General features: G+C 51.7%; 1 protein-coding gene across 3 annotated transcripts; it reads left to right on the top strand.

Annotated features, from left to right (window-relative positions):
• Positions 1-34,470: 34,470 nt before the first annotated feature.
• Positions 34,471-66,519, top strand: CDRT4 (CMT1A duplicated region transcript 4). Of its 3 annotated transcripts, XM_023243993.2 has the most exons (5): positions 34,888-35,054; positions 50,739-50,820; positions 62,889-62,966; positions 64,457-65,594; positions 66,238-66,519. In XM_023243993.2, the coding sequence occupies exons 3-4, from the start codon at positions 62,924-62,926 to the stop codon at positions 64,912-64,914; spliced, it is 501 nt and encodes a 166-aa protein (XP_023099761.2). In that variant the 5' UTR covers positions 34,888-35,054; positions 50,739-50,820; positions 62,889-62,923; the 3' UTR covers positions 64,915-65,594; positions 66,238-66,519. The 3 variants fall into 3 exon arrangements, with proteins under 3 accessions (XP_023099760.2, XP_019672756.3, XP_023099761.2); XM_023243992.2 differs by lacking the exon at positions 50,739-50,820 and having other exon boundaries at positions 34,471-35,054; positions 66,283-66,519; XM_019817197.3 differs by lacking the exon at positions 50,739-50,820 and having other exon boundaries at positions 34,471-35,054.
• The last annotated feature ends 3,625 nt before the right edge of the window (positions 66,520-70,144 follow it).

Here is a 70,144-nt window from a genome sequence, read left to right as displayed (position 1 = left end):
AGAGATGCCTCCATGGCTAAGGCGGAGAGGGGCCCGCCGGCCGGACAGGTACAGCCCTGCCCCGTGAGGGTTTACACCTGTTCTCGGGTGTTCTCTGATCATTGTACGCGCCCTTCGTGTGGCGGGAGAAAGGCCGAGCCCCCGGGCCAGGCTAAGCTCACTTTTTGTCAGGCCCTGGTTTCTGCCCTACGTTCCCCGGGGGACTCCCTGAGCAGGGGTTATTGGTAGCCGGTCATGAGGCTTCCAGCTGGAGGCTGCAGCCTTGCAACAGGCCTACGACCTTCCCGAACTCTCCGCTGTGACACACTGGATGAAATAGAGACAATTGTCAGTAGGTCTCCAAGTCAGCTCAAGACTGGGGGAGTGGGCATTGTGGGTATAGCCTTACATAATCTCCAAGTGGGGGGCTCCTGGGTGGCTCAGTCAGTTGAGCATCCAACGCGTGGTTTCGGCTCAGGTCATGATCTCACGGTTCCTGATCTCACGGTTCGTGAGTTTGAGCCCCGTTATCAGGCTCTGGGCTGACAGTGCGGAGGCTGCTTGGGATTCTCTCTCTCTCTCTCTCTCTCTCTCTCTCTGCCCACCCTCCCAAAATAAACAGATAAAGTTAAAAAAAATAAAATCTCCAAGTGGTCAGAATGAACTCCAAGAGGACCAGATTTCAGAAGAAAAGGATCCAGTGATCCAAGTGAATCCCAAGTTGAAATGGGTCAATGGGATGATGGGGCAGTGACAAGTAGGGACAGACGCCGGGAAAACACTGAGAGAAAGTCATTAGCTACAGCCCGCACCTTCCCACTGTCCTTAGAGGAAGCTTAAGCCTTAGTCTAGGATATTCAGAGGAAGTACGTATTTAAATTTTTTTTTTAACGTTTATTTATTTTTGAGACAGAGAGAGACAGAGCATGAACGGGGGAGGGTCAGAGAGAGGGAGACACGGAATCCGAAACAGGCTCCAGGCTCTGAGCGGTCAGCACAGAGCCCGACGCGGGGCTCGAACTCACGGACTGCGAGATCGTGACCTGAGCCAAAGTCGGCCGCCCAACCGACTGAGCCACCCAGGCGCCCCAGGAAGTACGTATTTTAGGCGAAACAGGTTATAAGCTCTAAAAGGGCAGAAATTGTGTCTTCTGCGTCGTTCACATCTCCCACGAGCCTTAACAATGAATAATTGCACTTATCCTTTTTACAAGATATTTTCAGGGGCGCCTGGGTGGCCCGGTCGGTAAAGCGTCTGACTCTTGATTTTGGCTCAGGTCATGATCTTATGGTTCGTGGGTTTGAGCCCTGCGTCGGACTCCATGCTGCTGTGGATCCTGCTTGAGATTCTTTCTCTCCCTCTCTTCGTCCCTCCCCTGCTTGTGCTCCCTCTCTCTTTCTCTCTCTCTCTCTCTCTCAAAATAAATAAATAAGCATTAAAATTTTTTTTAAAAAGAGTCTACAAGATAGTTCCACACATAGTAATTTTCCACAAATTCTCATTGGCACAATGAATGAAATATAGAACGAAGAACAACTTTGCAAATTCAAAGAGGTCAAATAATTAAGAGTCTGTCGTGGCTCTGTGATCTTGGCCAAGTCACTTAGTTCTTTGTGCTGTGGTTCTGTTATCCGTGCAGTGGGGGGTGGGGAGAGGGCTCCCTCAGGACGGCTAGAGGGTCAAAAGGGATTCTGTGCCTGAGAGAGCCTTTCAAAGTGCCATAGGGTGGGCCGATGTAGGACTTAACACTTTGTACCCATTCAGATCGTGCCCGATACCAATTGGCCACAACGGATGGTAACCTGCTGGGTTGATACGTGGGACGATTACAAAAAATCAAAACAGAGGCCCACACGTCTCCTTTCCTGAAGCTGGCGCCATGGTCCAGGTCGGAGCCCTGAACGAGACGACAGCCTCAACCAGCAGAGGTTTTCCTCAGGAGGAGAGTTACCGGCATGAGAGCAACGATCCTCTGTGACGTTCTCAGGCCCCGCGGCCATCGGTAGAGATCGGCCTCCCCTCTGTGGAGGCAGACCCTGGGCGTGCCTGTCTCTCAGTGTACATCATGAGCCGACGTACCGTCCGCGGAACGTCCGTCTGTCTGTCCGCTTCGAAAGGACTCACCGGTCTCGAGGTGAAGATACCCACACAGAGCAACTCAGGAATCTTCTCGGGGGTTTGAAACGGCACGTTTCCCGGCTCATCTGACCACCGGGAAACGGAGGCACAGAGCCTCAAAGTGATTTGTCAGAAATCGGACAGCCAGTTATGGCCGAAGCAACGTTCAAAGGCTCCCTGGCTTGGGCTCCCAAGCAAGGACGGCGGTGACAAGGCCCTGGGGCCACCAACCCAGGGCTTCCCTACCTGGGAAATGCAGGTCCCTTCCAGGCGGCAGCCAGGGCAGGGTGGAGTCTTTAGAAGGCAGCTGAAGGGCCAGACCATTGGAGGAGCCAGAGGTCCCCTCCTGTTGGTTGAGTGTGAAGGATCCTACCCACACGGCAGGAACTACCACCCCACACCCCACACCCCGGGGGACAAGACGGAGGAAAGCCTAGTTTGCCCTGGGGAGGCAGTGAGCGTGAACTCTGGGAGCAGCTGGGGTTTGGGCAGCCCGTGACCCTCCCTGTGGGGCCATCTTCTTCCCAGTGGTCCTCCCAAGCTTCATCAGGAGAGGTGCTAGAATGAAAGGGGCTCCGGCAGGTAATGGACAGTACCTGCCTGGGCGCTCTGAAGCCTCGACTCAGTGCTGGCTTCCTCAGTGAGCCCCAACAGCCCGACTTTGCAGGCCCGCGCCCCCACGTTCTTCATTCTCTATCCCCCTGGTGCCCACCCTCTGGCCGCGGTCCCGCCCCGGGCTGCCTCCTCTCACTGCACCGCCCGCCCCGTGCCAACCCCAGCCTGCCCTCCCCTGCCCTCCCCTGCCCGCTCTTCACCTGCGGGGCTCGCAGAGAGCTGGGACTTAATCTCCCGTTCTCCCCCCACTGGCCGACGGCACGGGCTCTGGAGCCAGCGTCGGAGGTCAAGTCCCAGCCCTGCCGCTGCGTGATCTGGGGCAGGCTGCGGGACCTCTCTGAGCCGTGGTTTTCTCCTCGGAAAAAACGGAGACAGTCATAGCATCGAGCTCTCTGAGCTGTGGGTTGGATTCAATGAGCTAATACGTGCAGGTCGCTCGGTGAGTGCTGGGCACAGGGTTCAGCGGTCAGTCTGTTAGCTATACCCCCATCTGGCTCTCCCCACAGGGTCCATCTTCACCTAGACCTCTAGACCAACGGCTTCCAAAGTGGGGAAGCATGGACCCCCCCCCAGTCACTCCTTGGGGACAAGGAGGGAGTGGGGAGACTTGAGCTTCTGTTGTCAGACTTTGCTGTGTGTTCCCCCACCCCCACTGCCTCTTCCTCCCGGGCACGAGCTAGACTACATTTCCCAGCTCCCCTTGCAGTTAGCGGGGACCACGTGACTGCTTCAGGCGCCCCGGAATCAGGACAGCCCTGCCGCCATGATGCTGCCCCTCCCAGGTTCTTACCCCCAGCCTCCACCCCGCTGTGCCATCTACAAGGCTCCTCCTCTCTCCCCATCTGCTGGCGGAGTCAAGAGGACCCCAAGGCCCCCCCCCCCCCCAGGAGGGAATGTCACAGCACTCCAGGCTCAGCCTGCTTCAAGTTAACACATTCCTCGCTTGCTGACTTAAGGCCCTTGATCTGTAACAGAGCTAATTTATTTTCCTTGAGGTTTGCAGACCACCGGCCTTGGGGAATAAAGGACCAGGACGTTCCCAGGCCTCAGAGGCCAGCAAATCTGTTTGAAGCCCCTCCCTTAGCTTTCGGATGAACCCCGCAATCTTCTGGCAAGATATTTTTTTCTTTTTTAAGGTCACACAAGGGACTACTGACGTCCCTTTGCGTATCTATAGACCTTGCCCTCCTGTGCAGAAAGAACAGGGTGTTCCCGCACAACGCCCGGGTACCACGGAACTAGAGACCTTCTTGCACAACCTATGGTCACCCTGTAGCTGGCATCATCGAGCCTGCACGTAATCAAGAAATGTCACGCTGCACCCCCTTAGCTGAATAAACCCCTTAAAAAAAAAAAAATCTCGGGTCCAGGCAGACCCGGCCTTTGGACAAGGGTCCACCTTTGCCCCGGGCGGCCAGCCTCGTGAATAAAGCTCCTACTGCTTTCCGGTCAAAACTCGGCTCTCGAGTATTGGCCCCTTGAACCACGGCAACCGAACTTGGGTTTCGGTGACAGGAAGAGCCACGCGATGGAAGGATCCTGAATCCTCGAATGAATGCCAGGAGTAGAGAGCCCCCTTGGCCAACCAACACTGGACTCTGACCTGAGCATGAAGTAGACTTACTGTGCCAAGCTGGTGAAATTTGGGGGGATATTGGTTACACAGTTATACTAAGCCAACTTCTGTTAAAATTTATTGTTTAAAATTATCAACTTAATGGGGCGCCTGGGTGGCTCAGTCGGTTGGGCGTCCGACTTCGGCTCAGGTCACGATCTCATGGTCCGTGAGTTCGAGCCCCGCGTCGGGCTCTGGGCTGATGGCTCAGAGCCTGGAGCCTGCTTTGGATTCTGTGTCTCCCTCTCTCTCTGCCCCTCCCCCGTTCATGCTCTGTCTCTCTCTGTCTCAAAAATAAATAAAGGTTAAAAAAAAATAAATAAAATTATCAACTTAAAACAATCTCTTTGTAAAAAAATTTTTTTTTAATTTTTTTTTCTTTTTTTTTTCTTCTTCTTTTTCTTTTTTTCTCTTTTTTTTCAATGTTTTTATTTATTTTTGGGACAGAGAGAGACAGAGCATGAACGGGGGAGGGGCAGAGAGAGAGAGAGACACAGAATCGGAAACAGGCTCCAGGCTCCGAGCCATCAGCCCAGAGCCTGATGCGAGGCTCGAACTCGTGGACCGCGAGATCGTGACCTGGCTGAAGTTGGACGCTTAACCGACTGCGCCACCCAGGTGCCCCTAAAAAAATTTTTTAAATGTGTATTTATTTTTGAGAGAGAGAGAGAGAGAGACAGAGTGTGAGCGGGGAGGGGGCAGAGAGAGAGAGAGAGAGAGAGAGAGAGAGGGAGACACAGAATCCGAAGCAGGCTCCAGGCTCCGAGCCGTCAGCACAGAGCCCGACGCGGGGCTTGAACTCACAAACTGTGAGATCATGACCTGAGCCGAAGTCAGACGTGTAACCGACTGGAGCTACCCAGGCACCCAACTAAAAAAAAAAATTAAAAAAAACTAAAAAAAAAAAAAAAAAAAAAAAAAAGCAACCAAACTCAACAATTGTTCTGTTTTTAAAAAGTGTCAGCCAAGAATGAAAGCTGCCTGCGCTGGGAATCACAAGGGCAGTTTTATTCCCAGTATCATTCCCAGTACCTAACGTGGTAACAGAGATTAGGGCATGTCGTCTCTGGGTCTCTGAGCTCTTATTTGCAGAATGAGGTCGCCAGACTGGATAATTTTGGAAGCACTTCTCAGCTCTCAGATTCGATGAGCACTGTGGTCGGCTGTTGTCTGTGGGTGTGTGCTTAACTTTGGAGGAAGCTTTGGAGGATGGCTTTGCAAATACCGTGATCTCGTCCTTTCGCCCCTTCCCCCTCGCCAAGAGAGAAGGAATTATGTCGGTGGCGGCCCGTGGGGGCCCTGCGAACCGGCTGCTTCCTGGGGATTCGCGTACGGACGCCGTTTCCAGGATCAGACTTTGCAACTTCCGGTTTCTTTCTACCTTGGAACGACGACTCTTTCCCCGTTCCCGGATTCTGGAAAGGAAGTCCCGGCGTTTCTGAAGGCCCCGACGCCCCAAGAATTCGTTCCAAGAGAATGTTCTGAATTACAGATGTTTTTGCTCAGTGCTTTCCAGTCGTCTCTGGGGCCAGAGTTTCCCTAGCACAGGCGGGGAGCATGTGATTGTGGTCCTTGAGAGGAGAGCCAAGGCGGGAACAGCTGTCCCCAGGTTTCAGTGGTTAATGGTCCCGCCTCAGTGCCTCAAGGGCAACTATTCCCTCTCTTGAACCTTGCCCGCCCCCCTCCCCCCAGCTATAGGAGAGAAAGCCACGCCTTGCTTTAAGTCTCTACATTTCCACCGAGCTCGGGAGCTCAGGGCAACGGACATTTTCAATCTTTGCACTTGGCTTTGCAAGGAAAGGAGCTCTGTTTATCATAATCATTATATTAGTATTATTAGCGTCATTAGATTCTGGAATCCGAGGTTCAATTCCACCTGAGAGTAGAAAACACAACCTTGCTGGTTCAGAGTATACTCAGTCCCATCAGGAATTTTCTGGTTGTTGGGTTTTTTATTTTTGTTTTTTATTTTCTTTGCTTAAATCCAAATCTAAGGTGTTCCCCCTTCCTTGGTCTTTCCAGAAGGGTATGTGAGTTCAGTCACCCAGTCTCTACCATGGGAAGGGGGGCGGCGGGGGGAGAGGCATCGGTCCTGGGGATGTCGCAATTTGCACCTGTACCCACTGATGTACCTTCGTTCCCCCTATCTGGTTCCAAATCACACAGTCCCTTGACTTGTGCCCTGGTGTCCCGGCCCTGGGACCTCAGGTCTGCTGGTCCTCAGTCCCCTGCCTGTTTCTTTGGAGACAGGTGGCTGCTTGCCTGACCCCAGGGCGGGGGGGGGGGGGGGGGGGGGGGGGATGTGCAGGACTCGATGAGGAGCTCAGCTGCCACACCCCCCTCCCTCCAGTGCAGGAGTGACTGACTACTCTCTCCTGATGACCACCTCCCTGCCAGAATGGATACACTCTCACTGAAGGGGAGACTAGAAACTCTCTTTGGTAGGGAGGAGAGAGATGAGGGAGAAGGGAAGGGTTAGGTTTCTTTAGAAGGCAGCTCTCTGCCTTCTTCCACAAGGTTGACAAAGCAGGTGGCGGGGGGGGGGGGGGTGGGGTGGGGGGGGTAAGAGAGCCCCAGAGGGGTTTGGAAATCCAGCAGGAGAGAGAATGCCCTGTGCTCATCACCTGGGATCCTGGCAGGTAGCAGATCCCCTCTGAACCGAGTTTGCTCCGAGTGGGGATTTGCTTCCGCTTGGAAAATTCATTCTCAGCCAATCAGTGAGCTGACCACCCTCGTGAGCTCTTTGACATCCCGACAATGGCCTTTCCCAACATGATTTTCATCAAGACGACAGGTTTGTTTTTTTTTTTTTTTAATTTTTTTTTTTCAACGTTTATTTATTTTTGGGACAGAAAGAGACAGAGCATGAACGGGGGAGGGGCAGAGAGAGAGGGAGACACAGAAGCGGAAACAGGCTCCAGGCTCTGAGCCATCAGCCCAGAGCCTGACGCGGGGCTCGAACTCGCGGACCGCGAGATCGTGACCTGGCTGAAGTCGGACGCTTAACCGACTGCGCCACCCAGGCGCCCCCAAGACGACAGGTTTTGAGCTCAAGCACGCCTTTCAAAAACCTCAAGAGACAACTTGCCTCACGGAGTCCCTGCCACGTGCAGGGTGGCAAAGGAGAATCTCGACCTTGGGCTCATTGCGTCAGGAGACAGGCTTAAAAGATGAACTTTCAGGGGCCACAAGTTGACCATATTCACGGTTTTCGTGATTTATTTCAACACTGAGTCACTCCGGGAGGAGATCTGTTGGCCAAGCCTGCGCTCATCAAGCAGGGTGTAGGAAGGACGGCTGCACAAATATCTGATTCTCCATCAGACGGGCGCCAAGGTGCTTTGTGAACACGATGAATCAGAAAATTATCGTTCGCAACAGATCTCCTTCCAAATCGCGCATTTTCAAGAGAAGACAGAGCAAAAAAGTCTTTAAGCTCTTTATTTTCCTCCTTTTCCTTCCCCTCCCGTCTCCATCCCTTCTCCCCACCCCTCCCCTCCCTTCCCTTTCCATCCTCTCCCTTCTCCTCCCTCCCCTCCCTTTCCTTCACCTCCCCTCCTCTCTCCTCGCCTCACCTCGCCTCTCCTCTCTTTCTCTCTTCCTACCCGTATAGCTCATTCATATTCTGCACCTTAGTGGTTTAGAGCAGAGCTTCTCAACTTCAGCCCTACTGACATTCCGGGCCAGATAATTCCTTGCTGTGGGGGACAGTCTTTGCTCTGTAAGGTCCCAATGGCATCCCTGCTATTCTAGACACGGTTGCCAGTCACACTCCCGCTCCTGCTCTCTTTCCAGCTGTAACAACCCAAAATGCTCACAGATCTTCCCAAGTGTCCCCTTTCAGGGGGGAGGGGGGCTGGGGGAGGGAACAAAATTGACCTCAGTTGAGAACCACTGTAGCAGTTGCTCCTATGCATGGATATTATGGTGTCCATAATAATTAAAATAAAAGCACGCAATTTTATGCTAAGCCCAACGTTGGTCATTGTCTATAAAGTGTTTTATTTTCTCTTCCCACCCCCCCCCCCCCCCCCCCCCCCAGAATCTTAGAAATAGTGTGAAATGTTTTTGCTGCTCAGGTATCACTTAGAATGATGCCTGTATGTCCTGGCTTCTTCTTCACCTTTAGGGACAAAATCGTTTTTTGTTTTTTTTTTTTCCCCTCGGAAAACACGATTCTGCACTCGCCCTCCAAATTCGATTGATTTATCTGCGAGTGAGGTAATAGCTTCTTAACTGACAATCCACTAGAGACTGGGGTGGATCATTCATTGTTCCAGTGAAATTCAGTCTTAAGACACGAAGTGCCATAATTTCCGTTCATGTGTTTTCTATTTTCTGGCATTGTGTAGAAGATTAGTGAGTTTGCAGATTTCCTAGTCACAGTGCTCGTAAATTCTCGGTCCGTATTCCCGCGGAGGCCATGCTTATGGGTAGTGATTATTATGTCATTCTACAAGGTGGTCTGTGTTTCTATCATGTTATACTAAGTATACTCTATGTCACTGCTAACATCACTACCTGTTTTTGAATGTTTTATTTATGTTTGAGAGAGAGACAGAGTGTGAATGGGGGAGGGGCAGAGAGAGAGGGGACACAGAATCCGAAGCAGGCTCCAGGCTCCGAGCTGTGAGCACAGAGGAGCCTGACGCGGGGCTCGAACTCACGAACCGCCACATCACGACCCGAGCCGAAGTCGGACGCTTAACCGACGGAGCCACCCAGGCGCCCCCAGGGGCTGGTCTTCTGATTCCTATGGATCTCTCCACTGCCCAGCCCCCCCCCCCCCCCCCCCAACACAGGGCTCTGGTCTGAGCCGCACAAAGCTCTCGGCATAAAAGGGTGAGGTTGCACCTTGCTGCTGCTTCCGCTCTGGACGCCCGTGTGACCGGAGAATCACTTTCAGCAGAGGGTGAAGCCCGGAGTCGAAATGCAGACAGACAGGTCCACAATGCCCAAGCCCGGTGGGGTCTGAGCTGCACAAATCCTTCTTTTGACAAAGGCTAGTGCTCTCGGGGACAGGACAGCTCAGCAGTGGAAGCTGGCCCCCAGCATTGTCTCTGGCAGCCACCCAGGGGCGGGCTCTGGGCCCCGTGTCCTGCTCTCCGGTGCCTGGGAGGACTCGGGCTGTTCGCCCCAGTCAGCTGCTGTCTCTCTTCCAGCTGATTAACTTCTAAGCCAGGACCGGACTTGGCTTGGGTGGCGGGCGGGGGGGTAGGGGGTGGTCTGCTCCCTTCTGGAAAGGTCTCCAAGAACGTTGGTCTCCACTCCCCTCTGCTGTCTGAACACACTTCCATGCCCAATTCTCTTGGGGGGGGGGATATTTAGGGGTCCATTTGTGGGGTGTTCCGACATTGCTGTTCCTTGGAATGATCCCCCACGGGTGACGTGACCCCCACAGAGGGGACAGGGTCGCGACTGATGGTTTTCTGTCTTTACCACAGGTGGGTCTGAGGAACGGGCCTGTGAAAAATCGAGGTTAGGTTCATTCAAGAATGATTTTATGGGGCACCTGGATGGCTCGGTTGGTTAGGTGTCTGACCGGCTCAGGTCACGACCTCACGGTTTGTGGGTTCGAGCCCCGTGTCGGGCTCCATGCTGCCAGCTCAGAGCCCGGAGCCTGCTTCGGATTCTGTGTCTCCCCTCTCTCTTTCTGCCCCTCCCCTGCTTATGCTCTGTCTCTCTCTGTCTCTCAGTAATAAATAAACGTAAATAAATAAATAAATTGCTTAAAAAAAAAAAAAGAATGATTTTACACTGGGGCGCCTGGGTGGCTCAGTCGGCTAATCATCTGACTTCGGCTCGGGTCACGATCTCGTGGTTCTTGAGTTCAAGACCTGCGTCGGGCTCGCTGCGGTCAGCGCAGAGCCCGCTTTGGATCCGCCTTTCCCCTCCCTCTGTCCCTCCCCACTGGTTCTCTCAAAAAAAAAAAAAGATTTTATTTAAAAAAAAAATTTTTTTTTTTAACATTTATTTATTTTTGAGACAGAGAGAGACAGAGCATGAATGGGGGAGGGGCAGAGAGAGAGAGGGAGACACAGAATCGGAAGCAGGCTCCAGGCTCTGAGTCATCAGCCCAGAGCCCGAAGCGGGGCTCGAACTCACGGACCGCGAGATCGCGACCTGAGCTGAAGTCGGACGCTCAACCGACGGAGCCACCCAGGCGCCCCAAAAAAGATTTTATATTGCCTCCAGTTTTGAAACATCTCACAGAAGGGTATAGAGTGTCGGTTAGGAGGATGGCTCAACTGTGGTTCCGGGAGAAGACGTCACTGGGACGTCTGGGTGGCCTTATTATGACTATTACTGTTTTGCACGCTTACGTGGCCAGGCGCTGTATATATAGTCTCCTTTGTTCCTCATTGTCCTTTTCTCATTCCCATTTGACAGCCGAGGAGACTGAGACCCGAGGGGTTGAGTGGCTCGCCCATCAACGTGAGCTATCGGGTTAAGATACCAGGCACAACTCCTGGCTTTAGAAACTTGGGTTGAGACCCTGAAATCATGGTGTTGCACGATCAAGGGTGGAAGGTCAAGGGTGGGATTGGTTGACTTCCGATGACTGAGTTCCTCGAACACATATTCCTTTGGGCCACAATCTCTGCCATGGGGGCCACGTCCTAAGAAATGTGTGGAACGGAATCTTCTTCCCCAGGCTCGCTCCGTCCCCCAGAAGGAACCAGCGGCTAACCCTAACCCTAACCCTAACCGTTGGGTGTGTTTCCCTCAGAAATCTGCTTGGATCCTTCACTTACACGAAGGAATACCTGAACGATAACAGCTTAAACTTCTTCCAGCTAATGATGGAATGGCAGAGATCAGCCAGAAATCCTTTGCAGGAAGCATGAAGGTCCTCACGTGATTCCGGTTCCAGAAAGCCTGCTTTCCCCCAATCGTTCCGACGAAGTCCTCGCTTCCCATTAGGTATATGAGGACACTGAGGTTTCGGGAGAGGCCTTGACCGTGACTGTTAGTAGTTCGTGGGCCCGGGCCAGAATTCAGGTCTCTGGATCCTCCGTTGGGAAATCACATGAAGGAGTGAGTAACTTGAAGCCTCTCCCACCCTGGAATGTTCAGATTCCTGGCACAGGGCGATACTAGGGGCTTGGAACATTCCAGAGGAAACAAACGCAAGATGAGCAGAGGGACAAGGACCCGTTCACGGTAGGCTCACAGTGCACGGGAGAGGGTGGCCGGAAAATTCCCAGGGGTGGTGGCCGCCCAGGTCAAAGGACGCCAACAGGAAATGCTGACTCCCAGGGCCCCCAGGCTGGGAGGAGGCCTTGGCCTTGTCTCCAGGCTGAGCTGCTGGGAGGTCTTCAAGCTTTGAGAGTCAGCCCAAGGTGACTCAGACTTCCTGAGAAGCCTCTTATCTCAGCCAGCACAGACCTCTGTGCCTTCCCTTGCTGGAGATGTCACCCATTCGGGGCCATTCCCTCCCCCAGCCAGATCAATGGCCCTTCACCACTCTAGGGAGGGTCCCGCGAATGGCCCCATGACAAACGCTCGGGGGTTGTCTCTCTAGGATTTCTGTTTGTTTCCACTTCCCTGTCCTCCTCCCTCTGCTCAGAGGCTCCCGAAAGGCCCGGAGGAATTGACTCATTCTCCCCATGAACGTTTCGCCTGCAGGAGAAACACAGCCATCGTTCTGGTGACCATTTTTTCCAAACTAAATCAGGACAAGATGCCGGGATGGAGAGAGGGTCCTGGTGGGACGTGAGGGCCCCGTGTTTTTAAGTTGGCCTTATGAACGGGTTCTCTGGGTAGGGTCTAATCACAGGGAGGCTATGTTGGGGGGGGGTGGCGTGCGTGAGGCACCCTCAAGCTCTCTCCAACCTGATCGCCAATGTCCTGCCCAGCTAGATTACTGCACGTGTCCTCAAAGACCATCGAGGAAGGGCCACGGTTGAAAATCCTGTCTGCCTTTTCTTGTTGATGGCGGTGGAGACCATGGGGCTTTACCACACGAGACACCGCTATATGGTCACTAGACTGTTTCAAAAGAAAGTTCTCGGGGCGCCTGGGTGGCTCCGTCGGTTAAGCGCCCGACCTCGGCTCAGGTCAGGATCTCGCGGTTCGTGAGTTCGAGCCCCGCGTCGGGCTCTGGGCTGACAACTCAGAGCCTGGAGCCTGCTTGGGATTCTGTGTCTCCTTCTCTCTCCACCCCTCCCCCACTTGTGCTCTCTCTCTCTCTCTCTCTCTCAAAAATAAATAAATGTGAAAAAAAAAAGAAAGTTCTCAACAAATTTATACCCCGAGGGCTATTCCTTTTAAGTTGATCTTTAGTTTTAGAGCTGTTAAGGATCTCCGAGACCCTTCCATTTTGGTGTTGAGGAGATAGAGTCTCAGAAGAGTTAAGTGATTGACCCAAACCCTTACAATATTAGAGACGTTCAGACACAAATGGAAGATTCCTGGCTCCCGGCCCAGCGTTCTCCCCGGCAGATCAATCCTCCCCCGGCCAAGCAGGTAGTGTTTAATGTTCTAAGCAGCTCCTTTGCTCGCTAATACTTTGGTAGAAGATGTCAAGGCTCAGTAGGACACCATTCTAGCCCGACCAGGTTGATTCCAGAAGCCAGATCCTCCGACTGAAAAACAGCCCTTTTATTTATTATTATTTTTTAAACTTTTTAACGTTTATTCAATTTTGAGGAAGAGAGACAGAGCATGAGTAGGGGAGGGACAGAGAGAGAGGGAGACACAGAATCCAAAAGCAAGCTCCAGGCTCCGAGCTGTCAGCGCAGAGCCCGATGTGGGGCTCGAACTCATGAACCGTGAGATCATGACCTGACCTGAAGTCAGCCGCTTAACCAACTGAGCCACCCAGGTGCCCCCAAAACAGCCCTTTTAATATGAATGGACAAAAGGTACACGAAAAAGTGCATCACTTGTCCTCAGGGAGATGCGAAGCAAAACCACAACGAGAGATCTCGCCCCCCACGGGTAAGAATGGCCAATATCAGGAAGAACAAAAGGCAAGTGTTGGCCAGGGTGTGGAGAAAGGGGAACCCTTGTGCACCATACGTGGAAATGTAAACTGGTGCAGCCACTACAGGAAAGAGTGTGGAGAGGGTCCTCAAAAAGTTAAAAATGGAACCCCCGGGGGCACCTGGGTGGCTCAGTCGGTCAAGCACCCGACTCTCGGTTTTGGTTCAACTCACGATCTCACCGGCGAGTTCGAGCCCCGCCTCAGGCTCCGAGGTTAACAGCGTGGAACCTGCTTGGGATGCTTTCTCTCTCCCTCCCTCTCTCTCAGCCCCTCTCCCGCTCATGCTCTCTCTCTCTCTCTCAAAATAAATAAACTTAAAAAAAAAATGGAACTACCGCACGATGCAGCAATTCCACTGCTGGGCATTTATCCGAAGGAAATGAAAACACTGACTCGAAAAGATTTCTGCACGTCTGAGTTCACTGAAGCATTATTACAATGGCCAAGATATGGAAACAACTTAAGTGTCCATCGGTGGATGAATGGATAAAGTTGTGGAGTATTATTCAGTCAGAAAAAAGGTAATCCTGCCATCTGGGACAGATGAATGGACCTTGAGGGCATTATGCTAAATGAAATAAGTCAGAGAAAGGCAAAAACTGCATGATTTCACATGTGGAATCTAAGAAAAATGAACTCAGTGGGGACCTGGGTGGCTTAGTCGGTTAAGTGTCTGACTTTGGCTCAGGTCATGATCTCGAGGTCCGTGAGTTCGAGCCCCGCGTCGGGCTCTGTGCTGACAGCTCGGAGCCTGGAGCCTGTTTCAGATTCTGTGTCTCCCTCTCTCTGACCCTCCTCCCCTCAAGTTTTGTCTCCTCCCCCTCCCTCTCTCCTTCCCTCCCTCCCTCCCCCCCACCCCTCAAAAATAAATAAACATTATGGGGCACTTGGGTGGCTCAGTCGGTTAAGCATCAGACTTCGGCTCAGGTCATGATCTCCTGGTCCATGAGTTTGAGCCCTGTGTCGGGCTCTGTGCCGACAACTCAGAGCCTGGAGCCTGCTTTGGATTCCGTGTCTCCCTCTCTCTCTGCCCCTCCCCCACTCACGCTCTGTCTCTGTCTCCCAAAAACTGAATAAATGTTAAAAAAAATGAATTCATAAATACAGAGAACAGATTGGCGGTTATCAGAGGTTGGGGGTAGGGATTGGGAGAAACGGATGAAGGGGATTAAGAAGTACAAAGTTCCAGTTACAAGATAATAAGTCCCGGGATGTCACCTACTGCATGGTGACCATAACGAACCATAGCGTCATGTACGTTTGCAAGTTGCCAAGGGAGTAGATCTTAAAAATTCTCAGCAGAAGAAAAAAAAAAACATTGTGACGTTACCTGGGCTTATTGTGACCATTTCACAACACATGCAAATATCGAATCGTTGTGTCTTACACCTGAAACGAATACAACATTATACGTCAATTGTGTCTCGGTAAAACTGGGCTGACTCCCCTCCCCCGGCCTTTTAAAGCAATTCCAAAGACGAGGAAAGAGAGATGAGCTAAGAAAACCATTTCTGGGACACTCACCCCTGGGGTGCTGGAGGCACCCAGAAGGGAGGGTGGAGAAGACCGACATGCGGTGGTCCCCTCCAACCTGCTTCCCACTGATCCACCGGCCATCTGGGAGGCCCAGCTGCCTCCAGAGACTCAGTTCCCGGAGCACAAACACTCCCAGAGCCTGGAGCCGTGCTGGGCCCTTGGAAAATCCAGGTGGGGGGCGGGGTGGGGGCGTGGGCATCGCCGCTGCCTTTCCAGGGGCTCACGGTCTGGTGCTGGAGACAGACGCTGAGACAGTTGCTTAGAGCTCAAGCGATGACTATAACACGAGTTTTCATCATGTAAATAAAGGTCTGTAGAAACACAGGGGCGTGAGATGTTAATCCAGAGCAGGCGATGGGGGAAAACTTGATAGGTAGCTACGTTGTTGGACTGGGTTCTGAAGCAACAGTGGGGTCTCGGCAGCCAGGGAAGGGTTGAGGATTCTGTCAGCGTCATCCGGGGAGAGCATGAGATGCTTCTGGATCGCCACGAGTCCTGTTTGACTAGGGTGGTGCTCCTTAGACTCGTTCCAGGGAACTCTAATCCTTCCAGACGAGCCACCAGAAAAGGGCTCGTAGCTCATGTGCATCAGGGAACGTTGCTGGCTCTATGGGCTTGTTAGATTTCCTCCAGGTCAGAAGGATATTGAAGGCTCTTAGCAAAACAAACAAGACACAACCTGTATAACCATTTGCCTCTCCCCGCCGCCCCCTCCCGAAAACATTTACTTTCATCAGGGGGTTCCAGAGCCACACAGGACTCATTCTGGCTCACAGGACGCAAGGAAGGGTGGGGAGTTTGGCTTTTAGAAAAGCCAGGATCTGCTAAGGACTTGAGGATTTCATCCCCGGGGCAGTGAGAGCAGTGGCAAGATTTTTTTTGTTTTCCTTATTAACTTTCTTTTATTCCTTTGTAAGTAATGCTTATCCATCGTAGAAAGCTTGCAGGGGGGAACACACCCCAGGAAAGAAATCTGAAGGCACACATAAGGCGACACACGGAGACAATCATTTCTTGACTGCAGATAGATATGTTTATTGACTACCTTCAGGGGGCCAAGCTGCGTGCTAAGTCCCGTGCGTTCAGCAGTGAAGAAAACCAACGCTAATCCCCACCGTCCGTGGGAGCTCCCCTTCCAGCTGGGACACAATGGGGGTAAGGATGTAGCGGGCTAGGTGGTGAGAAGGAAAACGAGGAACAAGGAAGCAAGACCATCGGTAAAGGGAGTGGAGAGTCCTGCCACCATAGGCAGGTGCGGGGTCCAAGGAGAGCCTCGCTGGCAAGCTGACGAGGTGACGTCTGATGAGGACCTGCGTGGGGTGAGGGGGTGAAGGAATGACGGCTACAAAGAGCTGGGGTTACGTATATGAGGAACAGCAAGACGGCTGGGGCCAGAGGGTCAGGGGAGGAGGGTAAGAGGTGAAGAGACCAGAAAGGAGATTGTGCAAGCTGGGATCGGGGACCTTGAACGACGTGGCATCTGTATGAGGCAGGGTTTGTAAATAGCCATGTGGAACTGTAATTGACGTGCCATACAATTCACTCACTTAAATGTTACCATTCGATGGTGTTCGGCGGATTCAGGGTTATGGAACCATCGCCCCATGTAATTTCGGAACCCCCTTCTCTGCTGGCAATCACCCCCCATTCCTCCCTCTCTCCCTCCCTCCAACCCCTCGCAGCCATCCGTCCACGGAGATTTGTCTGTCCCTATGGATTTGTCTGTCCTGGCCATGTTATATACATGCAACACATAACCTGGGATCTTTTCTGAAGGGCTTTCTTTCACTTAGCACAATGTTTTCAGGGTTCGATCCATGTTGTAAGACGTACCCACGCTTCGGTCTTTTTTATTTCTGGGAAATATGCCGTCGTATGGGGATACACCGTATTTTGTTTACCCATTTGCCCATTGATGGTTATTTTGGTTGTTCTCCATGGCAGCGTTTTTGAGCGGAGGAGTGGCAGGACCTGGCTTCAACGGGACCCCCACCCTCGCGACTGTGTGGAGGGTCGGCGGAAGGTGGGCAAGCGCGGAGGAGCCTGGGGGGCTGGTTGGGGGCTGTCGAGATGCAGATGATAATGGGTTTGGGCACAGGGTGTAGCAGTGGAGGTATAAGGGGTAATGGTCGGAGGATCTCACGGCTGCGTCTGGGTTCTCTTTTCCGTCTACACTCGCTTGGTGATCTCACTCATTGTCACAGCTTTGAGTATCTTCTATCTACTAAGACTCCCAACTGAATCTCCTGCCCAGACCCCTCCATTTGCCTACCTGACATCTCTATTCATTAGCTCCCTAGGGGCATCTCCAACGCGACACCTCCCACACCGAACTGTGGGCCCTCCCCACCCCCACCCCGGACCTCATCTCTTACTGTTTTCTCCCTCACTTTCTCTGCTCCAGCTGTCTGGTCTCTGGGCTGTTTTTTGATTTTTTTTTTTAATTTTTAAATATTTATTTTTATTTTGGGGAAGGAGGGGCAGAGAGAGAGAGAGACAGGGAGACACAGAATCCGAAGCAGGCGCCAGGCTCTGTGCTGACAGCGGGGCTTGAACCCACGAACCGTGAGATCATGACCTGAGCCGAAGTGGGGCGCTTAACCAACTAAGCCACCCAGGCGCCCCCTCCTGGCTGTTTTTTGAACTTTCCAAGAACTTCCCTACCTCAGGACCTTTGCACTGGCTGTTCTTTCTTCCTGGAATGCTCTTCCCCGATAGCCACAAGGCTATTCCTTCCGGTCCTTCAATCTTTGTTTAAATGTCACTGACCAAAGCATGCCATGGCCTTCCATTTAACCATGAACTGGACACTTCACTCACCTTGCTTTACGTTTTCTTTGCTCCTAGGCCTTGAGAATCCTTTTAGCATCCTATATAATTTATGTGTTATGTTTGGCTTTTATTCATTATTTCTTCCTCCTAAGATACAAGGTCCAGGAGGATCTTAGTCTGTTTTGTTCACAGCACCAAGAATAGTGCCTAACACATTACAGCCAATCATGAAATTCAAAATGTATTGAATTGTGTTGATTCAAAATGAATCAGTCAGTGAACTTATCATGTGGCTATTTACATAAATGCCACCACACAACACATTAGACATTTAATTCACCTAGTCAACGAATCCTGATGAAACACATGCTTAACCCCAGGAAGTATGGGGATTAAACCCTGAGATGTGACTCGCTCCAGAGAATGGAATATTATTCAGCGATAAGAAGAAATGAGCTATCAAGCTACGAAAAGACACGGAGGAAACTGACATGCACCTTACTAAGTGAACGAAGCTGGTCAGAAAAGGCTACACGAAGTATGACTCCAACGATCTGATATTCTAGAAAAAGACAACACTGGAGGCAACAAAGAGGTCAGTGGTTGGCAGGAGTTTGAGGAACGAGAAGGAGGGTGAATAGTTGAAACACAGGGTACCTTTAGGGCAGCAAAACTCTTCTGCAGCATTGCAATGGTGGATACGTGACATTACACGTTTGTCAAAACCTCTCGAAATCGACAACCCAAAGAGTGAGCCGTATGGCCAACTATGGACCTTAGTTAATAATACTGTTCCCGTATTGATTCATCAGTTGTAACAAATGTAGCACACTAGTGCCGACTGGGAGAAGGAAAGTACTGGAGCTCATCGTACTTTCTTCTCCGCTCTTCTGTAAAACTAACACCACTGTCAAAAAAAAATTAAATAAAGTCTAAGGATTAAAACACCAGCACCAACGCTCACCAGCTAACTTCTCCCTAAAACCCAGGAATCCGGGAGTTGACTTGATCCCTTCCCACACTCAATTCTGCGTGTCATTCATCAGCAAGATGTGCGGCCTTGACCTCCTGAACGGTTCTGAATTCACTCTTTTCGTCTCCACCACCCTTCCTGTTCGTCACCATCACAAGGACCACTACGGCAGCCTCCTCGCGGTCTACCTGCCTCTGTCTTGACGTTTCCATTCTCTTCTGCGTGGCGTCTATCGTGACTTCAAAACACAAACCTGTGGGGCGCCTAGTGGCTCAGTCGGTTGAGCATCCGGCTTCGGCTCAGGTCATGATCTCGCGGTCCGTGAGTTCGAGCCCCGCGTCGGGCTCTGTGCTGACGGCTCGGAGCCTGGAGCCTGTTTCCGATTCTGTGTCTCCCTCTCTCTCTGCCCCTCTCCCATTCATGCTCTGTCTCTCTTCCTCTCTCAAAAATAAACATTAAAAAAAAACCCTCCACAAATCTGAGAGTATCAGTTCCTGCTTAAAACCTTATGCCTTCCTATTCTTTTTAGGATGAAGACAAACCTTTTTTTTTTTTTTTCTTTCCATATGGCTTCTCTTCAATATCTGTCCCTGCCAACTCTTCCGGCCCATTTCCCGCTGCACCCCCTTGTGTATTTGAGGCATGTCCAGGGTCACTCTTTTTCACGACTAACCTTTGCACATTCTGTCCCTTCCCCTGGAATGATTCTTTCTCCGTTCTCTTCACCGGGTGGCTTCTACTCAATCCCGTAACCTTCAGTTGAATTACTACGTCTTTAGAGAAGCCTTCTCTAACCCTGGATCACCTCTCCGCGTTTATGCTTCAAGCACCTTGCACTTGGATGTTAATTTGTGATTGGGGCCAGTCTGCGGGCTGTACAAACCGCAAACCAGGAGAGGCCCCACGCTCCCCGAACGTAGAACGGGGCCCGCTTTTGCTGATTCTTGTTTCTCGTCCTTGACCACAGCGCTCAAAAAAATATCTGTCGATGGGTGGACAAATCAGCAAATAAAGCGTCACTGATGATTTTGAGGTGGTGGATATCCACTCAAGCTCTCACGTGTGGCCATCACCTTTGCCTCTGGTTTAAAGCCAACAAAGGGACTGTGTCCTTTGTGTCTGCATCCAGGCAGCAGACCTCTTCGAATGATTCAGAATTTCAGAGGGAGCTGCAGGTGTTGAATCTGTTATTTAAAACAAATTTTTTTTTTAAATTTTTGTTTTTTCAACGTTTATTTATTTTTGGGACAGAGAGAGACAGAGCATGAACGGGGGAGGGGCAGAGAGAGAGGGAGACACAGAATCGGAACCAGGCTCCAGGCTCTGAGCCATCAGCCCAGAGCCCGACGCGGGGCTCGAACTCACGGACCGCGAGATCATGACCTGGCTGAAGTCGGACGCTTAACCGACTGCGCCACCCAGGCGCCCCTAAAACAAATTTTTAAGGTTTATTTATTTTTGAGAGAGAGAGAGAGAGAGAGAGAGAGAGACAGAGCACAAGTCGGAGAGGGGCAGAGAGAGAGAGGGAGACCCAGAATCCAAAGCAGGTTCCGGGCTCCGAGCCATCAGCACAGAGCCCGACGCGGGGCTCGAACTCACGGACCGCGAGATCGTGATCTGAGCCGAAGTCGGACGCTCAACCGACCGAGCCACCCAGGCGCCCCTCGAATCTGTCATTTTAGAATGCTGCTTTTTCCGAAAGCTCACCGACTCCGCTGTAAGTATTCACTCCGTCCGTGATCTCATTCAGGGAGGGAGCCTTTTGGATTTAAGCACATTTGGCTGTTGAAGAATCCCGATTTCAAAATAGGGTGACTTCATGCCCATTACAGCCCCCTTTAGAAAAAGCACAGTTCTCTTTGCACTGGGCCAGCCTGGTGAGAAGTTCCCTGAAGGAACAGAAAAACATCTTTAAGAGACATCTAGTGCTAGCTTCATAAAAGGACCATTGTAGTGGGTTTTGTTTTTTGTTTTTTTTTTTACATGTCCATTTGTAATGAAATTTCCATGTGTCTGTTACAGAAGGTCACAGCATCAGGCATTAGGTTTTCCAGTTTGGATGAAATTATTTATTACCCCCTTCCTGGGGTTCAGAGACCCACCCACCTCTGCAGATACCTTCCCATGCTTGGCATTTTGTACCCATGTCTCCTTTTTTGTGGGAGGGGTGGTGGGGAGCGGGGAGATTAGAACTCTGGTTTTCCCTGGGGGGGAAAAAATCCTCATCGTACTTTCAGACCCTGGGGTAGTGGGTGGAGGCCAGCCCTACGCCCAAGATTTAAGTCACTGACACTGGCTTCTAGGTCTTTTGTTAGAATTCCTTAGAAAAGAAGCTCTCCTCCCAGAGGGCTTGACCCAGGAGAGTTGTAGGTCTGTCGTGTCTGAGAGTTACCATGTAGCGACAGCTTGCCTGGGAGTGGAGCCCAGACTGAGGAGAGCTCAGCTTAGAGAAATCGAGAAAAAATCGAGTTCTGATGACCCGGCGTTTTCTGCTTTAGCTGGTGTCTGTCCGCGTTAGTTTCCCGGACCTGTTGCAACAAAGTATCGCAAACCGGGTGGCTTAAAAGTCGGGTCATTTGGGATTCAGGCCCACCCCGATGACCTCATTTTAACTTGATTACCTCTGTAAAAGACTCTGTTTGCAAACAAGGGTCACCCACGCAGGTGCTGGGGGTTAGGGCTTCCAACATTTTGTCTTTATTTGGGACGCAGTTCAGCCCAGAACACATCTCATGCGGTCTGAGATCTGTCCGTGCGTCATGTTTCAGTTCCGCGGAGCAAAGCCTGTATTTTGCGGGCGGCCATCCAAATAAAGGACAGGGATTTCCATTTCTTTGCATACAAGTTTTCTGTGTCATCGGGAGGAAGGAGGCCAGAAACAAGACAACAGAACAGCAAACTGGATTTGAGGGAGAGAAGGCAGCATTGTATGTATCTTTTTGTTTGTTTTAATTTTATTTTATGTTTATGTTTGAGACAGGGAGTGACAGAGTGCCAGCAGGGGAGGGGCAGAGGGAGAGGGAGACACAGAGTCCGAAGCAGGCTCCGGGCTCCGAGCTGTCAGCACAGAGCCCGACAAGGGGCTGAAACTCACGAACTGTGAGATCAAGACCTGAGCCAAAGTCGGATGCTTAACCGACTGAGCCACCCAGGGGCCCCTGTATGTATCTTGATGAACATAAATATCCATATACACACATGTAAACACACATATATGTGTGCTTATATGAATCCTATATAATTCTATCTTATCTATCTATCTATCTATCTATCATCGATCATCGATCAATCAATCAATCATCCATCCGTCTTCTCTATGCTTATGGTACAGAATGTTTCAGGGTGCAAATGCTTTCTTTCTCATGTGTTAATCCCAGGATAAAAACAACATCTAACCTGACTACTATTCGTCCCCTCAAAAAGGGGATTCTTCTTATTTCCCTGAATGCCTTTTGGGGGGACCAATAGCAGTCTCCCCCTGAGAAAGTCTCCCCCTGAGGCCACAGGTCACCCCGCCCAGCAGCCGGAGGTCTGGCAGAAAGGCGCAGAAGCTGGAGTTGGGGGCTACCCCAGCCCGGGGCGGCTGATGTCGCAGATCGGGTCTCCTCTGCGGCAGGTGCACCAGGGGCTGACCCGACGCCCGATGTCGACATTTCTCTCTCGGGCTGGTTTCTTAGCAAGTCCACGACACCATCGCGAGAAGCTCTTTCGTGTCAGGAGCTCTTCTAGGTGCTGAGGACCCGGAAGTAAACAAGAGAAACAGAGACTTGGATGTTACGGAGCTTACGTTCCGGTGGGGTTAGTGGAGTCTTTGTGTCATTCTAGGGAAGCGGGTCCAACACCATGAGCCCCCGGCCCCGTCTTAGGGAGAATGCAACATAGACAAAGGTCTTCCTCCTTCTTTTCTATTCCTTCTTTCTTTCCCTTTCTTTCTTTCTTTCTTTCTTTCTTTCTTTCTTTCTTTCTCTTTCTTTCTTTCTTTCTTTCTTTCTTTCTCTTCCTTTTTTCTTTCTTTCTTTCTTTTTCTTTCTTTTCCTTCCTTCCTTCCTTCCTTCCTTCCTTCCTTCCTTTTTTATTTCTTTCTCTTCCTTCCTTCTTTCTTTCTCTTCTCTTCTTTCTTTCTTTTTTCTTTCTTTCTTTCTTTCTTTCTTTCTTTCTTTTTCTTTCTTTCTTTTTTTCTCTTCTCTATGTTTACTTATTTTTGAGAGAGAGAGAGAGAGAGAGAGAGAGAGAGAACGAGCAGGGGAGGGGCAGAGAGAGAAGGAGACACAGAATCTAAAGCAGGCTCCAGGCTCTGAGCCGCCAGCACAGAGCCCAATACATGTCTTGAACCCACAAGCCATGAGATCATGACCTGAGCCGAAGTGGGATGCTTACCCAACTGAGCCACCCAGGCGCCCTGAACAAAGGTCTTGTTTTCATGTTACCCGTGGGGACTGTGCCCATGTGCCTAGCATCTCTCACCAGGCTTCCTTGGGATATATGTCACCTAGACCCTCTTCCAAAGGGACACAAGGTCCAGTCACGAGTCTGATTTTTAGTTGTCATTTTTGGCTGCTGCGGTTCCCATACTGTCGATGGTTTAACACGTCTCCAGTCCTTTGGCAATCTCGAACCAGCAAATACCATGAGAGTCTCTATCCTTTTATGTACGGTAGCTTTTAGCTACCACTGTGAACAAAATTTTTTTACTCATTAAATGCACCACATCAGATGCATCAAACACAGGGTGTTTCGAAATTTTTTTTCTTTTTTGTTGAAAAGTCCTTCAAGCTTTCGGGAAAGTGGAAGTGATCTCTGCTCTGTCCCAGGAAATGAGAGTTTAGAGTGGCTTCTCACCGAGGGTTGAACAAATCTATGGACGGCCAGGGAAACTTGACCGCTGTCTCTGGGATGGGGGAGCCACGTAAGGCGGGGAAAGACTGTGGCCCCACGGGACACCTTGCTTTGAGTCTCAGTCTGACTGCTTCACAGCTGTGAACAATTTGGGGTCAGGTCCACTGGACTCAGCTTCCTCATCTAAGGACTTTGAAAAAAATATCCATTTCGTGGGCTTGTTTAGAAGTCCCTCAGGAGGACGCTGGGGTCTCGAGTGGGTACCAGCGGCGGGGGGGGGGGCGTCTGAGAACCATTGTCGGGCGAAAACCCAACTGAAATTGATTCACATGATCAGCGCTATGTTGGGGAGTTGGTTAAACCAATCAGAATTTAGGGACTCAAAGTCTGGCTCTGCCCCTCTCCAGCTGTGTGTCTGAGCGAATTGCTCACCCTCTCTGTTGAGTTCGCGTCGGTAAAATGTTTAGATCAGGGCCTGGCGCGTAATACACTTTCAGTACATGTTAGCTAGTATTATTATTATTTTTTTTAAATTTTTTTTCAACGTTTTTTATTTATTTTTGGGACAGAGAGAGACAGAGCATGAACGGGGGAGGGGCAGAGAGAGAGGGAGACACAGAATCGGAAACAGGCTCCAGGCTCCGAGCCATCAGCCCAGAGCCTGACGCGGGGCTCGAACTCCCGGACCGCGAGATCGTGACCTGGCTGAAGTCGGACGCTTAACCGACTGCGCCACCCAGGCGCCCCTTATTATTATTTTTTAAGTTTTATTTTTATTTGTTGTGAGAGAGAGAGATAGAGAGCCAGTGGGGGAGGGGCAGAGAGAGAGGGAGAGAGAATCCCAAGCAGGCTCTACAAAGCAGCTCTACGAAGCTCTTGCTTCGTATGGTGGTGAATCTATTCTGTGTCAAATGTTTTATTCTGCACGTAGATGGAACTATTCTCCGTGCCAAGCCTGGCTAATCCACTTATAAAGAAGAAGCTGATAGCAAAACTCGTACGTTGGCATGGTCTTTGGACAGTTTATGAACATTTCCAAATCTATTCTTGAATTTAATGCTCCAAGTATCCTTGCAAAGTGAAGAGAACACGTGCTATTATGGTCTCTGTTTTATTTTATTTTTTAATTTTTTTTTATTTAACATTTATTCATTTTTGAAAGGCAGAGAGAGACAGGGCACGATGGGGGAGGGGCAGAGAGAGAGGGAGACACAGAATCCGAAGCCGGCTCCAGGCTCCGAGCCGTCAGCCCAGAGCCCGACGCGGGGCTCAAACCCACGGACCGCGAGATCGTGACCGGAGCCGAAGTCGGCAACTCCGCCGACTGAGCCACCCAGGCGCCCCACGATCTCTGTTTTATCATGAAGAAATTGTGCCCTTGGAGAAGGGAAGGGTCTTTCCTAAGGCTCCTAGGTTAGCAAAAAAAGCAGAACGCAATCCCTTCCCCACTGTGCCACAAGGTGCCCGGAACAGGAATACTTTCCGCCTGGGGTTTATAGGTGATCAGTGGCCACGAGAGCAATATGCTGGGAAGAGACCACGGCTATGTGGAGTCAGTAGGCAGAGACATGACTTATGGGATTATTACAGGCACACGGCATCCTGTCATCTAGGGCTGGAAAGGAAGTGGAAATGGTATCACCTTTGTCTCCTAGAAAAAACCACCAACTCCTGGCACCGGTCCCTCTTAAAGGAATTTGGCAACAAAGTAGCAAGTTATCAGCGGTTATTTCCTGAATACTCTCTATGTGGGACTTGGATGTGCGCGCAGGGTCTGTTGTAGGTCAAGAGGGCCACAGGCCGCTTGAGGATTCCTAGTTTTGTCAAATGCAGAAATGACAAGTTTCCGGGGCGCCTGGGTGGCGCAGTCGGTTAAGCGTCCGACTTCAGCCAGGTCACGATCTCGCGGTCCGGGAGTTCGAGCCCCGCGTCAGGCTCTGGGCTGATGGCTCGGAGCCTGGAGCCTGTTTCCGATTCTGTGTCTCCCTCTCTCTCTGCCCCTCCCCCGTTCATGCTCTGTCTCTCTCTGTCCCAAAAATAAATAAACGTTGAAAAAAAATTAAAAAAAAAAAAAAAAAGAAATGACAAGTTTCCAAACGTGCTGTGATATACACTCTTAGTATATGAACCAGAAATTCGTTCCTGGGTATTTATCCAAGTGAACGCGCGCCTCCGTCCGTACAAAAAGCTGCACACACACGTTTATAGCGGCTTTATTTATAATCGCCAATACTTGGAAGCAGCCAGTGTTGTTCTTTAGTAGATGAAGAGTTAAAGAAACTGCGGTACCTCCAGACAACGGAATGTTATTAGCATTCAACAGAAATGAGCTATAGGAGCACCCCGGTGGCTCAGTGGGTTGAACGTCCTGCCTGACGCTTGATTTTTGACTCAGGTCGTGATCCCAGGATGGTGGGATTGAGCCCCAGTCAGGCTCCACGCTGAGCGTGAAGCCTGCTTAAGACTCTCTCTCTCTCTCTCTCTCTCTCTCTCTCTCTCCCTCTGTCCCTCTCCCCTGCTCGTGCTCTCTCTTTCTAAAATAAAAATAAATAGGGGCGCCTGGGTGGCTCAGTTGGTTGGGCGTCTGACTTCGGCTCAGGTCACAATCTCGCTGTCTGTGAGTTCGAGCCCCACGTCGGGCTCTGGGCTCATGGCTCGGCGGAGCCCAGAGCCTGCTTCCGAGTCTGTGTCTCCCTCTCTCTCTGCCCCTCCCCCGTTCATGCTCTGTCTCTCTCTGTCTCAAAAATAAATAAATGTTAAAAAAAAATAAATAAAATAAAAATAAATAAATTAAAAAAAAAAAAGAGAGAGAGAGAGATGAGCTATCAAGCCATGAAAAGCCATGGAGGGACCATAAATGCGTATCAGTTACGAGTGACAGCATCTGGAAATGCTGCCTACGCTGTGATTCCAACTATGTGATATGGAAAAAGCGAAACTATGGAGACAATTAAAAAAAAAAATCCATGGTTGACAGGGGATGGGGGAAGGCAGATAAAGATGTGGAGCCCATGGGGCGCCTGGGTGGCGCAGTCGGTTAAGCGTCCGACTTCAGCCAGGTCACGATCTCGCGGTCCGGGAGTTCGAGCCCCGCGTCGGGCTCTGGGCTGATGGCTCAGAGCCTGGAGCCTGTTTCTGATTCTGTGTCTCCCTCTCTCTCTCTGCCCCTCCCCCGTTCATGCTCTGTCTCTCTCTGTCCTATAAATAAATAAACGTTGAAAAAAAACAATTTAAAAGAAAAAAAAAAAAGATGTGGAGCCCAGTGTGTTTTTAAGGCGGTGAAAATATTCTGTGTAATATCACAATGACGGACGTATGTCACGCATCTGTCCAAACCCAGAAAACACGCACCACCAGGAGCGAACCCTAAGATAAGCTCCGGGCTCCGGGTGATTCTGAGGTGCCCGTGTAGGTCCGCCAAGCGTTAACAGGTTGTACCAGCCTGCTGGGGGATGTTGATCACGGAGGAGGTGATGCATCTGTAGGGGCAGGCGGTACATGGGACATCTCGGGGCCACCCTCTCAATTTTGCTTAGACTAGACATCACGGCAAGAAAAAGTCTTTGAAAATCAGTAATGCTCTTCAGTATACTAAGAGGGCCGTGCAATATACTTGCGCCTTTGCATTCGTTCTGGGATTTCTAAAAAGTAGTCATTCAATCGTGCACAGCGGGAGGTGTGGCCGGCCCTGTGCCAGCCCTTCCTGCCTTGGATACAGTGGTAACTAAAACACAGCCGCTACCCTCTGGAAGCCGCTGACCCACTGGAGTAAACGAATGAGAAGGGCCGCCAATATCCCAGTGGGGTAGGTATGAACGGCCTGCTAGGGGAGGTCCGAAAGGAGTGGGGAGCTTTGCCTGGGGGGATCAGAGGAAGCCTCCCAGAGGTGAAGCTGGCACTGAAGGATGGGCAGAGCTTTGCAAAGTAGAGGCGAGAACATTCCGGATGCGGGCAGCAGCGTGAATGTTCCTGATGTAGCCAAGAACGGTGAGCGCCCTGGAGCGTCCCCCTGACGCTCAGAGGGAAATCCTATGATATGTATCCATTTTATCCAACGTGTTTTTATTTTTTATTTATTTATTTTTTTATTTTTGGGACAGAGAGAGACAGAGCATGAACGGGGGAGGGGCAGAGAGAGAGGGAGACACAGAATCGGAAACAGGCTCCAGGCTCTGAGCCGTCAGCCCAGAGCCCGACGCGGGGCTTGAACTCCCGGACCGCGAGATCGTGACCTGGCTGAAGTCGGACGCTTAACCGACTGCGCCACCCAGGCGCCCAATATGTATCCATTTTAAATGGTTTTAGTTTCCGTGGGGCACGATTTTGCCTACGTGCCTCCGACTCCTTACGAGACAGTTGAGTCCTTCCTTTTGCTTGGTTCTGGGGACTGATGAACAGTAGATGGCCCCAGTTGATGGGTCGGTGAGGGTCCCCAGCGGACGCCAGCTGGACACAGGGTCCCTTCCTCTCGGTGCTTCAGGGCTCTTGGTTCAGAGAATCTCTATTTTCTCCTGTCTCGCTTCCTGTTCCCTCTGCTAGCACCCTGGGTAGCCAGGGTCCCAGACTTTCTTCCGGGACCGAGAACTTGTGTGAAGAGTTGCCAATGAAAAATGGAATTAGGCGAGTGGGTCTCTTGCAAAATAGATTACGCAAAGTGTTCCAAAGATAAAAGAAATTCCTATGGGTTGGCTATTCTGGATAACTGTATTACAACATTGCTTCTTCACTTCCAAGCTGAACGGTGGCCGGGTGAGATGTGCCTGATGCTCCAGCTGGATGACGCGATCCAAAGGGGGGAGGTTTGAGGTACATCTTAAGAGAAGTAACAGGCACCCCGAATGATTGGGGGCACCGGAACGGGTGAGAAAGTGCCAGGGGAGCTGGCGGAGGAAGAACTGTGTCTAGATCACTTGGTGTTTACCATTACGTCTTTGCTGTTTGACATTTTCTTATTTTATTTTATTTTATTTTATTTTATTTATTTGATTTTTGAGAGAGAGAGAGAGATGGCGCATGAGCGGGGGAGGGGCAGAGAGACAGGGAGACACAGAATCCCAAGCGGGCTCCAGGCTCCGAGCCGTCAGCACAGAGCCCGACGCGGGGCTCGAACCCACGAACCGTGAGATCATGACCTGAGCGGAAGTCGGACGCCCAAGCAACTGAGCCACCCAGGGGCCCCAGAAGAGCATGTGATTCTTTTTTTTTTTTTTTTAATTTTTTTTTAACGTTTATTTATTTTTGGGACAGAGAGAGACAGAGCATGAACGGGGGAGGGGCAGAGAGAGAGGGAGACACAGAATCGGAAACGGGCTCCAGGCTCCGAGCCATCAGCCCAGAGCCCGACGCGGGGCTCGAACTCACGGACCGCGAGATCGTGACCTGGCTGAAGTCGGACGCTTAACCGACTGCGCCACCCAGGCGCCCCAGCATGTGATTCTTGATCTTGGGGTCATGATTCAAGCCCCACGTGGCATGTAGAGATGACTTAAAGAAAACGGTTTTATTGAGATATAACTCACATTCCGTATAAGTCACCAACTTAAATCGTACCATTCGGTGGTTTTTCATATATTAATAGAATTGTGAAAACGTCCCCACAGTCAACTTTTAGGGCACTGTCATCATCCCAGTGAGAAACCCCATAGACTTTGGCTGCTCCTTTCCAGATTGTTCCATCCCTCACTCCCCCCCCCCCCCCATCATCCTTGGAAACTACTACTCTGCTTTCTGTCTCTGGGGATTTGCCTATTCTGACATTTCATTTCAGATAAATAGGATCGTACAATATGGTGTCTTTCATGACTGTTTCCGCTTAGCCTAATGCTTTCGAGCTTTAACCAGATAGTAAGTGTTTTTCTTTTAAAAAATTTTTTTTAAATGTTTATTTATTTATTAAAAAATTTTTTTTAATGTTTATTTTTGGGAGACAGAGACAGAGCATGAGCAAGGGAGGGGCGAGAGAGAGGGAGACACAGAATCCGAAGCAGGCTCCAGGCTCCGAGCTGTCAGCACAGAGCCCGATGTGGGGCTCGAACGCACAGACTGTGGGATCATGACCTGAGCCGGTCGACCCTTCACCGACGGAGCCACCCAGGCGCCCCCAAATTCAATACTTGCGAGCAGGCAGTCACCCTCCTTCGTGAATTAGGCTCATTTGTTTGGGACATTTATGTTCCCAGCCTGCTCCTTGTGGCCCTTGAGTTCTGTGCCCCGCTGTGCAAGATGGCCTTTGACCTGGAACTTGAAGTCTGGATCTGAATTAGCCAGACAGGAGGCAAAGGGGGGCAGGATGAGGGGGTGAGGATTTCTTATTTACTTACTCCCCGACAGTCCCACAACATGGATTAGTGTCACATACTTCCTTTTAAGAGTTAGTTTTTTGGGGCGCCTGGGTGTCTCAGTCGGTTAAGCGTCCGACTTCGGCTCGGGTCACGATCTCACGGTCCTTGAGTTCGAGCCCCGCGTCGGGCTCTTTGCTGACGGCTCGGAGCCTGGAGCCCGCTTCCGATTCTGTGTCTCCCTCTCTCTCTGCCCCTCTCCCCCTCTCAAAAATAAATAAACCTTAAAAAAATTTTTTTTTCAATTAAAAAAAAAGAATTCATTTTCCCACAACACAGAAGTCATGCAGGCACGTGGTAAAGCGATTCTGCAGAACCCAAAGCAAGGCTCCCATCTTGGTCTGGGGTCTTCCTCTCTCTCCTTGGCTGCCGTTGGAATTTTGGAATTCCGCAGCCCTCCAGAAGCCGATCAGCCGTGCGGATTCAAACATTTACACGCGCGTGGGTCCCCTCCTCCTTTCAGCTTTTCTTTGAAAAGGGGCCACGCTTTGAAAACACTTTTTTTAAAAAAAAATTTTTTTTTCAACGTTTATTTATTTTTGGGACAGAGAGAGACAGAGCATGAACGGGGGAGGGGCAGAGAGAGAGGGAGACACAGAATCGGAAGCAGGCTCCAGGCTCCGAGCCATCAGCCCAGAGCCTGACGCGGGGCTCGAACTCACGGACCGCGAGATCGTGACCTGGCTGAAGTCGGACGCTTAACCGACTGCGCCACCCAGGCGCCCCTGAAAACACTTTTAAAATAAAAAGTGAGGGAAAACCCACAAAAAATGAAAACACAGCCCAGAGCCCTGTGGTTTTGTTTTGGTTTTCACTTTTATTACAGAAGTTTTTGCAGAGTACAAATGAACAGAGACACAAGCACAGTGAACCCTCGCATACCTCCCGTCTGCGCCTACAGTGACCTCCCTTTTGCCCATTTTTTTTTTTTTCATTCATAACCTGTTTTCTTTGATTTTGCTCCTTTTCCCTTGGGGTTGGGGTATGTTAAAGATCTTGCCGTTTTTGCGTAAATATGTGTTGTGATCGTTGTGTATAGAGGTTTGCCTCGTTCGTGTAAACAGAGATGTAGAATGTCCATTACGTGGATATTCTATATATTAAAAAAAATTTTTTTTAGGTTATTTACTTATTTTGAGAGAGAGGGCGAATTTGAGCAGGGAGGGGGAGAGGGAGGCAGAGAGAGAGCATCCTTAGTAGGCTGCACATTGTCAGCGTGGAGCCTGATGTGGGGCTCGAACTCACTAACCGTGAGGTCGTGACCTGGGCTGAAATCAAGCGTCTGACGCTTAACGGACTGAGCCACCCAGGCGCCCCTGCGTATCCCGTATTTTAATCCACCCCCCTTCCTCCTCTTATATCGGCATTGAGTTCGTTTCCATACTCTTGACATTATAAACAATGTCACCAGATGCATTCAGTTTCGGGCCATGATGTCATCATTTGACCTTACCCATTCTCCTGCCTGGGAAGTAGCATTGAGTGGCAGAGTTAATATTCCCCACCGCTAGCTGGAGGGTCCGTACATGGTTCAGTGGAGAAGACATGTGAGTTACATTTTGCCTCCCCACTCCCTGGGTAGGAGTTTTATCAGTTAGGATTAGGTTCAACTGTGAGTGGCAGAAGATCGCAAGCAGTAGCTGAAGCCAGATAGAGGTTCACTATAGAAGTTCGTTGCTGTCTCACGTGAAAACCTTTACGTACTGGCTCCAGGGTAGGAGTGATCCTCCACGGTGTCAAGAACTCCAGCTCTTTTTACCTTGTTCTGCCGTGAGTGGTTTCCATTCCCAAAGTCATCGTATGGTACAAAGTGGCTGCCCTAGCTCCAGCTATCGTACCTGTATTCCAGGCAGCGAGAAAGAGGAAAGAAAAGGAAAAAGCACCCTTCTCCTTTAGGCGCCTTTCCTGAAAGTCGCACATATCACTTCCACTTACGTTTCACGGGCCAGAACTTAGTCGCCACGGCCATCTGGTTGCAAGGGTGGTGAGAAAGGCAACCTTTATTTGGGGTGAATGTGACCTCGGCTACAAATCAGATGTAGGCATTGCACTGCTAGTGTGTGAACAAGGTGTGGTGGGGGCTGCCAACGACGCCTGAAGGGAGATCAGGAAAGGCTTCCTAGAGGAGGTGATACAGGAATTTGCCTAAGACAGGTGAGGTTTGCTTTTTATGAGATGAAACAGAATAAGCTGGGCATTAACGGGAAATTCGATTTAAAAACTTGAAGTTGTTCCCAAACCTTTCTCATTTTCTAAGAAATTCTGTATTGAGTCCATGGCAAGAGTTAACTACCCCAACTGAGGAATTATTTGTTGAGTGGATGAGTGAATGAGTGAGGAGAGAGGATTGTGAATGACTCCCAGCGCTCTGACCCTGGGGGGTTCCTGGGGCAGACCTTCTTTTCTGAAGGTAGCCACGATCATCCCTCTCACCTCACGGGCCCTTCCGCAATTTGTCCTTGTCGCTCCTCCGGAAGGTGGGATCTATCGCACGACCCCTGGGAATCTGGGCAAACGCTGTGGCTCCTTTGGCCCACGGAGCCGGGCACACGTGAAGCTTCGTTAATTCTAGAAGAAGCCCTTAACTGGCCTTGTGGTTTCCACCTCCTGCTTCTTGTGACGACCCGGCTGGTGAGGAGCCCGAGTCACATGGAGAGGCCTGGAGGAGGAGACCCCACGGAGAGAGAGACAGAGAGACAGAGAGAAAGAGAGAGAGGAAGGGAGAGACTAGGGCGGGTCAAGATGCCAGGCAAGTAATAAAGAAGTTAGTTATCTTGGAAATGGACCTTCCAGTCCCGCTGCCCTGGCTGATGCCACGTGGGTTGGAGAACCGTCCCGCTGAGTCCTCCTTGGATTCCAGACCCACAAGTGCTCACGTGAAATAAATGTGATTTGCAGCAGAGCAACGGGTCTCTGGAAACCTGCCTTGAGAGGCTAGGCTATGGAGCATGCTGGGCTGTCCCTGGCAGAGCCCCACACGGAGGGCCAGTGGAGGACATCTGGGGTGCGCTGACGGGGTGACCAAAGCCAGCCGTGGGCGTAAGTCTCGTGTGGCCTCCGTCAGCCATCAACCATTCTGCACGGAGAGAGAGAGGACTCCTTAGAGGCACTATCTCACGTTTTTAGATGCACCCAGAACTAGCCTGTCAGGTAAACAGCAAGGGAGCTCTCGAACACATCTAGGCTCCTATCTAAAGGACTCAGGAACCAGCTTTAAAAGGTCCAGACTGGCCAGAGACAATGTGAGCCTTCGTAAGGACAAGAGCCGGGATGGGCCTCGCCCCTCCTGGGAACTCCTCTCCCCGCCATGACACGGGCCTGCCTTGACTGCCCATGAGCCGAAGCCCCGCTCGGACCCTTCCTTTGTCTCTGTCGCTCTCCAAAAGGCTTGCTCTGTCTTCTCGATCCTCCCTTCTCTCCAGACACCAGATCTGCACGTCTTTCCCACCCCGAGACTCCCACAGCAGTGGGGCCATGGCCCCAGCCTCTCCTCGGGCATCACGGAGGCCACTCCAAGCAAGGATGGAGTGCGTTGGGCCTGGCAGTTCGGAGGGGCCGTAGGGCATGCGTGAGCAAGGAAGGAAATGAGGTCTAGGCCCGTTCCGTCCCGTCTCTTGGTGAGTCTGGGGAAGACGGCGGGCGTCTTTGCGTGCAAAGGCCAGGAGCAGGGATGGGTTTGGAGTGCGGAGGATGGCCGGTTGACCTACCCCACGGTCTCGCAAGAACCTCCAAAGGAGAAGCTTTGACAGCTTTTGGCAGCTTGAAGGGGTTGCGTTGCTGGTAGGCCCAGTGCCGCAGGTGACCTGGACCGGAGCCCGGGTGGGAGCCAGATCTATTTTCCTCCCACAGGACCTGCCTGGCCTTTGTCGGCTCTAGGGAGGTGCATTTCCCCCTCCCCTGTGGGCAGCAAATTCCCCACGAGTCAGCAGGAAGTGCCTCTGGGCTCACCCACCGGCGTCTATTGGCTTGTGAGATGGACGAGCCCGGTGAGTGTACAAGGCCTCCGTGCCTCCCTGGGGCCCACCAGCCTGGAGACGCCCGCGGGTGTCCCTCAGTGTACCTCACCAGCCCGGTCACTGGCCCTCCTTGTCACCTCCCGACATCCAGGTGCTGAGCATGGGCTCCTTCCCTTCATTCAGTGGAGAATAAATTAAGGCACCAGGGGTCGAGGCTTAAGGCTCTCGGTCCCCTGTGCCCGTACCCCGTGCCGGGCACCGTCCTCAAGTTTTCACGTGCTAACCGGCCCAACGTCCGAACTCTGTTGCACGGACCCAACAGGTACGTTCTACTATTTTACTCCCCGCTTCACAAATGCAGAAACCGGGGCGCAGAGAATTCAAGCGAGCGACCCAAGGACGCACGGTTCCTCGGTAAGATAGCCAAGCCCCGCCTGGCTCCCAGAAGCTGTCCCAGGTTGACACCCACAATGACCGTGCCTTGTGTCCCAGCCGGCTCTGAATCTCCCCATCCTCTTGGGACCTCGGAGGATCTTTCAGATTTGGGGTCACGGGTGAGGCTAGAAGGTGCGCACCCAGCCCGCTGCAAACGTGGTCGGGTCGCCGGAGTGGGGGAAGAGGGGCCGATTCCAAACGGCTTCTTGGTGACAACAGTTCTCTCCTCCTGTTCATCCAGAGAGCATTTCGTTTCACAACAATGCTGTAAGGGGCTGGCCGGAGAGGGCTCTGCGCCCGCGTCAGGTACTGATCGGAAACTCCGGGCTGGGACCAACAATGCGCTGTGTCTTCATAAGCTCTAGATGATTGTTGGCAGTAAGGAAGCTGACCGTTGGTCTCATCCGTCCCTGCACCTGGCCAGGTGTGGCACAGAGTAAGTGCGCGTTACAATGAGTGAGATCAATAGCTCGTCTGCTGCTCTGCCATCAGAGGCCTCAAATGAGATCGTGGACATAGAGTGCCTGATTGAAGGCTCAGCACACAGTAGGCCTTCACTAAGGGGGGCAGGAAGGATTGTCCCGGCACCAAGGTTGGAGGGCTGCGCGCTGGGAGCCGGTGGGCCTCGCCGAGGAGGGAGAGAACCGGGACGGAAGATTCAAGGTTGTGGGGCATGGCAACTGCTGATGTCACAATGCCCCCATTTGCCTGGATGCGTCGGGCTCCTGGACCCCTCCGAGGCTGGCAGAGGGCATGGCCGGCAGCAGCGAGAAGATCACCGGGGAAGTGGAATCCAGGACCAGGGGGACATTTGCGGACCAGAAATAAGCACGGGGCAGAAGGACCACCAAGATACTGGCGGAGGCATGGGGCATCACCGAGACCTGTCAGGTACTGGTCTGGGTGGACCGGCAGGTGTCCCTGATGGGGAGAGTCCAGGGTCCCAGTGAAAGTGCACACACCCAGCTACCAGGAGGGCACGTCCTTCACAGGAGCCCCCCCCCCCCCCCCGTTGTTTGAGGGTTCCCGGGGCATCAGGCGGTCGTTTCCTGGAGTGGCCTCAATTCTGGTCCCACGGCCTCCCGGGGACTCTGTCCAACGTACTGATGTCCCAGCCCCACCGCTCAGACCCTGATTCACTTTGCAACACACACACACACACCCCTACACGATCCAGCTATGTCTTCTAAAGAGCAGCGGGGGTCGCGTGTCGTGTCCCCCCAGAGATGCTCAGACTCTGGACAGAGCTCAGCTCCAAGAGAAAGTTAAGCTAGGACTGGTAAAGTCATGAAATTCACTATCAGGAATCTATAGGAACCGGGGCGCCTCCGGGGTGGCTCAGCCGGTTGAGCGTCCGACTTCGGCTCAGGTCACGATCGCGTGGTTCACGAGTTTGTCCCGCGTCGGGCTCTGTGCTGACGGCTCGGAGCCTGGAACCTGCCTTTGGATTCTGTGTCTCCCTCGCTCTCTGCCCCTCCCCTGCTCACGCTCTGTCTCTCTGTCTCTCACAAGTAACTGTTAAAAAAAAATTAAAAAAATAAAAATAAAAGCAACACTCAGTAAACCTTATGATCGGTGAAGGCAGCGTGGTGTAGACGGGGTAGTGAGGAGAAAAGGCACCTTCTGCTGGGCCCAGCACCCAGGCAACCACCCCATCGTGGTGTTTCTGGAGGCCACAGCCCCAGAGGCCCCTCCGTGCCGGCCCCTCTGGTTCTACGCTTGATCCGGCTACACTGCGTCCGACTGAGAAAAGCCGAAAGGCAAGAATATGAGAAGCCAGAGTCCTTGGGTTCAAATTCAGACCCTGCCGCTTGTCTGGGGTAGAGCCGCTGACTGTGTTCAGACAGCTGGTCCCTGCATGCTTGGGTCCCGGGGTCACAGCCTCCAGACCCCCTGGCGGGCACTTTTCTCCCTCCGTTTTAGCGGACGTTGCTGCAGGGATGCCTCCCCCGTGCTTGACGCCTGGACTTGTGCAGGGCACAACGGTGGCTTCCTCCCCAGCTGAGCAATGTTCAGGCCCCGCAAAGCCCGGGTCTGCTCTGGGTGTAACAATTGTAGAAGGCTTGCTTTGGCCTTTTGTTGCTGCCACCACTGGGGGTCTGGAGTCCCCAGGCTGAGCAGTGGACGGCCCTGGGCTTCCCTCCTCGCTCCCTCTGGTCAAAGCGAGAGCCCCTTGGTGCCATATTGGAATCGGTCAGTGCGTGTCTGTGTCTCCGTGTACGTGTGTCTGGGTGTCTGCGTGTCTGAATGTTTATGTGTGCGCACATGCCTGTCTCTGTGCGCGTGGCCTGCCCACCCACGCCTCCCGGAGTCCCCGATCGCTGTGCCTTCTGTTTATGTGTCACCCCACGGGCTCCTTCCTGCCCAGAGGTGGTCATGGAGCTGTGAGGACGGACGCCAGGCTGCAGAAACTTGGGGGGGTGGTGAGGAAGAGGGCAACAGTTAGTACAGGCCACTCCCTGGGGAACTGTGGCCGAGAAAAGTAGCAAAACAGAAGTCAGGGAAGCTCGGGGTCAAGGGAAGAATTTGTTAGAGACTAGAGACGGGGAGATGCGGGTTGTTTGGACACAGAAGGGGAGGAGCAGAGGAGAGGGGCAGTTGGGAAATGCTGGCGGGGAGGCAGGCAGTGGGGCTGGATCGGAGAGGCTGAGGAGGGTGGGGCCGGTCCCAGGACTTGTTTCCCAGCCCCGAGGCCATGCGTACCCCCAGCCTCTAGTGCTGTCACCGCCCCCGGAAGGAGCGCTCACCTGCAAAGGGGCGGACGGAGGCCAGCTTTGCCAAGGCAGCAAGCGCTCAGTGGGGTGGCGGTAGTGCTTGTGACCTCCCGCGGGTCCATACCCTCAGTTCAGCCCTGCCAAGTTCACGCCAAGTCCAGCCAAGTTCACGCCTGGGCTGGGAGCCCGTCTCAGTCTTTGACGGGCTCAGGATCCTCGAGGACACAGATGTGTCAGGCCTCTCACACCTGAAGGCTTGCCTGGCTCCTGGGTCGGAACCTCTGCCTAGGCCCAGCCCCAGCTCCGTAGCCGTCCAATCTCCCTCTCTGTGCCCATCCCCCTCCTTCACCGGCCCCATGCTCACCTCCGTGCTCATCCCCAGGCTCATCCCCAATCTTGTCCCCAGGCTCATCCCCAGGCTCATCCCCAGGCTCATCCCCAGGCTTGTCCCCAGGCTCATCCCCAGGCTCATCCCCAGGCTCATCCCCAATCTTGTCCCCAGGCTCATCCCCAGGCTCATCCCCAATCTTGTCCCCGGGCTCGTCCCCAGGCTCATCCCCAGGCTCATCCCCAATCTTGTCCCCAGGCTCGTCCCCAGGCTCATCCCCAGGCTCGTCCCCAATCTTGTCCCCAGGCTCATCCCCAATCTTGTCCCCAGGCTCGTCCCCAGGCTCATCCCCAGGCTCGTCCCCAGGCTCGTCCCCAGGCTCATCCCCAATCTTGTCCCCAGGCTTGTCCCCATGCTCATCCCCAGGCTCATCCCCAATCTTGTCCCCAGGCTTGTCCCCATGCTCGTCCCCAGGCTCATCCCCAATCTTGTCCCCAGGCTCGTCCCCAGGCTCATCCCCAGGCTCATCCCCATGCTTGTCCCCAGGCTCGTCCCCAGGCTCATCCCCAGGCTCGTCCCCAGGCTCATCCCCAGGCTCGTCCCCAGGCTCACCTCTGTGCTCATCCCCATGCTTGTCCCCATGCTCGTCCCCAGGCTCATCCCCAGGCTCATCCTCAGGCTCGTCCCCAGGCTCGTCCCCAGGCTCATCCCCAATCTTGTCCCCAGGCTCATCCCCAGGCTCATCCCCAATCTTGTCCCCAGGCTCGTCCCCAGGCTCATCCCCAGGCTCATCCCCAGGCTCGTCCCCAGGCTCGTCCCCAGGCTCATCCCCAGGCTCATCCCCAATCTTGTCCCCAGGCTCATCCCCAGGCTCATCCCCAGGCTCATCCCCATGCTTGTCCCCAGGCTCATCCCCAGGCTCATCCCCAGGCTCATCCCCAATCTTGTCCCCAGGCTCATCCCCAGGCTCATCCCCAATCTTGTCCCCAGGATCGTCCCCATGCTTGTCCCCAGGCTCATCCCCAGGCTCATCCCCAGGCTCGTCCCCATGCTTGTCCCCAGGCTCATCCCCAGGCTCGTCCCCAGGCTCATCCCCAGGCTCGTCCCCAGGCTCACCTCTGTGCTCATCCCCATGCTTGTCCCCAGGATCATCCCCAGGCTCATCCCCAGGCTCGTCCCCAGGCTCATCCCCACCTCCGTCTCCAACTCTGTGCCCATCCGCATTCGTAACCCCAACCCCACGCTCATTCTCAACATCTTCCTGTCTATACAATTCCCACTTTGCCAGAGGACAAAAGAGGTCAGTAACAAGCCCAAAGTTGTACCGCTGGCTAGCCAGATCCAGCACTCAAACCTGACACCATTGGACACCAATGGTCAGGCTCTGAACTCCCACGCCACACTCCGGCATGGCACCGGTCCCCGGGTCCCCGGCCTCTGGCCCTTGTATGACCTCTGACCAGATTGCCCGCTTGACCTCCTGACATCACTTTGCCGGCTCCTGACTTGGTCCCCATCGGTTCAAACTTCAGCCAGCCTGTGCGTCTCAGCTCAGTTGTACCAGCTACTGGCCCCTGGCCGGACCCTTAGCCCTGTTGCCTCCCCAGGATTTCATGGGGCTTCCCCACTCCCAGGTTTCCCCAGGCCACCACAACTCTGATGACAGGACGGACAGGCAGGTCGGAAGACAGGCTCAGAGCAGGGTGTCACGGAGGAGGTATTTTGGGTTGGAACGGGTCCGTTCACGTCCACAGCCTCCAGTAAATGGCATGGTGGGTTCTCCACTGCGGAGAGAGAAGACGGGGAGGAGAACCCACGGCTCCACAGAGGGTGGGGCTTGTGGAACGTGCCGGGGCGTCAGCGAGGAAAGGATGATTTTGTTCCGGTTTCAGATGCTTGCTTTTGGCCAATTTGCTAATTATAGCCTGAAAGTCACTGGCTGATGGCCACATCTCTTTTGATAGGTGCGGCCACCGGCACTCTGTTCTTCTGCTAATTTCACTGCTATTTCACTCACCTTCCCAAAGACCCAACCCTCCACCACCCATGGCCTCTGGTTTTTCCAATACACTTGGTCGTCTGTATCTTCTTCTGCCTCACCCCTCCGTCTGAGTCTCCTCACCGAGGCTAAAGAGAATCTTTCACGCAGGCGCACACCCCCCACCCCCTCACGTCCACCCCACCCCTCCTTTCTGCAGCTTTTGTTCCATTTCTGCCCGCCCCACCCCCACTCCCTTCCCCCCCCATCCTTAGATCTTAATTTTATTTCCTTATCCTTTATTATTATTATTTTTGAGAGACAGAAAGTGCAAGTCGGGGAAGGGCAGGGAGAATGTCAAGCAGGCTCCACACTGTCAGTGCGAGTCTGACGCGGGGCCCGAACCCACAAACCGTGAGATCATGACCCGAGTCAAAGTCAGACGCTTAACCGACTGAGCCACCCAGGCGCCCCTGATATTGTCTTTTGTGACGAGCCTCTTCAAGTCTCTATTAATTTTCTATTTTTAAAAAGATTTTATTATTATTTTTTAATGTTTATTTATTTTTGAGGGAGAGAGCGAGAGAGAGCGAGAGAGAGAACATGAGTGGGGGAGGGGCAGAGAGAGAGGGAGACACAGAATCCGAAGCGGGCTCCAGGCTCTGAGCTGTCAGCACAGAGCCGGATGTGGGGCTCGAACTCACAAACCATGAGATCATGACCAGAGGCCAAAGTGGGACACTTAGCCAACTGAGTCATCCAGGCACCCCAGTTTTCTCTTTCTTTCTTTCTTTCTTTCTTTCTTTCTTTTTCTTCTTTCTTTCTTTTTTCTTTCTTTGTTTCTTTGTTTCTTTCTTTCTTTCTCCTTCCTTCCTTCCTTCTTTCCTTCCTTCCTTCCTTCCTTCCTTCCTTCCTTCCTTCCTTCCTTTTTTCTCTTTCTTTCTTTCTTTCTTTCTTTCTTTCTTTTCTTTCTTCTTTCTTTCTTTCTTTCTCCTTCCTTCCTTCCTTCCTTCCTTCCTTCCTTCCTTCCTTCCTTAATTTCTTCTTCTTTCTTTCTTTCGTCTTTTTCTTATTGATCGTAGGGTTTAAAATTTTTTTTAAAATACATTCTGGGGCACCTGGGTGCCTCAGTTGGTTCAGTGTCTGAGTCTCTTCCGAACTCAGGTCTTCATCTTGGGGTCATGAGTTCAGCCCCACATTGGGCTCTGTGCTGAGCATGGAGACTACTTAAATTAAAAAAAAATTTTTTTTTAAATGCATTCTGTATACACACTCTTTTTGATTATATGGAGTACCACAGTCCATTTGGACGGACGCTTGTCTTTTCATACTCTCAGTGGTATCTTCCAGTGAACAGAAATTTAACTTGAGGGGAGCCTAGATGGTTTAGTCAGTTAAGCATCTGGCTCTCGATCTCTGCTTCGGTTGTGATCTCACTGTGAGACGGAGCCTGCATTGGGCTCTGTGCTGACAGAGGGGAGCCTGCTTAAGATTCTCTCTCTTCCTCTCTGCCCCTCCCCTGCTTGCTCTCTCTCTCTCAAAATAAATAAACATTTAAAAAAAATGTTTAACAGTAGAAACCTTTTTCTACTCTGAGGGCATGGAGATATTTTCCTCTGTTATCTTCTAGAGGCTTTATTGTTTTACTTGTAACATTTAGAGGTACGACTCATCTGGACTTGATATTTTGGGTATTATGAGAAGGCAATTATTTTTCCATGAGGATCAAGTGATCTAGGGCCATTTAATGAAAATACCGTCCTTCACCCACTGCTCTGTGGAGCCGTAAAGTGGATCTTTCCTGAGCTTTCTATTTTTTTTTAATGTTTATTTCTGAGAGAGAGAGAGAGAGAGGCAGAGCATGAGTGGGGGAGGGGCAGAGAGAGGGAGACACAGAATCAGAAGCAGGCTCCAGGCTCTGAGGTGTCAGCACAGAGCCTGACGCAGGGCTCAGACTCACAGACCGCGAGATCATGACCTGAGCCCAAGTCGGACGAGATCATGACCTGAGCCCAAGTCGGACGCCCAACCGACTGAGCCAACCAGGCGCAACCACCCCCCCCCCCCAAACTTTGATATCTTTGAAATAATTGTACAAAGTATCTTTTTAGACATTTTATGCTTATGGCTGATGTTTAGAAATGCAAATGATTTTGATATGCTGTGTTTACATCCAGCAACCTTGTAGGTTTCTTTGGGTTTCTACCTATGTAATCAGGTATGCTAGTTGAAAACTCTGGTTTTAGAATCTGATTTTGTTTTGACTTCTTTTTTTTTTTTTAACTAATCAATTTACGTAAAGTAGGCTCCATGCTCTCAATGTGGGACTTGAACTCACGACCCTGAGATCAAGAGTCGCTTGCTCTACCAACTGAGCCAGCCAGGCACCCCCTTGGTTTGCAATTCTAACCTCATCATTTACTAAACGTAGGACTTTGAGAACATTGCTTCATTTTTCTGAGTCTTGTTTCTTTTTCTACAGAGTGGTGATGTTCTCTCATAGGTTTATAGTGAGGAATAACGAAACAAAGCACACATCGTCTTGAGCCAGTGCTCACACACACTGGCACAATCCATTTGTGATTTGTGAATACATTCCTCGCCCTTGATTTCCCCTTTCCCGTTTAACTCCATAGCTCTCCAAATTCTGGCTTTTACCCTGTCGTTTGACAGAATTGCCCTCAAAGGTGTGTTCCTGGCGTCAACTTTCGTGGACTGCCCTATTTCAAATGCTGGTTTCAAGTCCCACCTGTTCCCCTGGCTGACTATTAATTCGGGATTTCCCACAACCCCTTCATCCGGTTCGACGCTTTGCCGGTTTCTCCTAGAACTCAGGAGAATGCTTTACTAGGTTTACCAGTTTATTTTAAAGGATACAAGTCAGGAACCGCCGTGTGAAAGAGATGGGGGTGGTTTCCATGTCTTTCCAGGCACATCACCTTTCCAGTATGTTGATGTGTTCACAAACCTGGAAGTCGCCTGAACCCCATCACTTAGGAATTTTTATAGACATTTCGTTAGGTAGCCATGATCGATTAGATCATTGGCCATTGGTGATTGAACTCAATTGCCAGCCCCTCTCCCTTTCACGGAGGTTGGGGGTGGGGCTGAAAGTTCGAACCCTCTACTTACCTGGTTGGTTCTTCTGGCCACCAAGCCGCCATCTTGAAGCTATCTAGGCTCCCCTACGTGCCATCTCATGAGTATACAAGAGGCAATAAATTCCAAAGGCTTCAGGAGCTTTGTGCCAGGAACGAGGGACAAAGATCATTTTTTTAAAAAAATTATACTACAGTCTTCTCGGCAGATACCTTCCCTTGGCTTCTTGAGACTACTCCCCCACTTTTCCTTCCTCTTGTCTGGGATCTCTGCCCAGTCTCCAAGTGGGCTTTTCTTTCCTCCCATGCCTTAAGTCCTGATTTCTTTCCATGGTTCAGTTCTCGTCCCTTTTCTCAACTTAACTTTTGACCTCATCTTTGATCAAATTTGTCTATCTGTAACCATGGCCGTTTTTGTTGGATACCAGGTTCATATGGACAGTGGTTCACCGGGCATGACTACCTGGCTTTTCTATAATGCCCCGAATGAAACGAAGCAGGTTTCCCCAAGCCTGCTCTCCCTCTCTATTAATTCTGTCCATCCCCTAACTTAGGGACCTGAGCATCATCTAGACCCATCTCACTCCTTCATCCCTACCGTTAGCTGTGGCCATGTTCTGTCCCTCATGTTTGTTTTCATTGCCATTGACTTGGTTCACTTTCCCACAATTTTTCCCCCCAGTTGGCAACACCAGCTTCACCTGGAAACTTATTAGATTTGCACATTCTCGGGCTCCAGCCAAGATCTATTGAGCCAGAGACTCTGGTGCTGGTACCTGACAGTCTGTGTCTTACTGGGCTTTCTAGGTGATTCTGGTACCAGGGAAGTAGACCACTGGTCTTGCCCAACTCTCTACGTGGCAGGTCTGGCCCCAGAATGACTACTCACTGACATGAAGTCAGTGCTGCCCCTGGATGTTATCCTGACCTTCCCAGGCTGGGTGAGACATCACTCCCGTCTCGTGACACCTTGTGTCTCCTTTGGTTGTGACCCACCTCGTCCTGTAGTGGAACTGCAGACGGTGGCCCCAGAAAGGTAGGGATTCAGCCATATTCACCGTTCTCAGTAAGGGTTCATACAGTTTTGGGTCCTGAGACATATGTGGAAAAAGACAGACAAATGCCTTTGTCCCATGGAACCGAAATTCTAAGAGGGCAGGCAGAGAAGAAATGGTAAACAAATTTAAGATAATTTCAGATGGTGGTAAGTGCTGTAATGAAAATGGAATAAGATAATGTGATGGAAGGGGGCTGAGGGCTAGTTTAGATAGAAAGCTAAGGAATGCCTTTCTCGGAAGGCGCCATTGAGCTAAGATCTAAATGATCAGAAGCCAGCTATGGGAAAACGTGGTAGGGAAAACCATCGTAGGTGGAGGGATAGGTGGAATTTGGTGAGTTTGAGGGCAGAGAGAAGAGCGATGTGATTGGAGGGGGAGAGAGGGAGAGAGAGAGAGAGAGGCAGAGGCAAACTCCTAACTCCATGGTCAGAGTTTGTTGGGATTTCACTCCAAGGGCTGGGTGGAAACCCTCGGGGAGGGATGTGAGTACTGGTGTGTGTTTTGGGAAGACCACTCGGGCTGCTGTGTGTATAATATAAATCGTATGGAGACAGGGGTAGAAGCAGGGAGGCCAGTTGGGAGGCCACGTGAGTATCCTAGTGGATACAGAAGCAACCCTGGGAACGTGTGTTTAATCACGTGGATCCTGGTGCCCACATCCAAATCCTGGGCCCTCCACAAAAGGGGTGGCTTTGGGCAAGTAACCGAACCTCTCTGTGTCTCAATTTTACCCTCTGGAAGAGGGGATAATAGCAGCACTTAACTCATAGGTTTGTGGGGAAGGCTCAATGAGTTAATATAGAAAAGCATGGGCAGAGCTCTATGAGTTATTATCATTATTACTAGTGGTTGTTCTCATTATAGCATGGAGGGAAAACAGTGGGTTCAGGGTATTTCTACTGGCCGAGTTGACATGACTTGAGGATGAACTGGATCTTAAGGATGAAGGGGAGAAACGACTCCCTGGGTTTTGGCAAAAGGTTTAACACAATGGGGAGGGGCAGGTCTTGTTGTGTGTGCGTGTGTGTGTGTGTGTTGAACAGGGTTCTGAGGCACCCCTAAAAACATCCAAGAATAGATGCTCGGCAGGAGGTTGGAGGCATGAGTCTGGAGTCTAGGGGAGAGCTCAGGGAGGCCTGGAGACACACGTGTACGAGTCATGGCGGAGTGATGGTGTCCCCACGGGAGAGCGTGCAGACGGGGAAGAGAAGGACACCCAGGACAGAGCGCTGGGCTCTCTCCTAATACAGGCAGAGCAGAGAGGCAGTATCTGGCAAGGAGCCGAAAAGAGCAGGCAGTGAGGTGGCGACACCGGAAGAGAGAAGGGGACGTCCCAAGGGTGGCCGGTGGGATCCATGGCTACCAAGAAGACACACGAGCTCAGTCCTAAATACACGGTAGATAGCTGAGTTTGACAACGTGGAAGCGATTTGCTGAACGGATGAGTAAAACTGAACTTTTTTGTTTTTTAATGTAAAAATCAGCTCAACTGGGGGGCGCCTGCGTGGCTCAGTCGGTTGAGCATCGAACTTCCGGTCATGACCTCACGGCTGGCGAGTTTGAGACCCACCTCGGGCTGTCTGCTGGCATCGGGGAGCCCGCTTTGGAAACTCCGTCTTCCTCGCTGTCTGCCCGTTCCCTGCTCACTCTCTCTCTCTTTCTCAAAAATAAATAAAATAAATAAACAAACAACAGCAATGAAAATCAACGCAATTAGAAAGTTTGGTTGCATCCTCTCCTGGACGGCCAACAAGGCTTCGCTGAGCGGGGGAGCCCCAAAGACAGCGGACCAAACAGCTGCCGCGGAAAAGATCCCACCTGCTTCATTGCTCCTGAGCAGAGAAACGGCTCTTGCCTCTTCTTCACCGTAAGGTTTTAGGACCCACCAGTGAAAGGGGACCACGCTGAGGTGGAAAAAGCATTGCCGAAGCTGGAATCGAACATTTCCAACGGCACCACGGTGGGGCACAGCTGTTTTGAATCCGGGAGCATGTTAACGTACCATTTCGAAGACTTTTCCGCATCAGACCCGTAACCTTTGACACGAGTCTTTTCCCTGTTGTCCATTGAGGTGCGGACGGATCAGATCAGTGATTCTCAAACTTTCTCGCCCATCCGTGTTGGCTGCGGGCTCGCTAGAGGGCAGGTGGCCGAGTCCCGCCCCACAGTTTCTGATGCGGTTGGCCAGGGTGGGACCGGAGAAATTGCTGAGAAGCCCCCACGCGATGCCATCACCACTGGGGGCGCCGAGGTCCCTGGACCACACCCTTGATGACCTCTGGTCCAGATTCCGTGCTCCCTGAAGGCAGCGATGGCATCTGTCTTGTTCACCTGGTTCAGTAGGAGGCACCCAATCCGTGTTAAGTGAGGGAATTAAATGCCCCTTCTGTGGATCCCTCCGGGCTTAGGAATGGGGCGGTCAGGGTCAAAGGCAGGCTGTCCCCTGATTTGCTGTTGCCCCTAAGCTCCCCAGCAGCCCCCCCATCCTCATGGCAGCCTCAGAGTTTTGGGTGGCCAAGCAGCCATCAAGAACTCTCTGCGTTGTTCCCCCTCGAATCATTCCCAGCCCGTAGGTCTCATCCTACACATTGATTGTCGGAAAACTTTTAACAACTTGGTTCGTGCCCTCGTCTCCGTGGGTGGAGTTTAGGCAGAATTTGAGGCAGAGGGACACGTGACACAAGTGATTTAATGTGTAATGTCTCTCTTGGATCCATTTATGCGGCCCCTGGGTGAAGCCAGTCCTCCCTCTCCGCTCTCCAGGGCCAGGGGAGATGGGGTGGGGACCTGGCACAGGGCTCTGGAGGGACGGAATTAGTTAAGTCTCAGTCCAGGCGGGATGAACGCTGGTGGCCACATCCCACGGAGCTCACACGTCTTCTAGTTCGAGGCCCAGCACCCAGGCCGCGCACACAGAGCCTTCTTTCTTCGTCGAGGAAGAGTGCCCCTTTCACAGCCTGCCACAGGCAAGGGAAATGGAAAATCCCGGAGCATCCCGAGCCCCTCTCAATTTCCAAGGGCACTTCGCCTCTCCCAAGTTCAGGGACAGGACAGGGCGTTTGCATGTGGGCTGGGTCCTGTGGCCAAGGAGCAAGTTCTGTGGCTGGAGGGCTGCGGGCAGCACCGGCCGTGTCTGCCCGGGAGGGGAGAGGTCCCCGCGTGCCGACCGCCCAGCCTTGACCGTGTCGTAGTCAGAAAACAGCTCCGGAGCCCCTCCTGGCCCTCCTGGGCCACAGCCCCAAGCAGAGTAGCAGAAGCGATGGCTTTTCTGAGAAGCTGCTGACCTCAACCCTGCTGGCTGTACATTCCTGGATGATGAGGGAGGGATTCCAGTGTTTACTTTGAACAATGTTTTCCTGTGTCTGAACCGACTGGGTGTTAAATTCTTCCAGATTTCTGGCTCCGTGTTGCAAGTCCAACGGGACAGAAACAGGTTTACGGCAGTTGGCAGGGCAGCAGAAGCAGGGTCGGTCTGGGCACCTTCTGCGTCTAGAATTTCCACTCGGTGGATGGAAAAACTGTCTGTGGGCTCGGCGCCCGGGAGGGGGGTCTGCTGTGGTCCCAGCTCGGAGCCTCGCACATTTCCCACCCGAGAGGGCAAAATTAGCTTGTCTTTTTTTTTTTTTTTGAAACACAGCGAGGAGTAAGAACAAGCTGAGTTTTGAAGGTCAGGCCTTGCAGTGTTTTCTCCGTTAGTATAAACCCAGAAGTTGTGCTCATAAGGAATTCATTTGGTGGGATATTGGGAAACCGGAGTGAATTCCGGTTCCTGGGGTCTGCGGTCTGAGGAGGTTTCAGGGACACGCAGGAGGTCAGGGCTGGACGGGGGACGGCAGACCCGAATCCTTACTTTTACACAGGGGGAAACTGAGGCACAGAGACCACCCCCCCCCCCCCCCACAGTGACATGAGGGTTAGGATGTTGAGTTGGAAGGAACTGTCCCCGACGGAGCTGGATGGATCTCTGCAGGGGTTGGGGGACTGTGGCAACTTGGAGCTATTGCTAATCCTTTTTGCCCAGGAGGATGACCATATAACCACGTGGGGCCACGGGAGGAGGCATTCTTCATTACGTGTTCATAAATCAATGGCTTTAAGGACAGAGAACTTCAGGAAACCAAGTTCAAAGATAAGGGCGCTCTTGACTTGCACCGTGCACATGAGCAGTGTCTCCATTCTCACGTTCTCAGATGTGCGCGATGCAGGGGGTGTCTCCCACGGGACCCCCCAAGGATTTGCTCTCTGGAGAGTTCTCGGGGAAGCTCCAGCCTCTGGGCAGGTGCCTGTCAGCCTATTTAATTGGAGCAGCCCAAGTCCCAGGAGGGCATGGGGCGGAGGGTGGCCTGTACACTCGCATCATTTAAAAAAAAATTTTTTTTAATGTTTGTATTTATTTTTGAGACAAGAGGGAGACAGAGCATGAGGAGGGGAGGGGCAGAGAGAGAGAGAGACTTCTGCTGTATCAAAATGGCCTCATCAAAATTGGCTTTTAGAGGATGGCCTTAATTCTGTGGTGTTTTGTAGCCATAAATTCTTTACCGTACGCGTTCCCTTCTTCCAGCAGAAATTGCTTCTAGAAGAGATGGGAGTGGGATTGAGGCGGTGAAATCACTCCCACTGCTGGAAGGATAGGACGCTCTCTCCCGTCTCCGTCTCTGGGGTTTCCTTAACATGTCTGGTAAGGACCCTGTATCAGTTATCTCTTGCTGCGTAACAAAGTACCCCAAGACTCAGTTGCTTAAAACAAACGTCTGTCATCTCGCAGATTCTGTGGGTCAAGAATCCGAGTGTGGCGTGGCCGTGTGCCTCCGTGTCAAGGTCTCTTCATGAGGGTGCAGTCGTGGCTTAGGCTGGGGCTGTGGTCCTCTCTGGAGGCTTAACTAGGGGGCGGGGGAGGATCCACTTCCAAGCTCACCCACGTGGCTGTTGGCAAAATTAAGTTTCTCACAGGCTGTTGAACTAAGGGCCTCGCTTCCTTGTTTGTTGTTGACCACAAGTCTTCTCCAGAGAGCGGCTCACAACATGGCGGCCGGCTTCCCTCGGAATGAATGACTGGGAGGACAAGAGGGAGAGGGAGCATACTCAAGATGGAAGGTACAGTTTTTTGTAAACTAGTCTCACAAGTGACGTCACACCATTTTACCGCGTTGGGAGGGAGTCGCGTTGGTAGCTTATACTCAAAGTGAGGATGTGAGTACCAGGAGGTGGGATCATTGGGGGCCATCTTGGAGGCTGCCTACCGCAGGCCTTTGGGCCGGGCTGCTTTTGAGTCTGTTCAACCTGTGGGCCGTGACACCTCAGCAGTTCCGATACGCCAGTGGCTGCGAGGGGCAGAGGGAAAGGAACTCTGTGGTCCCCCCTACTTCTCCTCGGGGGTGGGTCCCTTCACTGGCATAGCCTTCTGAAGACCTCTCAGGGGCAAATGATTCTAAATTTCTAAACTAGGTACACTTACCCTCCACTCTCCCATCCCGTCCCATCTTCCTTCTAAGGGAAGAGCCCAAGGCAGCCCTCTCTCCGAGGTCTTTGTCACTTCCGAGTAAAGCTCCACGACAGGGCGGCTTTCCCCAGAGTTCACCTGCTGCTCACCCTGGGCGCCAATGTCAGTCAGTATTCTTGTCACCGAAATGAGCCCCGGTCACAAACCAGAGAGTGAAAGCTCTGCCACTCGTTCAGGAGTTCATGGCCTTCAACACAAAAGCAGAATGTTATAAATATCCTCATGGGTCACGGAATACTCGCGTCTCAGTTAATCGGAGCGTCCTCGCGTCCTCACATGAGGCAGGATGTTTCTCCTCCTGGATATGAGGAAACTGAGGTTCAGATAGATGAAGTAACTTGCTCGAGATTGGACAGAAAGACATGAAGCCGGGGTTTCGAACCCGTGCTCCTGACTCCAGTTCTGTGCTCCGCCCCGCATCCCTTTTAAAGTTGTTTGCGGCCCCGAGTCCCCAGATTCTTCCCAGTAGGAATCTGGCGAGACTTCTCGGCCCTGCTTTGCTCCTTAGGTCACTCTAGATCAGGGCTGCAGTGACCTGGGAAGAGAAATAGAAGCTGGGCTGTTGGGGCCTGGAAAGTGGGGTAGGGTGGGTGAGACGTGGGCTCGGCAGTAGGGCAGGAGTTGTGTGGGGGGCGAGGGGGTCCCCTGAGCCCAACCTCTGCCCTCTCGCTGCGCCAATCTCTTCCCCGATCTTCAAGTTATTGTCCCATTTTTGATGAGACACATTTGGGCTGTCACAGTCCTGCGTTCGTGGTGATGATAATGACCCCCCCCCCCCGCCCTGCAGTGGGTTCTTACCACGTGCCTGGGCCCTGTGCCTGATGCTTTGTGGGGATTATCGCATGACCAGCATCCTCGGGGCCATCCAAGGATAAGTTCTTGGTATGGCCTCTATTTTATAGATGGGCGCACAGGGATCAGGAAGCGAGCCTATCTTATTTCTGGTCACACAGCCAAGGAGCAGCCGGCCTGTCCTGAGCGCGTGTTCGTCGTTCCACGCCTTGCTCTGCTGCAAACAATTGTCCAACACGCAGCCTCGCCTTTTTTAAGAGCTTTGGCCGGTTCTCTCATCAGTTGCCCTCTTGAGATGTTGAAACACACAATGAGATCACAGGAACACAGCAAGAACAGCCAGGAGAGAGTTGGTTTTCCTGCAGGGATTGCACGAGGGTGCCTCTCGAAGGCCAGGCCTTCGCCGGGCGGAGGACGTCCACGCGATGCCCTCCATGAGGGGCCTGTTCCCGGAGTTTCAAAGCATCCGATGCCTCCCTCCCGCGTGCCAAGGCCTCGTTGTTTCATTGGGCCTCTGACTCCACAAAAACTCCCTTTGTCAGAACTTCAAAATTTCCTGGCATGTTCCCCACACATATTTTCGATGTGGATGGCTGTGATGTTTCACTATGCATTTACTTGTGTCTATTTGTGCCTAGAAAGATTCGTTTGAAGCTAGCAGCTCAATATTTCTCCCCAATTTCTTTTTTCTTTAAGTTTATTTTTGAGAGAGAGAGAGAGAGAGCGTGCTCACGCACAAGTGGGGGAAAGGCAGAGAGGGCGGGGGACCCAGGACCCGAAGCAGGCTCCAGGCTCTGTGCTGAGATGTGGGGCTCGAACCCACGAACGGTGAGATCATGACCTGACCTGAAGTCGGATGCTTCACCGGCCGAGCCACCCAGGCGCCCCTATCTTTCTCCCCAATTTCAAGAGGCTCCTCCCCCCCCGCCCCACCGCCCCCCGCTTCCTCCTTGACCTCTGGGAGGTTGGCTATTTTCTCTTTCAGCTGGAGGGAACAGTATTCTATATATTCCGTTGTCTGCTTCCCCCCCAAACTATCTATGTTAGTTACACTATCTTATGTTTTACAAGTTGACCTCTCTCATTCCTTCCCCCCAACCCCTCCAGAAACCTAGTTAAATGAACTGCACCAGGGACTTGTAAGAGCTTCCAGATGGGAGAAGGGAGGACCAGAAGAGATCAGAACAAGGTAAGCAGGTGTGGCCTTAGGTCTTGACCGTGGTCTGTCCTCAAAGTAGGCAACGTGAGGGCCAGGAGTTGCTTGGAAGTCAAAGATCTTCCTTCGGAGCTTTAAGAAACACAGTTCAGGAAGGGAGAGAGAGCGGTACCAGCTCGGTAGCATGCAGTGGGGATACGTGACCCTGACTGGTGAGGCGTGTGTGAGCCCACGCGCAGGGCTGGCCACCCGCCAAGGGAAGAGTCCCCGGAGCAGCCGTGGAAGGAGAGATAAAGGGACCTGTGGGGGGGAGGGGCGCGCATCTAGTTTGTGATCATTGTGAGGGAGGAAAACGTCTCCCATCCAGCAACTCACATCCACTTCTGGGCACGCGAAGTGTCTCATTTAACCTTCAGCAGAATCCTACAAGGGAGGCGAGTCATTCCCATGTTACAGATGGGAAAGACTTCAGGCTCAGAGAGAGAGGGGAGGCAATTTGCCCGCACTTAGAAGCAGTGAGCGAAGGTGCCAGGAATTGAACCCAGCTCTTGCCAGGAGCCGTTATCCGTGTGTCGTATTTATTAGGGTGATGCCCCGCTTTCGCCGATGAATCTTGTTTTTTTTTTCCCCAAGGTTTTTATTTATTTTGACAGAGACAGAGGGGGTGCGGGCAGGGGGAGGGCAGAGAGGGAGGGAGAATCCCAAGCAGGCCCCGCGCTGTCAGCACAGAGATTGTTTGAGATTTTCGCACTGGGCAGTGTGGTACAGGGTGATGGCTTTCTCTGAGATGGAAAAGACCAGAGAGGAAGACTTCCGGGGGTAAGGTGGAGAGCTCTGTTTGAACCCTGAAAAGTTTGAGGTCTTATTAAGATATGCAAATGATGGGGCGCCTGGGTGGCGCAGTCGGTTAAGTGTCGATTTCAGCCAGGTCACGATCTCGCGGTCTGTGAGTTCGAGCCCCGCGTCAGGCTCTGGGCTGATGGCTCAGAGCCTGGAGCCTGTTTCCGATTCTGTGTCTCCCTCTCTCTCTGCCCCTCCCCCATTCATGCTCTGTCTCTCTCTGTCCCCCCCAAAAAAAATAAACGTTGAAAAAAAAAAGATATGCAAATGATGACAAAGATTGCGGCTGGATATGTAAGTTTGGTCTCTGGGGACTGGCCGCAAGATTTGGCAAATAGATGAGCTTTGAGGCAACAGAACTCAGCGGTGCCGTCTTGGGGACATGCAGGGATTAAAAAAAAAAAAAAAGAAGGGAGCCCAGAAATCATCTGTGTGGGGACTGAAAAGGAGCGATGGCACCACGGGTCTGAGTGGCGTTAAGTCTGTTTGGAAGCCAAGTTGGAAGATGTTTCAGGAACACGAGGGGGGTCAGCTATTACCCATGACCACTTTTGGAAGGCAATGAGGGAGAAGCTTGGGCTGCAGGGGAGAGGTGTTTCGTGGACAAGAGTCAAAAGGGAAGTGGGAGGGAAGGCAGCGCGTATGTGTCACTCATGAGATGTTAAGAAACCACTGTTGCCGATAAGGGTGACGGTACAAAGGGAAGCCAGTGTTCCAGAAACTGAGGTTGTCAGTGGCTGAGGACAGAGGCTGGCAGCAGCCAGGTGGGAAGGGGGTATAGTCTGATAGGATGAGCTTCAAAGGAGAGGGAGGAACGTGGTCTGAGAATGGCGGTGGGGGATTAAGGCGGATGAGCACCCACCTCCGGGTCCAGAAACCTGCGGGTCACGAGGGGAGAAACAGCCCTCCATTGAGAGGAGAGAGGGTCTATCCTTTGGTGTTGGTTTGACAAAGCATTCTTGGCAGGAAGTCCCGGGATGAATAGGGGTGGGGGCTTCTCCAAGGCTCCAAATAAATCCCACACCTTTTGCTCCCTGGCAGTTGTCTTCCCGTAATGTGGTGGGTGCCATTTGTAATCGGGTCATTTTTTTCCTTCTTCCAAGAGCACAGGGGAAGGGTAGGGTCTCTCCTTGGGAGGGTTAGGAAAGGCTTCTCTGAATGGTTGAGCTGTGCTCTGGGTTTTGGGGGACATGCGGCCCATTAGAAGTGGGAAGTGAGGAGAAGGACTCAGGACATGCCCATGAGAAGGACCCGCGCCCAGGGCTCGAGTGCGCAGGGGGACAGTCATGGTGACGGGAGCTCAGATTGGAAGGCGTTTCTGGGACTAGATTGTTGGGGGGGGGGGTGCATTTTGTCTCTAGGAAATAGGTAGCAAATAGGTTTTGAACAGAAGCGTGACCTTCCCGAGACCGGGACCTTCTCGGTTTTTCTCTGATTAGAATGTCATGCCTGGCGTAGTGCTCGAATAAGCACTCAGTAAATATTTGTTGAATGGATGGATGGATATATTGATCAATGATGCTTCTTGGAGCCCCCGAACGGAGGATGAGCCGGAGGGAAAGAGAATAGAGGTAGCAGGACGTATTTGGAGAACAGAGCCTGAATTTGGGGTGTGAGAGGGAAGGAGGAGTTGAGTTTCTACTTTGAGGGCACGCGATTTGACAGCTTCTTGATGGCTCATGCCATCACTAAATGGCTTCACTAAATGGCTCATGCCCATTGTGCTTTTCTAGAAAACCGGTTGGCTCTTTGAGGTTCTTTGGTTCCTTCAGCTGTCACCCAGAGTCCTGACAATTGGCTGGAATAGTCTGTCCCTCCTCGTTTGGAGGTTGGGTGACATTCGTTGAGAGGCTTTCACTTAAGTCCTACGCCTTGAACTCTAGGCCCCATACCTTGAAAGTTTAGAGCACTTGTCATTGATCTCATTGCTATCTCCTTGCTAGCATATGTAGTCTTTTTTAATTTAAAAAAATGTTTATTTATTTTGAGAGAGGGAGACAGCGAAAACACATGCCTGCTAGTGGGGGAGGAGCAGGGGGAGAAGGAGAGAGAGAATCCCCAGTAGGTTCCTTGCTGTCAGTGCAGAGCCCAATGCGGGACTCGAACTCACAGACCGTGAGATCACGGCCTGAGCCGAAGTCGGTCGCTCAACCGACTGAGCCACCCAGGTGCCCCTATTCTCCTCTTTCAAGGACAGTGTCATCACTTATAGTGGCTAAAATTGGAAACATCTTAAAATCCCCAGATGCAGGCATGATTTTTTAAGATGGTTATTTATTTTTGAGAGAGAGTGAGGGTGTGAGAGGGGGTGGGGCGGAGAGAGAGGGGGACACAGACTCTGAAGCTGTCTCCAGGCTCTGAGCGGTCAGCGCGGGGCCCAATGTGGGTCTCGAACCCACAAGCCATGAGAGACCACAAACCTGGGCTGAAGCTGGGTGCTCAACCGACTGGGCCGCCCAGGCGCCCCAGATTCTGACGGATTGTTAGGCGGCCTCTCACATAACTCTGAGGAATCTCTAAGAACATGAGAAAATGCAATCAGATGTTTGGGCAGAAATGATGGGTTCAGAAGGATACGTACATTTTGCGGCCACAATCACACAAGCCAGGAAGGGGAGCACAAAGATAAATGTTGTGTGATGGTAATGGGGTTATGAGATTCAAAAAATAACCCTTTCCAAACTTTCTATAATGCGGATACGCAATTTCTGTTACGAGACCACGTGGGAATAAATACAGCAAAATGCCACTGGCCGTCATCGACATGACTCATGCCTAGAATTGCTTTTCTAGGAAAGCTGATGATTTTTTTTTCTGGTTCCTCCCCACAATCTGCTAGTGCAGGAGGGGGCTGGCCACGGTGCGGGAAGGAATTTGGGACTCCGCTAATCGGATAGAGCTGTCTTGGCGCGGCGGCGGAATTAACCTCCTTCACCCCACCGGCCACAGCTCCCCCCAGACGTTTGAGAGCTTTGCTTTCGTCGTGGTCGGGAGTTCTCTGTGACCCAAGAGTTGGGTGCAACGGGTGATGGGTGGATTTGTTTACCTTCTGGTGGGAACGGGGATAACGGTGTCCTCCTGAGGACACGCGGGCGGGCGATAGGCTGACGGAATAACTGAATCCTACAGAAGGCAGCTACCTTTGTGCTTTGCTTTGAGGCCAAGCCTCAAATACAAGTCCCCTTCTTCAAGACAAACGCCGGCCTGGATTCCTAGTGCGTTGAGCATTTTAAAAGGGGGTGGCCTGGCCCATTGATTGAGGCCAGTCCTGGGAAATCCGTGCCTGTTTCCACTATGAGTTTGCTGGGTTCACAATGACCCCATTGTTCCGGGGAAGCAGGACTTCCTTCTTCTGATTGATTGAACACTGTGGGGCCACACATTGTCATAGTCCCGCTGCTCACGAGCCGGCGGTCTGGCAGAGAGAGGGTCTCCGAGCACAAAATGCTGAGGGCCTTCCTTATCTGGTTTCCTGAATGTGAAGTTATAAGACGGTTTCTCGCTGCCTGTTTTTCCACATCTTTCCTACCTGTCTAGCCTATCCATTTACAAGTGTCCCCCAAACGTCCACGGAAGGGAAAGGTTGAAAAGCTCTCTCCTCTGGCGTTGCCTGTTTGGTTTGTTCTGGAAGTTTCGTTTTGAAATTTGGAACTCGATCTCCAGACAATAGGATCCCACGTGCCTTGTGCCTAATGGGTCTTCATGTGACATCATCTTAAAAGGGAATTTTAATATTTATGGTTGGCTATTCCTTGGGTAAATATCAAATTCAAATCCGTAGTTCTACCGGAATGATGTCACAAGGCCCAACGCCCAACGCCTCTTCCGGTAGTGAATTTGTAAAGCGGTCGTTTAGCCAGCTCAACACTGTAGTTCGTATGCAGAAGACGTACCGTTTGGAAACAGGCTTTAAGATTTGCATACTGGGGGCGCCTGGGTGGCTCAGTCGGTTAACCGCCCGACTCCGGCTGAGGACGTGATCTCACGGTCCGTGGGTTCGAGCCCCGCGTCGGGCTCTGTGCTGATGGCTCAGAGCTCATTCTGTGTCTCCCTCTCTATCGGCCCTTTCCCGGCTCACGCTGTCTCTCTCTGTCTCTCAAAAACAAATAAATGTAAAAAAAAAAAAAAAAAAAAGATTTGACTACTGGAAGAAGAATGTGGGCCCTGATCACATCAGTCAACATTTGAAAACACTGGAGGCTGGCATTTGAATCATGCCCATGATTTCCCTTGTCTTTCAAGACTCACCATAAACCTCTTCTCTTCTTGAATCTTGTTTCTTGACCTCCCTCCCCACCCGGCTGAGTTAGGAAGCTTGTGCTCTGTCTACTGCAAGGGGCCGTGAGTTCCTTGAACCAAGGCTGTGCCTCGTTCTGTTTTGTGTCTCCAGTACCCAGCACAATACTCGGTACACGGAGCTGCTCAGTAATCATCTGCAGAGCGGCTGCCGTGCCTCGCGTTGGCCTATGTGCAGGGAACTTCTCCGCGTTATTTTTCTTGACGATAAAGGCAACGTGGATTATTCTTGTTTGATTTGTTATTGGCCTTGGCAGAAAACAAATCTGCCTTGTGAGCCTTTGACATTGAGAAGGGTAGATCCCAAAGCAAGAGGCGAATGTGGAGAATCCGCCAGATGTTTGGGGTGAGCACAGAACTAACTCACAGGCATTACAAGTCTCGTGTTTGGAACTCAATGTTGAAGGCATGCGTGAGTGAATGAATGGGTAGTCTATGGCCGTAGGTACTTGAACTTTGTTGCCACTCTGTGTCTCTCAAGGCACACACGTGACTATAAGAGGAAATAGGTAGCGAGCGTACAGAAGCGTTTTCGAGAAGCAGTGTACCCCCCTCCCACCCACCATAAACGATGAATCAGGAATGCCAGGTCTGTGTTAGAAGATGGGCATTTCTTTTCTTTTCTTTTTTTTAATTTTTAAAAGATGTTTGTTTATTTTTGAAGGAGAGAGAGAGAGAGAGTGTGTGAGCAGGGGAGGGGCAGAGAAAGAGAGGGAGAGAGAGAATCCAAAGCAGGCGCCAGGCTCGGGGGCTGTCAGCACAGAGCCCGACGCAGGGCTCGAACTCACGAACCGCGAGATCACGATCTGAGCCGAAGTCGGACATAGCTAACAACTATGCCATCCACTGTGTGCAACTTAATAGGGTATAGTAATAGGCTCGTTTTCCCTCTCTTTAGAGCGGAGTGTGTGTGTTTGGGGAGGGGCAGGGATGAGGGGGGAAGGTGGCCAGCATACCGTTGCATAAGGAGATGGGGAGACCAGCTTGCTTCTCCCCACCCTCTCTCTCCTCTGGCTGAACAGTTCTGGGATTCCCCACACTCCCGGCCTCAGTGTTTCTAAAGACACATCAAACCCGTATCTTGTAGGTGCCCCCCTGGAGCCCATCAGGGAGAGGTGAGGCTATGGCAAGAGTTTTCCTAGCGTCCACAGGGAGGCAGGGTAGAGAGGTGGAGAGAGTCATGATGAGGCAGGGCTCCTGGGAAGCTCGTTGGGTGTGCACTGTATTTCCCTGGCACACAGGGGGTCAGAGCATGCACTTGGCCTGTAAGGTGGGGGATTGGTGTTCTATGTGTCTCCCCGGAGGGCCACTTGGGACGCACTGCACCGGGAACATTTCTGCTGATCTTAGAGGTAAACCTTCCCAGATGCTAACAGCCTAAGTGGCAGCTTCCTCTCCAGCCAAAAGAAATGAAGAGTAGCCAGAAGGCAGAAAAGGAAACAGAGGGCAGGGGTGGATAGGCAAGGTTGAGGGGGATAACGCGCAGAGGTGAAACAAAACTCTGCATCCGCTTCCCGTTTGGGAAATTGTTCTCCTTCTGGGGCCAGACCAGACTCTGGGGTGTGGGAAGACAAGACGCCTGCAGACTGGAGCAGGGGAGAGAGGAAAGGGGCTGAACAAAGGAAAATAGGGCTACTTTCCAACGGAGCGCAAGGCTCTCACGTTGGCTTGTTCCGCTCCGTATGGACACTTTTGGGGGACCAAGCCTCTGAGGCCGATTTCAGAGGAAGTGAGTCATTGAAGACCCGGCTATCCCTTGAGCAAGTTCACCCTTCCATTGTCTTATGTTATCCCTGTCTCTGGTGCTCCGGGTTCCAAAACAAGGCTGGGGAAGGACGTTGCTTTGGAATCCACACCGATGTTCTCCTGGTAACTAGTTCCAGGACATGCTCTACCCAATGGGTGGATGGATCCTTCCCTGGTCAAATGAGGTTAGGGGGCACTGCCTAACAATTCCCCCTTTTGGAGGGTGACAGAGCGAGGCAACGTATTTAGAGGCTCTGAGAAGTGCTGTACTAAAGGCATTTGTTTAAAAGCTCATTTTCCAAACTTCCCTGGCCGAGGGCAGGCTTGCTGTATTTATATTGCCTAACAACATAGACCGTGTGAATGGTGTCCCCTGGATTAAATAATCTATGTGGGTTTACAGGGTGACCCTTGGCACGGACCTCCCCTGTCCCCTTTTTAAAAGAAAAAAATTTTTTTTAATGTTTAGTGTTGAGAGAGAGAAAGACAGAGCGAGAGCAGGGGAGGGGCAGAGAGAGAGAGGGAGACACAGAATCCGAAGCAGGCTCCAGGCTCCGAGCCGTCAGCACAGAGCCTGACGCGGGGCTCGAACTCACGGACCGTGAGGTCAGGACCGGAGCTGAGGTCGGACGCTCAACCGACTGAGCCACCCAGGCGCCCCGTTTCCCCCCTCTTTTAAGTAAGTAACATCGGTTAACACCTTGAGAGATTCTTGCTTTCTGTGGGACACCGTTTAGGGAACACTGGATTACGACACCGTTTTGATCATCGTGAGTGTGCGAATGGCTTCGCCTCCACAGCATTAGTGGGCTAGAAAGTCTGAGCGGAGTTGGCTTGTATCAATGCGCGTATCTCTCAGTCCTGCCTGGAATCCACAAAATCCCTTTGGAAGGTGGTTTCCTGAGATAAGGATGCGGCTTGTGGCCGCAGACAGAGGGTGAGATTAGCTTTGCGTGAGATTACCACCCGCAGCCACGGTTTTCTTAGCTCAGTACTTTAAGGCTCTGGCTGTCCTTTGATCGAAGGAAATTCTCGTATTGGCAGGTGGTAATGGAAATGTACCAGGGTCCTTTTAAATGTTTAAAGGCCACTGACATTCGGTACTATGTATATATGGATCCATATCTATTCAAGAGTGCATCAATGAAAATATGTCTTAAAACAACGAAAGGGCTGAATGATGCCCCTGATCTGTTTCCTAATAAGGCTAAGTTTCCTAAGTGGCTAACACCCTCTAAATCTTCAGTGTTTTTTTGACTTGGTCGCTAAGAATGGTGGTTCCCAAACCTTGCATTAGAACCAAGCTTTTGAATTCTGATGGTCGTATTGCGTCTCATTCCGACTAAATCCCAATGCTGCCAGGCATAGGACTTTTTTTTTTTTTTTAATGTTTATTTCCCTTTGAGAGAGAAAGACAGAGCCTGAGTGGGGAAGGGGCAGAGAGAGAGAGAGAGGGAGGCACAGAATCTGAAACCGGCTCCAGGCTCTGAGCTGTCAGCAGAGAGAGCCTGACGCGGGGCTCGAACTCGGAAACGGCGAGATTGTGACCTGAGCTGAAGTCGGTCGCCCAACCGACTGAGCCACCCAGGTGCCTCCTGGCATATGAATTTGTAAAAGATCCCCGGTAATTCCAATGTGCAGAAAAGGTGGAGGACTGATGACTTGGAAACCCTTTAAGCTGCAGACGGCTTACTATAACATCCATACCTCCGTAAGAGAGATAGGGCAGGAATTCACATTCATCTCCTCAGTTGAGATAATGGAGGTCCTAAGACCATGTCAAGGAACGTGACCAAGGTCACAGATTTGTGTCTGATTCCAGGCAAGTGTCTGGAGGCCCTTCAGGCAAGGCTGGCCGAGGCCAGCCTATCCGGCAAGATTCTGGAAATGGTAGGACAAGAGATTGGGTTCGGGTGGGAGGAGATGGGCTTGAAAACCCAGTGGACTGAACACAGGCCTTTGTGCCCTAGAGGAGAAACAAGGAAAGCACTTCAATGTTATGCCTCCTGCCCCTCCCATCAATGCTGTTTCTGTCTGCAGCCTGCTGGTTTGCATTTCGTTTATAGGGAGACAAAATGGAACCTTTGTGCCAGACTCGAAGGAGATTGTAAAAGCCCACATCTTGTCTTCAGACTTAATGTCAACTATGTGTATGTGTCCCTTTTATTTTCAGACAAACAAGTCCTCACCATGAGTTCTGAGGCCGTCTCAAACACTCCCTGCCTTGGGCTTGCAGCATCCTGGTTCTTGCATCAACGCTAACAGTTCTGTAGACAAGGGGATAAGTCAAGAAATCTCTTTCCTTGGAGGGGAACAGGCATGGGCCGGGTGATCGCTGGGGCGACACCCTCTACATTACTGGGGACTTGGGGTGGGTGACCCACAGTTCTGAGATCCATGGTGGGTCTTAGAAGGAGAGATGAGTTGCTCCAACGTTCTTTTTTTTTTTTGTCGTTTATTATTACACAAAGCCGTAGGTTAGCGGTCTATGTGAACGAGTTGTTTCTTCTGTGACCTCAGAAAAACGATACTGTGACTTCTCCTAACAATGTGCCATCATGGGGATGCCTGGGTGGCTCAGTCGTTTGAGTCCGACTCTTGATTTCGGCTCGGGTCGTGATCTCATGGTTGTGAGATCGAGCGCTGTGTCAGGCTCTGCACGGACAGCAGGGGCCCTGCTTGGGATTCTCTGTCTCTCTCTCTCTCTCTTCCCCTCCCCCCACCCCCTCAATAAATAAATAAATAAATGCGTACAGATGCATATACAATTAAATGTCACTTATTCTTAGGTAGTTTTCACTTTTCTTGTTGCTATGGAGAATATAGTTTCATATTTTGAGCTTTGTATATGAAGGGAAGCGATTTTTAATTTCTGTAATAAACAATACTTTATTCTCGTGGTTTTTAAAAAGTTGTGTCACCTACAAACGATGATAACTGTCTTTTCTTACAGGTAGGCATGCTTCTAATTTCTTTTTCGGGCGTTAGGCTAACAGCTGTCACTTTTATTTATTTATTTATTTATTTATTTATTTATTACATTTTTTTAAAAATTTGTTTTTGAGAGACAGAGAGAGAACACAAGTCGGGGAGAGGCAGAGAGAGAGAGGGAGACGCAAAATCCGAAGCAGGCTCCGGGCTGTCCTCACAGAGCCCGACGCGGGGCTCGAACTCCCGAGCCGCGAGATCATGACCTGAGCCAAAGTCGGACGCTTCACCGACTGAGCCACTCGGGCACCCCAATAGCCACGGCTTCTAGAACAATGTTAAACAAAAGCGACAAATGGGACAACACAAGAATGCCCTGTACTGTGAAATGTGGTATTGGCTATTGGGCAGATTTTCAACGATCGTATCGAGAAAACATTGCTCTTGTAGTAAGAGTGTTTTTAAACATCAATAGTGGCTGTTGAAAGGATGTGGCTTTTAAAACACATTAATGGGGGCACCTGGGTGGCTCAGTGGGTTGCGCATCCGACTCTTGATTTTGGTCATGATCTCAGTTTGTGAGACTGAGCCCTGAGTCGGACTCTGCACTGACCACAGGGCACCTGCTTGGGATTCTCTCCCTCCCTCCCTCTCTGCCCCTCCTCTGCCCTCTCCCTCTCTCTCAAAATAAGTAAGACAAACTTAAAGAATGTGTTGTCAGGAAAGATCGCCACTAAGACAGAACAGTGGGGCCTCTGTAAAGCCTGGATCTGAGCCGATTTGACAGAAAGTAGCTTTTTTTTTTTTTTTTAGAGTATGAATAAATGTCTAGAATGCGATCCTTTGTTAGGTGTGTAATAATAAAATGCTGACATTGGGAATAACTTAGTTTAGAACTACAGTGGGATTTAAGGTTGCCCCCATCAATAACGCATTTACTTGCATACCACAATGGTTCCTTGGCTAGGAGAATAAAGGGGGCAGAAAACTTGGAGATTTGCTTCTCTCGGGGGAGCGTTTCACACACAGCAGGGTAGCTCCTACAGAAGTTGCAGCTGAAAGAAAGATATAGAACCATTAGTCCGTCTAAAACAGCTTTACTCAGTGTGTGGTCCTCAGACCAGCACTGTCCCCTGGGATCTTCTTGGCAAATGCAAATTCCCAGGCCCCCAAAGCAGACCTACTGAACCAGAATCATAGGGTGCCCCCCCCCCCACCCCGACGCTGTGTTTTAACAAGCTCTCCCGGCAGTGTTAGCCTTCACTGAGGTTTGAGAAGCCCTGCTCTAGGCTGATGGTTCCCGTAGTGTGGTCGCCTGACCGCTGGCACGAGCATCACCTGAAAACTTGTTCAAAAGCCTCTGAGACTTTTCCCACAGCAGAAATGCTCCATGGCGTTTCAGACGTTCAAGTTCAGATGTTCAAGGATCCCAGAGACGCACAGCCCTGAGTGTACCAAATAACGAATTCTTGGATAAAAATTCTCCGATGCGCGTGTTTCCAGTCTTAGCACTAACTAGAAGGGAACTGCTAAACTCTCCCGGACCTGTTTCCTGTCACTAGGTAGTTAATGATAAAACCTTACAAACCGTCAGCATCTCCCGCCCCGCCTCTGGTTTAGGACGCTGGTTGTCGAATCTGGAGCTCCGGTGGGGAGTGCTCAACACTGCGTTCTTTTCTTTTCTTTTTAAAAAAAATTTTAACGTTTACTTTGGAGAGAGCGACAGAGTGTGAGCGGAGGAGGGGCAGAGAGAGGGGGAGACACAGAATCTGAAGCAGGCTCCGGGCTCCGAGTTGTCAGCACAGAGCCCGACGCGGGGCTCGAACTCACGAATCGTGAGATCGTGGCCTGAGCCGAAGTCGGACGCTCCACCGACTGAGCCACCCAGGTGCCCCTCAACACTTGTGTCCCAACAAGCCCTTCATACAGAGGCAGCCGTCCTCCAGTTCGAGAACCACTGGACCACAGGTCCCATCAAACTACCCACACGCGTGGCCCCATAGAGCATTGAGACTTCTCTATTTCAGCCTGTACTTGGGGCACCTGCGTCTTGACTCTGGGCTGTAGCCCATGTCTGCCCCTCCCTCTCTTCCGTGCTGGCTGAGAAGCGTAGCCAGGAGGCAGAAATTCGGCCCACTAACAGCACAATGGGACTCTGGTAACAAAGGTGACATCTACTGGGACTGCCCGAGCTGAGCTCCCCTGCCCTCTCCCCCGCTCCACGGGAGACCTGTCCTCTTCTTGAAGATCGCCCTGTGGTAACCCTGGCTAACAAGTGTGCTTTCCCGAAGGTATCTGGGCCTTGAATGTGAAGAGGAACTCTTTAATGATGGAGGTGATTGAAGCAAGGAAGGCGAAGAGAGACAAAGGTAGGGCTTGGGGCTTAGCAAGGGAGCTCCTGCTGCAGGGCTGGTCGAAGCTTCCAGACCTGGGGAGGGAAGGCAAAGGGGTGGGGCTCCGGGTGGCGGCTCCTGTTATACGCGTAGAGAGAGTATAGCCGCGGAGGACTGTGGTTCATCATGACCTTCGCCTCTGCCAGATACGAGCAAATGCCTCGGCCTGCAAGGTCGTTGCATTCTTTAATAAAAATATTTTATTTTGAAGCAATCTCCGTACCCCCACATGGAGCGCAAACTCACGACCTCGAGCCCAAGGGTAGCATGCTCTATTGACTGAGTCAGCCAGGTGGCCCGAGACCTTTGCATTTTGCATTTGCTTTGAGGGCACAGAAATGAGCCCTCGAGTCTATACTTGGAAGCTTGGGTGTGCGTGTTTTGTTTTGTTTTGTTTTTGGCGAAAGGTGATGTCGCACGTCTTGCCTTCCTTGGGCCGAATAATACACAGTTCTTGCGGGGAAATGAAACCTTCCACAATCCGTTCTTTATTGACAGAGCTGCTCCTAAACGAGCTCCAGCTCAGGAAACGTCCGCCAGGCAGCCTGGGAATAACTGTCGAATCTGCATTTTCTCTGGTTATCCCCACGGCTAGTGTTTGGTTTTTTTTGTTTTTGTTTTTCCCACTGAATTTAGGTTGGACACGGCGAGACCAACCTTTTAACTTCCTTGCCTTCCCCAACCCCCAAAGGAACGGGCTGTTTGGTACACTAATGGACAGACTTTCTAGTAAAGCCTCCCTAACCCCAAATGCTCGAAACCTCTGGCCAGCGCTATAGTGAAAAGCTTGAGGATTTTTGATCCCCTTAGATTTGAGTTCAATGCCCCCCATTTGCTAGTTGTGCAAGCTAATCTGCTTCAGTAAAAACTTTACATAACCTATTTCTTGTAACCCGCCAGAAGGCTCTATGAGATCAAATCTTGCTCGGCCCACGATTTGACCCAGGAGGCAGCTACGGTTTAGAAGGGCTACTGGGCTTGCTCGAGGTTCACGGTGATCTCGCAGGTAGAGAAGGAGTTTGGACTCAACCGGTCTAATTGCACAGCCCGTGTGTCTCAGGGCTGACCTATCTCGTGAACCTGTTCCAAGCCCTTCAAACGTATCGTTCTGGCTAATCCTTACAATTGCCTTTCGGTAACCAATTTTATCGGTGAAAAAAACATTAGACGGTCAGAGCGCGCACAATTTGACGTTCTGTGAAGGTCTGAGGCTGAGCCTGCCAGCCTCCCAAGGTCCCCGCCTTTTACCACCACGCTGTTCTTCAGCTGGTAGACACTCTGGAATGTCATTCTGTCTCCCATCTTTGGATTCGCTCTTATCCCCGCTGAATACAAGGGGCGTAAGGGCCGTTAGGCATGATGGGGGAAACGTTCAAAACGTGGTTCCAAGACCCTCTGATTCGTTGAAGAACTGGACGGTGGTACCCGAGTGCCTCTAAATCACCCGTGTTTCTCTTTGCTGGTAGAACTCACAGGGAACATCGGGCTTCCCCTGAGTCTGCTTGAAAAGCACAGCCCGTGGCCAGCCTATGTCACCTACACGTCCCCGATGGTGAAAAAACTCATTGAGAAAAGCAAAGCCAGGGACCTGGGTTCTATGCAAGCACTTGAAGAAAGCCAGCGGGCCTCAAGGCAGAGCCAACCTTCCGGCATCGCGCAGCCGAAAAGGAGAAAGTCATCTAAGTCCTCCGGAGACGCGATGTCCAAGGACAAGAGGTCAGAGACCATGTTATCGGTATGGAGCACGTATTCGGTGACGAGCCTGGGGCCCGCCGTCATGCCCGAACCGATACGCTTTCATACGGAGTCCAGAGAAAACCCCACTGCAAACTATAACAAGATCATCTTCTCTCGAAAACCTATGATGAGGATCCTTCCATACAGCTCACTTCTAGCCAACAAGGAGACACATTCGAATATTTAGCAGGGAATCCCTGAAACCACCCACCGCTCTCCCTTCCCAAGACGGTACAGCAACGAAGCTCCATTTGTCACCAATTTTGCTACGTCCTCTGAATGTGAACTTGCCCCTGCTTGTGCAAAGGTTGGCCGGAGACAAACCGGATCAGAATGTGGGCCGTGGGTGGGGGGTGGGGGGTGGGGGAACCCTCTCCAGCGTCACCATCTGGTAGGGATGGGAAGTGCCATGTTCTAGTTCCTGCCGTAGATGCTTAGAACCTAACTGAGGGTGAATCAGTCCTGGCCTAGGCAGGAGACAGAAATCACCCCGGTTGTGATGCCAGCGATAATGTAATGTGAAGAATTACTAACCAGGTGGCTGAAAAAGGCAGGGGGGAGGCCACACAGGCATTAGGGGCGGTAGCACCTGTAGGAAGCAGTTTTCACAAGGCTGCACAAGGGAAGATATCGGACTTGTTAAAGTTAGGCACTTGGAGAAGGGGTGCGCGGGCTGGATCTCAGATTTCTGAGATGCGGGGGACAGGGGTGCTCCTCAGCAGGTTCCCGGGGTCTCTGAGCTCGGAGAAAAGTTCCTGCGGGGCCGGTACCTCTGAATCTGAGGAGGAGAAGGTCTCTGGCTGAGGCGGGCTCCGTGGTTGCTGAGAAAACGAAAACGCTGGAGTCCAACGCTTCTTACCAATAGAGGTAAACAGGAAGAAGACCCGGAGGGAGCTTCTCCCTCCTTTTCCACCTTCGTGCCCCCTCTCCCCAGTCCCCCCGATGGGCAGAGCCTATCAGAGAAGAGAGCAGGCGGGCCGTCTGCAGAATCCCAACCCCAGCCTCTCCCAGCAAAGCATAAAAAGACAGACTCGAGGCCAAGAGAATGTTAGCTTCAAAACTAGCATGGCGGGGCTCTGAGTGATTCCACCTTGCTGCACCTGGCCCCCCGAACTTGGCATTGGGATTGTTTTCCTTGGAGGGCTTACAAAGTGGCCGTGGGGACGTGAGTGTCCCCTGTTGAACCATGGAGGAGTTTTCTCTCCCATGTTTCTCCAAGGCTTGCCTTGTGGAGTCGAGCTGGCAGGGGAGAAATTCCTGGCCGGACCTTCAGCTGTCATTTGTCAGACCACACTTAAAATTGGTCCCCCCCCCCACCACCTGTGCTTTGAGCAGTTCCCAAGAGGCCCCAGGGCAACTGATGTTAAACTGAGTCTCGAAGCAGTCAGGCCTTGTCTTTAGATTCAAGGGGGATCTTGTCAAGAGAGGGAGACCTAGCTGATCTTACCTTTGGGGTTTGTCTATTGAGCGTGGCTCCACTGATCGCTCGTCTCTTCTTTGACCTCTATAGTCATATCTGTGAAGCAATGAACACCCACCTCGCTTCCCTCCGCAGAGGCGTAGAGGACGTGATGTGCAAGTCGCTATGAGGGCCATTCGGAGAAGCTGGATTGGCCATCCACGTGGCCACTCTCTGCATACACGAATCGTGCAGAAACGTCGGCACTCACCTCTGGCTGCCGTGAGTAGTGTTGGGAGAGCTGCACAAATGAGGAGTTCCGGACCGATTCCTGGGGTATCCGACCTTGGCCAGAACCAACTCTTGCACCAATATAGGTGGTTTCCAGCTGAATGACTGCATTTTGTATCCGCGGATCATTTATAGACGTGGAGGCAGGTGATACATTTCTCCAACGAGACTTACTACTTCTTCTATCCTTTGACGGGAATTTATAGCCAGAACCTATCCGGAGTGTCTTTGGGAGCATATTTACCTATCCTGGGAGCACCAGGGATGTCTCTCGGGTCCTCGTGAACGAAGCTAGTCCCACCAAATGTCTAATATGGAGCGTGAGAGTTGATGGAGATTTGGGATTATTTCTTCCAATCCCTTTGAGGGCCGAGCGGTTACGGTTTGAGACAAAGCTTTCTAGGTCTTTAACACTTTTTACAAACGTGTCTGTATGCTCTCTAAATTAAAATGGTTTTCTTTCTTTTTTTAGACAGATAACATCGTTTAGATTAAGGTAATTCTCAGCCCGTTGTAACAATACAAGCACAAGCGGAAAGACAGTGACACCTTAGGTCGTCATGAAAATTGCTTGTGTCTGTGACTACAGCCCAGACACGCTGCCCCAACCCCCCAGCCCGAGGCAATTGTAAGAAAGAACAGGTCTAATTCTTTTTTGAAGCGGGTGGTCTGTGTTCGGGCCCAAGCCGGGGTTCACAGGCCCAGCCGCCGTGGGTGTTTGACCGGCTAGGACCACGTTTGGGACTGAGGAGGCTTCAGGGAAGAAGCCGTGTTCGGACGAGACCAGCTGGACCCAGCAGTGAAGCCTTGGTCACTGGGGGAGGGGGAAGGGGATCCTGAATGATCTGTGGAGTCTGTTGTTTAGATTTGCTCTTTGGTCCAGACCTCCCTGCGCGCGACGGAGGTGGAGGCCCATGAGTCGCACCGTTAAAAGACTCTTTTGCTAAAACCCGAGAAAGCCCCAGAATATGCACGGAAAGGGGGAGGAGAGCTCCTGGATTTCACAGCACACCAGCACGCAGGGTCCTGGGTCCGGCCGGGGTCGGCGGATTGCTTGGTGGGAAAGCTTTGTGCGTAAAAACTTAGAGAGAGGGCGCCTGGGTGGCGCAGTCGGTTAAGCGTCCGAGTTCAGCCAGGTCACGATCTCGCGGTCCGTGAGTTCGAGCCCCGCGTCAGGCTCTGGGCTGATGGCTCAGAGCCTGGAGCCTGTTTCTGATTCTGTGTCTCCCTCTCTCTCTGCCCCTCCCCCGTTCATGCTCTGTCTCTCTCTGTCCTAAAAATAAATAAATGTTGAAAAAAAAATTTATAAAAAAAACTTAGAGAGAGAGCAGGTGTGAAGCCCTTCTGGTGTTGGGGGCGGGGGGGGGGAGCATGGAAGGAAATGCGGATTCTTCCTAGTGTAACCTCATCAGCCTGTTCAAGCTGGAGGGGTCTGGGCCATCTCCAGTTCCTCCAAGCATGTTGAACTTCCGTCGCCGGGAGGGAACTAGCTCTCTCTGATGTCTCCCAGACCACAGCCTCTTCCAGTTTATCTCCTCAGCATCTGGAATGTTCCGTTTGGCAGGGGAGCGGCTTCTCTCGGTCTCCCTGCTGTAGTAGGTTTAGGAAACACCCGACTGTGTATTTTGTTGGCCCTTCCGGGTTGCTCTGTCACCAAGGCCTCGTTCTGACACATACCGGGGAGCTGTTTTGGAACAAAAATCATCGCACACGGCGATGGTATGTATCCATTCGCAAGTTCTATCGTTGCTGTTTCAACGGTTTAACCTGGGCCGCTGGTTGTTTTCGCTCTGGAGGGTCCGTAGGGGCCTCAAAGGGTCCCCCGTTCTTCAGTGTCTCAGCCGGGGCCCCAGAGCACGTCTTGAAGATCAGGCTGCTTGCCAGATGAGACGCCCTGAAGGAGGTGACTGCGGAAACCCGCTATGCAGGTACATGCAAGCCAGATGTTTGGGGGTAGTTTGGGAGCTGTCTGCCTGGGAGAGGAGGCCTGGAATTATGGACCTCAAGAATCAGGGACCTTAGTAGCAGTGCATGGGACTAACACAGCACGAACCGTTTTCTTTTCTCGACCCGAGGTCCTTATGCGGGAGACAACGACTTTCACGGTGGTCCCCTTGGCCATTCTGTTAGGACAGGGAGAACAAAACGGGTACCCTGAGGTAGGGCTTTTGACCCGTGGGCTTTGCTCAGGGTCCTCGGAGGAAGCCGACAAGTTCCCCGGAGCAGGGAATCCGGCACAGGAATCCCCATCAGGGACTGACGGTGCGAGAGAACACTTCAAGCGGGCATCCCGGGCCTGTGACTTTGCCCCACCGGCGACAGAGGCGGTGAAAAGATCCCCCAAGTGCTTTTGGTGAGGTGTGTGTGTGTGTGCAAGTGTTTGCATCTAGACCATGTGGCTCTCTTCAGCCTTGGCTGAGTCATTCGTTCCTAGAAGCTCTTGGTATCCCCACCCTTCTCGAGTGACCGCGAATTTTCAGAGGCCGCGCTTTATCGGGGCCAGATAAGAGAGGACCGCGGGGAGTGCACGGGGACGGGGGATCTGCTGTGATCCGATGCGCTCAGAGCCCGACTGAAGCTCAGGCCTGGGTTTATGTTCATCCAGTAATCAGGAAACCCTTTCTCTGCCTCCTTCATCACTCCTCCCCCATCCCAACCTCTTACCGGGGACCCCAAGCCTCAGCCAGCTACTGAGGTCACACGACAGTGTCCCAAACCTGTCGGGTAATGGCTGGGCCAGGCCTGTTCCTGGACGGAGCGTGTATGTGAGTTTTCTCTGGGGCTTTGCTGATAGGCGGCATGCAGGAACACCTCAATTTTAGGTGGAACCCATGCTACCCCATGCTCTGTGCCTTGATCCTGACCATGACCCGATTTGCACACGGCACAGGGCAGAATAAACAGTGGCACGAAAAAGATATTGGAGGACTTGGGGTCGAGACCCCTATCTCTCCTTCCGGGCTCTGTATCCCAGGGGAAATAAAAATTGCTATTCCCCCCCTCCCCCACCGGCCCCCCCACCCAGGCCCCTCTAGGAAGAGCTTCCGGCTGGGGGGGCCCAGCACGTCTCACATCAACTCACTTCCTTCCTAGAGCCTGCCTGGGATTCTCTCTCTCCTTCTCTCTCTGCCCCTCCCGGCTCGTGAGCATGCTCTCTTTCTCTTGCAAAATAAATAAATAAACTTTAAAAATTATGTAAAAAGTGGGGCACCTGGGTGGCGCAGTCGGTTAAGCGTCCGACTTCAGCCAGGTCACGATCTCGCAGTCCGCGAGTTCGAGCCCCGCGTCGGGCTCTGGGCTGACGGCTCAGAGCCTGGAGCCCGTTTCAGATTCTGTGTCTCCCTCTCTCTCTGCCCCTCCCCCGTTCATGCTCTGTCTCTCTCTGTCTCAAAAATAAATCAAACATTTTAAAAAATTTAAAAAAAATTATGTGAAAAGATAAAGTTCTGTCTAGTCCCGATAGCATGGTTCACACTGAGGCTCCCGACGTGTTCTCTCCGGTGTCATGGAAAACGGATTACGGCAAGAGGCAGGATTAATATCAGGACAGCTGCTCATAAAAAAAAAAAAAAAAAAAAAAAAAGTGAGGTCATGGCAAATTTGGGGCCAAGCTGAAAATTTTTTTAGTGGCCTGGTGAGTTTCTCGAACTTTGCAGATCTGCCTTTAGTTTACGCTTGGCCCCGACTTTTGTGTTTGTTTTTGTCGCACCATGGAGCCGTCCTCTAG

Source organism: Felis catus, chromosome E1 (genome assembly GCF_018350175.1).
Source record: "Felis catus isolate Fca126 chromosome E1, F.catus_Fca126_mat1.0, whole genome shotgun sequence".
Classification (NCBI taxonomy): domain Eukaryota; kingdom Metazoa; phylum Chordata; class Mammalia; order Carnivora; family Felidae; genus Felis; species Felis catus.
The sequence above is the reverse complement of the archived record's forward strand: the minus strand, read 5'-3'. Positions and strand labels throughout refer to the sequence as shown.

Excerpts from the sequence above, each read along its gene's own strand:
- CDRT4 (XM_023243992.2), top strand. The coding sequence starts at position 34,616 with ATGAGTGAGATCAATAGCTCGTCTGCTGCTCTGCCATCAGAGGCCTCA. Across the intron at positions 35,055-62,888 it reads GCATCACCGAGACCTGTCAG|GTATCTGGGCCTTGAATGTG; the intron begins GTACTGGTCTGG and ends GCTTTCCCGAAG. Across the intron at positions 62,967-64,456 it reads GAAGGCGAAGAGAGACAAAG|AACTCACAGGGAACATCGGG; the intron begins GTAGGGCTTGGG and ends CTTTGCTGGTAG.